At 44.8% G+C, this 72089-nt stretch overlaps 1 protein-coding gene across 1 annotated transcript; it reads left to right on the top strand.

Annotated features, from left to right (window-relative positions):
• Positions 1 to 17209: 17209 nt before the first annotated feature.
• On the top strand, positions 17210 to 66963 carry ANXA13 (annexin A13). Its single transcript, XM_088844578.1, has 14 exons — positions 17210 to 17376; positions 17874 to 18001; positions 20065 to 20194; positions 34324 to 34447; positions 34675 to 34792; positions 42817 to 42911; positions 46592 to 46762; positions 51329 to 51362; positions 51465 to 51544; positions 53153 to 53221; positions 53633 to 53734; positions 58274 to 58349; positions 62511 to 62623; positions 66551 to 66963. The coding sequence occupies exons 1-14, from the start codon at positions 17210 to 17212 to the stop codon at positions 66668 to 66670; spliced, it is 1527 nt and encodes a 508-aa protein (XP_088700704.1). The 3' UTR covers positions 66671 to 66963.
• The last annotated feature ends 5126 nt before the right edge of the window (positions 66964 to 72089 follow it).

Raw genomic sequence — 72089 nt, 5'->3', positions numbered from 1 at the left:
CCAACAGCATAAAAGGGTTTCCTTTTCTCCACACCCTTTCCAGCGTTTATTGTTTGTAGACTTTTGGATATCAGTCATTCTGACCAGCATGAGATGGTACCTCATTGTGATTTTGATTTGCGTTTCTCTGATAATGAGTGATGTTGAGCATCTTTTCATGTGTTTGTTAGCCATCTGTATGTCTTCTTTGGAGAAATGTCTGTTTAGTTCTTTGGCCCACTTTTTGATTGGGTCGTTTATTTTTCTGGAATTGAGCTGCATGAGCTGCCTGTATATTTTTGAGATTAATTCTTCGTTAGTTGCTTCATTTGCTATTATTTTCTCCTATTCTGAAGGCTGTCTTTTCACCTTGCTTGTAGTTTCCTTCATTGTGCAAAAAATTTTAAGTTTAATTAGGTCCCATTGTTTATTTTTGCTTTTATTTCCATTACTCTGGGAGGTGGGTCATAGAGGATCCTGCTGTGATTTATGTCAGAGAGTGTTTTGCCTATGTTTTCCTCTAGGAGTTTTTTAGTTTCTGGTCTTACGTTTAGATCTTTAATCCATTTTGAGTTTATTTTTGTATATGGTGTTAGAAAGTGTTCTAGTTTCATTCTTTTACAAGTGGTTGACCAGTTTTCCCAGCACCACTTGTTGAAGAGATTGTCTTTTCTCCATTTTATATTCTTGCCTCCTTTGTCAAATATAGGGTGTCCATAGGTGTGTGGGTTTATCTCCGGGCTTTCTATTTTGTTCCATTGATCTATATTTCTGTCTTTGTGCCAGTACCATGCTGTCCTGATGACTGTAGCTTTGTAGTATAATCTGAAGTCAGGCAGGTTGATTACTCCAGTTCCATTCTTTGTCAAGAGTGCTTTGGCTATTCGAGGGTTTTTTTGTATTTCCATACATATTGTGAAATTATTTGTTCTAGTTCTCTGAAAAATACTGTTGGTAGCTTGATAGGGATTGCACTGAATCGATGGATTGCTTTGGGTAGTACACTCAATTGTACCAAAGCCTTTCAGCCTTAAGGCCTCTTTTGGCCTGAAATCACCTCCCCTTGTCCTCCACATGCTGTGTCTGTTTTTCAGGGCTCAGCACCCAGTCTTCTCCTCACATTGCCTCTCCTTCCTGTCCCTGATGGGTGGCTTCCCCAACTGCTCACTTTCATCTCACCCTGTTTCTTCCCCACAGTCTTGTACTTTTCAGTATGTAAATGACACTGTTTGTGTCACTGTCCAGACTTTATGTTTCCCCAATAGAATATGAATTCCACCAGGGTCCAGAGTTGGTCTCATCACCACCGACCTCCAGTTTTGAGCAGAACACTGGACACACAATAGATACTCAGTATCCACTGCATCCCCATTGCATGCGTGCTCAGTCATATTTTATGTCTGGAAGTAAATGTAGAGAGGAAGTCCAACTCTTGCATTTACTTAGTTAAAACCCAAGGAGTGGAGACGATAATTCTGATAGTTGTATCAGAGACCACCTAAAACTCAGGTTTTTGTTCTCCCAGAGTTATGTTGTTTTTTTTTAATATTTATTTTATTTATGGTTTAAGTCTTAGTTCTGGCATGTAGGATCTTTTTGTTTTGGTGTGCAGACTCTGCCTTGTAGCATGAAGGGCAGGCTTTTCTCTAGTTCTGGCTCAAAGGCTCCAGATCATGTGGACTCAGTAGTTGCCCCACAACATGAAGGGTCTTAGTTCCCCGACAAGGGATCGAACCTACATCTTCTGCATTATAAGGTGGATTCTCAACCACTACACCACCAGGGGAATCCCTGTGTTATTCTGTTCTGTTTGTTTTGCCACATAATGCTACATTATATCAGCGTGTTTTCTCTCAGGTTCAGTTCAGTTCAGTTCAGTTCAGTCGCTCAGTCGTGTACAACTCTTTGCAACCCCATGAATCACAGTACGCCAGGCCTCCCTGTCCATCACCAACTCCCGGAGTTCACTCAAACCCACTTCCATTGAGTCGGTGATGCCATCCAGCCATCTCATTCTCTGTCGTCCCCGTCTCCTCCCACTCCCAATCCCTCCCAGCATCAGAGTAGATGTTTTATTTCTTCAATCAGAACACAAGCAGCTGGCAGGGCAGTGGTGGGAGCTGTGTCCTAAATTTTTCATGTGCCCTGCACCTTAGCATCATGTCTTACATGATGCAAATATGCAATACGTCCTTGTTAACCAATCAGCTAGTTAAGAAGGTAATTTTTTCTGTGAGACTTTAAGTTTTATGCTTGAAAGATGAAATGTGTTACTTGTAGGGTTTTTACTACTGAAAAAATATTGAACTATGAAAATACAGTTGTTTTCAGAAACCATACTCATTTCCTTAGATTTCAGTCCTTTTGTCTTAATATAGCAATGTTTATTACCATCTATATTTATTATCTAGAGACAAAATATAAACAAACATGACAAAATATTAACATTTTTGCTTTTGTTTATGTGGAAGAAGTCATCAGTCCAAAAATCAACTATAGTTTTTGGGTCCTAATGAAATTACACTAAATAAAGAAAATACTATTAACTCTCCCTGCAGAAATAGATGTTAGGCAAGTGTTCAACTTGACTATTACATTTAGAAAATTGGCATCAGTGTGTTTCTCTTATTTTGAATACTGTATGGCTACAAAATTATCTGAAATACTTGTGGTCTTATTATCACATGAGCTTTTCCCAAGGTATTTCTAAATGGACGTTTTAGTGAACACAAATTTTCCATCCAAATGTATTTGCTGTGAGGATTGTAGCAACTGATGAGGTTCTTTGTTTTGTTTTCTGAGATGTTGCGTTAATTTCCTGGGGCTGCCATGACAAAGTACTACAAACTGAGCAGCTTGAAACAAGAGAAATATATTCTCTAGAATTCTGGACTCTAGATGTTCAAAATCAACATGTTGGCAGGGCTGCTCTTCTTCTGAAATCTGTAGGTGAGAATCCCTCCCTGTCTCTTCCTGGTGTCCAGTGGTGGCCACCAGTCCCTCGTGATCCTTGGCTTGCAGCTCAGTCACCCCAGGCTCTGTCTGGGCCTTGTCCTGTGTGATGGAGTCTTCAAGTGGCATTTCCCTCTTCGTACAAGGACACCACTTACAATGGGATCCGGACCATCCTAATGACTTCCTCTTAACTTGGCAAAACCCTATTTTCTTTCCTTTTTAAAAAACAGGTGTTTATTTATTATTTACTTATGACTGCTCTAGGTCTTCTTCAGTTGGGTGCCAGGGCTGTGGGGTGCTGGGAGGGGGGCACTACTCTGTTGTTGAGGAGCAGGCTTCTCAGTGCAGTGGCTTCTCTTGTTGCCGAGCACAGTTTCTAGGTCGCAGGCTTCACTAGGTGCGGATGCAAGGAGATCCAACCAGTCCATTCTAAAGGAGATCAATCCTGGATGTTCATTGGAAGGACTGATGCTAAAGCTGAAACTCCAAAACTTTGGCCACCTCATGCGACGAGTTGACTCACTGGAAAAAGACTCTGATGCTAGGAAGGATTGGGGGTGGGAGGAGAAGGGGATGACAGAGAATGAGATGGCTGGATGGCATCACTGACTCGATGGACATGAGTTTGGGTGAACTCCGGGAATTGGTGGTGGACAGGGAGGCCTGGTGTGCTGTGATTCATGGAGTCGCAAAGAGTCGGACACGACTGAGCAACTGAACTGAACTGAACTGAGAGCTCGAACTCAGGAGTTGTGTTTCACCGGGCTTAGACACATGTGGGATCTTCCCGGGCCAGTGATCAAATCTGTGTCCACTACATTGGAAGGCGGAGTCTTTACCACTGAGCCACCAGGGAAGCCCCCTATTTTCAAATAAAGTTACATTCAGAGATACTGAGGGTTAGGACCTCAGTGTGTCTTTTTGAGGGGGAGGGTATACAGTTTAACCCATAACATAAGATATACAAGATAAGATGTCTTATCTTTTCTTAAACCCATAAGATACATAAGTATCTTATACTTAAGACAAGTATCTTATCTTAAACCCATAAGATACATAAATAACATTTCTAACAAGTGTTAGAAACTTAAGGAAAGCCTCTGGTAAAGTTCAGTTCAGTTCAGTCGCTCAGTCATGTCCAGCTCTTTGAGACCCCATGAACCGGAGCACGACAGACCTCCCTGTCCATCACCAACTCCCAGAGTTTACACAGACTCATGTCCATTGAGTCGGTGATGACATCCAACCATCTCATCCTCTGTCGTCCCCTTCTCCTCCTGCCCTCAATCTTTCCCAGCATCAAGGTTTTTTCAAATAAGTCAGTTCATCACATCAGGTGGTCAAAGTATTGGAGTTTCAGCTTCAACATCAGTCCTTCCAATGAACACCCAGAACTGATTTCCTCTAGGATGGACTGGTTGGATCTCCTTGCAGTCCAAGAGATTCTCAAGAGTCTTGTCCAACACCACAGTTCAAAAGCATCGATTCTTCGGCGCTCAGCTTTCTTTACAATCCAACTCATATCCATACATGACTACTGGAAAAACCATAGCCTTGATTAGACAGATCTTTGTTGGCAAAATAATGTCTCTCCTTTTCAATAAGCTATTTAGGTTGGTCATAACTTTCCTTCCAAGGATTAAGCATCTTTTAATTTCATGGCTACAATCACCATCTGCAGTGATTTTGGAGCCCCACAAAATAAAATCTAACACTGTTTCCACTGTTTCCCCATCTATTTCCCATGAAGTGATGGGACCAGATGCCATGATCTTAGTTTTCTGAATGTTGAGCTTTAGGCCAACTTCTTCACTCTCTGCTTTCACTTTCATCAAGAAGCTCTTTAGTTCTTCATTTTCTGCCATAAGGGTGGTATCATCTGCATATTTACTGCTGCTGCTGCGTCACTTCAGTTGTGTCCGACTCTGTGTGACCCCATAGACGGAAGCCCACCAGGCTCCCCCGTCCCTGGGATTCTCCAGGCAAGAACACTGGAATGGGTTGCCATTTCCTTCTCCAATGTGTGAAAGTGAAAAGTGAAAGTGAAGTCTCTCAGTCGTGTCTGACCCTTAGCGACCCCACGGACTGCAGCCTACCAGGCTCCTCCATCCATGGGATTTTCTAGGCAATACTACTGGAGTGGCTTGCCATTGCCTTCTCCACTGCATATCTGAGGTTATTGCTATTTCTCCCGGCAATCTGGATTCCAGCTTGTGCCTCTTCCAGCCCAGTGTTTCTCATGATGTACTCTGCATAGAAGTTAAATAAGCAGGGTGACAATATACTTGACGTACTCCTTTTCCTATTTGGAACCCGTCCATTGTTCTTTGTCCAGTTCTAACTGTTGCTTCCTGACCTGCATACAGGTTTCTCAAGAGGCAGGTCAAGTGGTCTGGTATCCCCATCTCTTTCAGAATTTTCCAGTTTGTTGTGATTCACACAGTCAAAGGCTTTGGCATAGTCAATGAAGCAGAAATAGATGTTTTTCTGAAACTCTCTTGCTTTTTCGATGATCCAGTGGATGTTGGCAATTTGATCTCTGGTTCTTCTGCCTTTTCTAAAACTGGCTTGAACATCTGGAAGTTCACGGTTCACATATTGCTGAAGCCTGGCTTGGAGAATTTTGAGCATGACTTTACTAGCGTGTGAGATGAGTGCAATTGTGCGGTAGAATGAGCATTCTTTGGCATTGCCTTTCATTGGGACTGGAATGAAGACTGACCTTTTCCAGTCCTGTGGCCACTGCTGAGTTTTCCAAATTTGCTGGCATATTGAGTGCAGCACTTTCACAGCATCATCTTTCAGGATTTGAAATAGCTCCACTGAAATTCCATCACCTCCACCAGCTTTGTTTGTGGTGATGCTTCCTAAGGCCCACTTGACTTCCCATTCCAGGATGTCTTGCTCTAGGTGAGTGATCACATCATTGTGATTATCTGGGTCACGAAGATCTTCTTCGTACAGTTCTGTGTATTCTTGCCACCTGTTCTTAATATCTTCTCCTTCTGTTAGGTCCATACCATTTCTGTCCTTTCTTGATCCCATCTTTGCATGAAAGGTTCCCTTGGTATCTCTAATGTTCTTGAAGAGATCTCTAGTTTTTCCCATTCTATTGTTTTCCTCTATTTCTTTATCTCTCCTTGCTATTCTTTGGAACTCTGCATTCAAATGGGTTTATCTTTCCTTTTCTCCTTTGCTCTTTGCTTTTCTTTTCACGGTTATTTGTAAGGCCTCCTCAGACAGCCATTTTGCTTTTTTGCATTTCTTTTTCTGGTGGAGATAGATTAGAACTTAGGTTGGCATCACCACTTTGATAACCACCAAATATGTGATGTAAATAAACAGGCTGAGTCTAGCCAAGAAAGATGCAGTGCCTGTAATAATTTAGAATTACTAAGTATTTATGATACCAAAAGAAAAAAATCCCCAAACCTCTCTGATCATGCCTGTGCCCTCTTTCCCCCAATCAAGTCTGCTCATTCTTCTTTCCCAGGCTGTTCTTTTTCTGCCCTCTGGACCTCCAGCCCTGACATTCTTCCAGAATTGGCCTGGGGTTATAGAATTCCCTTCCCTTTCCCCCTGGTGCTGTTGCCTGGGATTTTCCCAGCCACCTCTCCACATCCTCATCCATCTGGGGAAGGAGAAAATGGTGAGATGATACTAGAAATAGTTCTGATTCAGCTCAGACCAAACTTGACTGTGGATGCAGTTACTTATCCAGAGGTGGCTAGAGTGGTGGTGATCTTGAAAAATGAGGTGTGTCGGTTTCTTCTTTGGCCTCTAAGCTTACGATCTTTCACCTCCCTGCTGCCATAAACCATATCTCTTCCTGATGAATTTCCTGTGCCCTGTAACTGGGCACCCTTGAACAGAACTTATCTCCACACTGAGCAGCGCATGTCAAACTTCTCTGTTCCTCCTGAACTTTGAGCCTCAACAGCCTGGGGTGGGAGAGGAAGGGAGGGAGGGAGACTATCATTGATCAAGGGCTCTAGGAGGGGTTAGTGACACAGCACAAAGGTGGGGCAGGGAAGACTTGGCCCCAAGAAGTATGCAGATGGAGAAGGAGGCAGTGAGTGATAGAACACAAATTAGACACTAAAGACAAAATCATCATGAACAGTCAAAATGTTAGTTGTTAACTTAAGTCTTCTTGCCTTCTGCCCCATTCCACTGTGTTTCACAGAGGAGAGTCAGTGTTTGGCTTACCACTGTATCTCCAGCACCCAGCATCCCACCTGACACATAATAGACTCCAGTCTCTTTGGCCATCTTTCATTTCCTACCATTTGCAAAGTTCTTTCCTGTTTCTTGGAGAAGGAGTTGGCAACCCACTCCAGTATTCTTGCCTGGAAAATTCTTTGGATGGAGGAGCCTGGTAGGCTACAGTCCATGGGGTCACAGAGTCGGACACAACTGAAGGACTTCACTTTCCTGTTTCTAGAGCCATAGCATAAACTAAAACATCTGATCTGGAAGACTTTCTCATTTCAAATGATGACCTTCTTCTCATCCTTTGGTTCATAGACTAAATGCTAGATCTTTAAAGAGTTCTATTTCTATTTAGAGTAAGTTATGCACGCACTTTTTGCTTTTTTGCATTTCTTTTCCATGGGGATGGTCTTGATCCCAGTCTCCTGTACAATGTCACAAAACTCCTTCCATAGTTCATCAGGCACTCTATCTATCAGATCTAGTCCCTTAAATCTATTTCTCACTTCCACTGTATAATCATAAGGGATTTGATTTAGGTCATATCTGAATGGTCTAGTGATTTTCCTTACTTTCTTCAATTTAAGTCTGAATTTGGCAATAAGGAGTTCATGATCTGAGCCACAGTCAGCTCCCAGTCTTGTTTTTGCTGACTGTATAGAGCTTCTCCATCTCTGGCTGCAAAGAATATAATCAGTCTGATTTCGGTGTTGACCATCTGGTGATGTCCATGTGTAGAGTCTTCTCTTGTGTTGTTGGAAGAGGGTGTTTGCTATGACCAGTGCGTTCTCTTGGCAAAACTCTATTAGCCTTTGCCCTGCTTCATTCCGTGCTCCAAGGCCAAATTTGCCTGTTACTCCAGTTGTTTCTTGACTTCCTACTTTTGCATTCCAGTCCCCTATAATGAAAAGACTTCTTTTTTGGGTGTTAGTTCTAAAAGGTCTTGTAGGTCTTCATAGAACTTTTCAGGAGGCCTTACAGATAGCTGTGAAAAGAAGAGAAGCAAAGGAGAAAAGGAAAGATATAAGCATCTGAATGCAGAGTTCCAAAGAATAGCAAGGAGAGATAAGAAAATCTTCCTCAGCAATCAATGCAAAGAAATAGAGGAAAACAACAGAATGGGAAAGACTAGAGATCTCTTCAAGAACATTACAGATACCAAGGGAACATTTCATGCAAAGATGGGCTCAAGAAAGGACAGAAATGGTATGGAACTAACAGAAGCAGAAGATATTAAGAAGAGGTGGCAAGAATACACAGAAGAACTGTACAAAAAAGATCTTCATGACCAAGATAATCATGATGATGTGATCACTCACCTAGAGCCAGACATCCTGGAATGGGAAGACAGCATCTTAGACCAGAGGAGGAAAGATGGATTAATCAATAACCATCTATGATAGATTAAATAACCAAAACTAAAGCAGAATTCATTTCTTCTTTATTCTACATCAAAATCAATTCCAAATAAGTCAAAGATATAAATCTTAAAAAAAAAATTAAACCATTTAAAAAAACCTTGAAGACGAAGATATATAAGAAATCTTAATAATCTTAATGCAGAGACTTTTTTTTCTAACCAAGCCAAAGAAGAAAGGATGGATATATTTAACTATGTAAAATTAACACTTCCTTCACACACATATACACATGTATACACGTTCCAAACATAAACAGAGACAAAAGATAAATTGGGGAATTATAATTGTCATACTTGACAAAGGCATGGATTTTATTATATATGTTCTTACAAGGATATAATAAAAACTCTAATAACTCAAAATAAAAATAAATGACATAAACAAGCAGAATACTGTAAAACTCATACAAATGGCTTTTAAAGACCAGGATATATTATTTTAAGAATATCAAAGGAAAAGAATGTAAATTAATCATAAGATTGCCATTTTTTATCTTTGTAATTGGCAGAAATGAAGAAGTTTGATAATCTTTAGTGCTGATCAATATGTGGAGAAAGAAGCACTGGTATATAACTGTAGAAGGGTATACACATTGTCTTGAAAGTCAGGTTTTTGAAAGTCATTCAGCATTTTTATGTCTGTGTGTAGGACAACTTGGCAGCATCTCTCAGAGTTTTAAACCACATGGATGTGACAGTTGCACTATAAAGAAAGCTGAGTGCCGAAGAATTGATGCTTTTGAACTGCGGTGTTGGAGAAGACTCTTGAGAGTCCCTTGGACTGTGAGGAGACTAACCCAGTCCATCCTAAAGGAAATCAGTCCTGAATATTCATTGGAAGGACTGATGCTGAAGCTGAAGCTGAAACTCCAATACTTTGGCCACCTGATGCGAAGAACTGACTCATTGGAAAAGACCCTGATGCTGGGAAAGATTGAAGGCAGGAGGAGAAGGGGACAACAGAGCATGAGATGGTTGAATGGCATCACCAACTCGATGGACATGAGTTTGAGCAAACTCCAGGAGTTGGTGATGGACAGGGAAGCCTGGCGTGCTGCGGTCCATGGAGTCGCAAAGAGTTGGACATGACTAATCAACTGAATTGAACTGAACAGAACTCTTTAGCCAACAATTGCATTCTACGATTTTATTCTATAGATAAACATGCACACATATGCAAATATGCATAAATGAAGACAGTCATGCAAAAGACCAAAATAATCTAAACGACCTTGAATAGTGGACTGATTAAATAAGGTTTGGTTCATACCCATAGTAGACTAACATATGGCCACCAAAAAAGAAATGTGCCAACGTCTTGTATCTATTTACTAAATGAAGCCCACAAGGCATGGAACAAAGACAATGCACAAACCCATTTTTGAGAAAAAGAAGCCAATGATAGATAAACATGGCTGTGTATGCATACCATTTCTGTAAGGACTCAAATCTCAGCGGGGAGGGGCTGAGTGGTCAGTAGGCTTACTTTTCATGGTGCCTTTTCATATTTTTAGGGGGAAAATGTACCATCTGCACATATTATTTTTAAATTTAGAAACTAGTTAGATTACAAAAAATGATGGTAGCATAACTCAGTGCAGCCTTCAAAAAGATCCTCTGTAACAATAATGGTGATGTTAGTAAAATAAAAAGATTTTTCAGTCTTGTTTGGTTAATGCTTGTAACACTCCAAGTATAAAGTTTTAAATGAACACCTAAAATAAAAAAGAGTAACTCTTTCAATAAGTGAGACAGGTTTAGCCCTTTAGTTGTGAATAAGATCAACTTTAAAAGCCTACATTTAATTTATTAAAAAAAAAAATTTCACTTTTTAAAAGATGGCTAACCAAGGCAGCATGGTCAGGTTAAGATCAGTTGTTGCTGGAGTCACTCCCTACCCATCCCCAGCAATGTATTCAAATGCAATGACAATGGTTACTTATTAAACTCAAGAGATATTATGCCCTGGGAAAACCATTATAAACTTGGCCTTTAGGAGAACTGATCTCTTCATGAAATAAAAACAACAGTCTCTGAAGAAACGAAAATGGGCAATCATCATGTAAGTTATTTATTTCTCTCGGGACTCAACCAAGTTCTAATTTTGGTTAACATGTGGAGAAATTTAAATTATTAAATCATGATTGATATTTTAATACTTTATCATTGTGATCGCTCCTAATTGTTGGTTTTCACAACAGCAAACTATGCTTTGAAAATGCATTTGAAATGTATTTTTTTTCCATTAGAAATATTTTAGGAGGGATGAAAGAGAAGTATTTGGAACAAGGTGGAAAACAATGCCTTGCAGAGAGCAAGTGGTTAAAATGGTATTTAAGGAATGTGTGATTAAAGCTGTTAGTTTGCAGCAAAGCTACACAAAGCTTCATAGGTGTCACCCTCAATGTTTTGGGAATACAGGTTCATGTTGTAAACATCAGTAGACAAAGCTACTAGGATTCTCATATATAGCTTGGATTGAAAGCTGAAAATATCCCAGTACCAAACAACCAGGTATTTGTAAATATTCCAGAATAGATTTAATATTTTACTTCTCTTCTGCATGTCTAGGCTCATGTGAATAGCATGTCCATAAACTGTAAATGGCTAAAAATTGATGAAAATACTACCATTTGGAACTAACTAGGCACAAGGCAGTTCAGAGTTAAATCTTGATTTTTTTTTTTTACAGTGAAAAAGGTATACCCAAAGCTATGGCAATAAGAATTTTGATAAGGTTTTGCTGCACCTACTTTAACTTCCCACAGGAAGAAGGATTTATTGTGTGTACACTAGAATGAAGAGAATAAAAATCCAAAATTTTCTGTAAGGTAGAACATTATTTATAAGATATTTCTCCTTTGCCCTACATCAGACTTGCACTCAGATGGTTGCAAACCTACAAGCGTTGTCTTCAGAGAGGCATTCTTTTTAAAATCATCTGTAAATACCATTATCATACTAGCCAAGGTTGTAAGGCTTCCATTTATTTGGTCTTTCAGAGAAACTGAAAACTACTTTTAAAATACTCCTGATCCTGGGAACTCTCTGGTGGGCCAGTGGTTAGGACTCTTAAGCTTCCAATGAAGGTGGCATGGATTTGATCCCTGGTTGGGGAACTAAGATCCCCATAAACTGTGTGGTATGGCCAAAGGATAAAAAAAAAAATTTTTTTAATTTTTTAAAAATATTTTTTTAAATAAATAAAATAAGATACTTGTGATCTGTGCAGAAGACCTCAGGAAAAATTATTGGCCCCTGCCTTAGCTGCTTCAGAGGATATTTTCACCCTTTGAAAGTCAACCCCATGGGGCCGTGGCTTGTGTGAGTGGCCTAGCATTTGATGTATTTCTTTTTTGAATCTTCAGAGCCAATCTTACTCCCTGCCAGAAGGCAGTCAACAGTTGCCCAAAGGGCAGGCCTTACCCTCGGCAGACCTGCAGCCTCTCAGCCACCCATCAGGGAGTGGAGAGCCAGAGTCCCACCAGCCTGTAAGCATTTATTTTCCCTCCAAATCATAGGTATGACCAGGCTTTCTCATGTGCCCCATATTGCTCACCAATGACTAATTGTCATGCTGAACCCTCCAATCTGAAAAGGTCCCCATGAGGCATTCCTTCCAAGCAGGAACATTTTTCCCTGGAAAATGTTTGTTACCATATTTGCAGCTAAGGTGAAAATTTAATCTAGGAACTGAGCTTCCCTTCCCAACAGTGTCCCTTAATGGTGCCCAGGAACAGGGAATGTGATCCTACACTATGCTCCTATGACACCGTAGAAAACAGTAGAATTTAACCTGCATAAAGGATGATATGTTCTAAGATTGTGTTTCTAGATAAGTAAATACAAAATCATTTTCAAGGATAAATGACTGCATTAGAAAATGACTTAAATATGTACAGACTTCAAACTAAGATGCGTATAGTTTTAAAGCAACTGTACTTCCTGGTGGTGGCTTCGTGGTAAAGAATCTACCTTCCAATGCAGGAGACACAAGAGACTCAGGTTCAATCCCTGGGTCAGGAGGATCACCTGGAGAAGAAAGTGGCAACCCACTCGAGTACGCTTACCTGGAAAATTTCACGGACGGGGGAGCCTGGTGGGCCACAGTCCACGGGGTTGCAAAGAGTCGACACAACTGAGCAACTGAGCGCATGCACACACACACACTCAACTATAACACATTCTCAAACTAAATGTCAGCAAAATACAAGTCCATGATGTGCAAAAGTATGTTGTTGATTTAGTGTAATAAATAATGTTATTGTGCTGAGGTTAAATGCTAGGCTCAGTGCACAAGTGGCACGGATAGCTATTGTGCGGTTTTTCTGAGTTACAGCATCTCTGAAATATGATGTAGTGTGTGACTTCTTAGTTCTCCCATCACGTTTCTCTATCCTAACTACTGAGAAACTTCTGTTTATAAGACTCCCTGTAAGACAATTGGACATTCTAAAAATGCAGGCTTTTTACATTAAACCTCCTTCTGTTCTTTGCTCATCATGAACTTGTAACAATTAAAGTATGTTATTTGGCATGCTTTATAAATAGAAACACGAACACAGGCATTGAGGTCATGTGCTAGCGCCTGCTCAACCTGATGATCCAGCATGCTTCATACTAGTTTTTCAGTTCAGTTCGGCTCAGTCGCTCAGTTGTGTCCGACTCTTTGCAACCCCATAGACTGCAGCATGCCAGGCTTACCTGTCCATCACCCAGAGCCTACTCAAGCTCATGTCAGCGTCAGTGATGCCATCCAACCATCTCTTCCTCTGTCGTCCACTTCTCCTCCCACCTTCAATCTTTCCCACCCAGCATCAGGGTCTTTTCCAATGAGTCAGTTCTTCACTTCAGGTGGCCAAAGTATTGGAGCTTCAGCTTCAGCATCAGTCCTTACAATGAATATTCAGGACTGATTTCCTTTAGGATGAACTGGTTGGATCTCCTTGCAGTCCAAGGGAATCTCAAAAGTCTTCTTCAAAACCACAGTTCAAAAAGCCTAGTAGGAAAGCTGAATCTCTCAAAATATGTCCATAAAGCAGGGTCCACAGATAACTGTTTGACAAATACTGGTCTAAAGCCATTTGAAAGTTGGAAATCATATTTTCCAAGGTACTCTAATATGGAATCCTAGTCAATTCTGAAAACTGAAAATTACTTTTTTCCTTTGTGTTTCTCTCCAATCCTTTTGCCATCATTACTGATTATTCTGAATTCTAGACATAGTGTTTCTACCTAACCTATTTGGAGCAGTAAGAACTGACACTGGTGTATTCTTTTCATTTGCTGAAACATACAATGTTCAGAGTCTGCTTAGCCTAGAGGCCATGTCTCTGCTCAATGAGTTTTGTGCAGAGACAGAAAAATATATCCTCATGAAAAAAGCTTAGATTCAGCCAGATAACTTCCACTGTGTGAGTTATTTTCAAAACTTATTTCAAAAGTTATTTTCAATAACTTCCACTGTGTGAGTTATTTTCAAAAGAATAACCATTTGGAGGAAAATAGAATATTGTGACAAAGAGTGAGATGACTTAGTCACAAAAGTGTGGCTATCGGGGTCAGAGTCATAGACAGGGAGCAAGATCTAGGGGCACCATGGATAAATGTGGAAATCATCACCAACTCAAGAGGACTATTGATTTCTGGAAAAAATTTTCAAGACTAATGAACAGGTGCTAAAAAAGTACTACTGACTTTCTACTCATAGCATGGACCCTGGAATAGTAGCAACGTCCACATGGCCTGGATGCTTTTAGAAATACAGAATCTGGGACTTCCCTGGTAGTCCAGTGGTTAAGAATCAAAGTTGCAGCGTGGGGGACACAAGCTCTATCCATGATCGAGGAACTAAGATCTCATATGTCGAGGAACAACTAAGCCCACACACCACAAATAGAGACCTCGCCTGCAGCAACTACTGAAGCCCCCGCACTCTGGGGCCCATGTGCCACAGCTAAGACCTGACACAGACAAAGAAAAAAAATATGAATCTCAGGCCCACCCAGACCTACTTAATCAGAATCTATACTTCAACAAGACCTCCAAGTGTTTCCCATGCACATTGAAGTTGAGACGTGCCAGACTGGAGAAAAAGTTCTTCAACTTGCTGGATGTTGGAGTCACCTGGGGGTTCTAAAAACTAGAGAGGCCTGAGTCCCACCCCCAGAGAATCTGAATTAATTGGTCTGGTAGTTGGCCTGGGTGTTGGGATTTCTAAACGCTCCCTAGGCAATGCTGAAGAGCACAGAGTTTGAGAAATGGTGACCCACACACCACGATCCTGGCGAGACCAGCTCAGCACACTGCTCATGAACGAAGTGTCATTGTGAGTGCCTGGAAATGAAAACCAACTCATAAATGTCAGAACATCTGCTCAGTGATCCCCAGGGTGTTTGTCAAGATGCCACGTTTATGAGTCGCTTGTGCTAATATTTAGCCAACACAAATATTGTCTGAAATGGAGACTACGTGGTGGACCATGAACACCCAAGAATACATGACAAGTAGGGCCTGGGTCAAGATTCCTGAGAAAAGAAGCGAGGCTCTAAAGGCAGCTGAAATGTGATGGGGAATTTGAGACCAAAGTATGTATGGCTTCAACCAAGAGTGCTTTACACTGTGGTCCCCAAACTCAAAGAATCGCAGTGACCCCCAAATAGAAACCAGCCTAGACCATGCAGGAATATCTCTCCTATCAGGAAAACTTTTATCCTGCAAAGTTAGTCCTTTAGATCCTCACCATCCAGAAGAGGAAACAAAGATGGCCTCTGACGTCAAAACATGACCTGCAATAAAGCAAGCTTTATTTAATGACAACTCTCCCACGTGAAGTCTAGCTACGTTTTAGGCAAAATTACACAATCTTGGCTTTGGAGTTTTCTTGGCTATAATAGATTAAAAGCAGTCATTTAAAAGAGGTGCGGGATAAAAACTGGCAAGGACAAATACACTGACAGCAGGAAGAGCATGCAACTGAAGCCTTGACCCAGGACAAACTTGACCCAGGAACTCGAAGGTGTAGGAGCCTGGGGCACTCTGCGTGGAGAGTGGATTTGAGAACATCCCAACACAGCCAAGCGTCTCTGCTGTACAGCACAGCAACACGACCCCATGCCCAGCAATGATGGTCATCACTGGAGGCTTAAAAGCACCTTTTGAAATGATGATGATAATGACAACAGACATTTTTTCAGTTCTTGCTAGACAGTGAATAGCTTTGAGCACAGTGGTCCATGAAATTTGAGCCCTTTACAAAACACTCCATATATACAAGTGTCAGTCCTCACACCAATTCTAATAGTAAGGTACTATCATTATTAGTCCTCTTTTAAAACTGTGGAAAGTAAAGCAAAGAGAGGTTAGGTTATTTGTCCAAGGTTGTATTAATGTATCTAATAAGAGGTAAACATGAATTAGGGTTTGGGTAGAAATTCTTCATACTATGTCTCGGGCTCCTATTACTTTAACTAGAAGCTAACCAACTGGGATGTCTACAACTATGGAACTGGATTATCACTTCATTATGTCTTTCCCCCATCCCTGAGCTTTCTCTTTCTCTCCTCATCCCCACACTGGAATAGATGTTTTTCTGTAGTGCTTCCATAATACGCTGTGTATAGTGCCATCACTTCTCTCCCAGGTGATTCTGGAACTATTTATACATCACTGGACAGAACTGGACTGACAGCTCCCACTGCCCGGGGGGTTGGACTGTGTCTTGTTCATCTTAGCCTCTCCAGTACTGACACAATACCTGGCACACAGCAAATGTGAATGAATTTATCATCTTTTTTCCACTGCATTTATTTATTTATTTTTGTGCTGGGTCTTTGTTGCTGCTGGGGTTTCCTCTACTTGCAGAGAGTAGGGCCTGCTCTCGAGTGGCAGTGCATGGGCTTCTCACTGCAGCGGCTTCTCTCGTTGTGGAGCACAGGCTCGAGGGCACAGGCTTCAGGAGCTGTGGCTCCTGGGCTCTGGAGCACAGGCTCAGTAGCTGTAGTGCATAGGCTTAGCTGTTCTGTGACATGTGGGATCTTCCTGGATCGGGGATCGAACCCGAGTCTCCTCTTCTTATGAGGATACCAATCACTGGATTTAGGACCCTCCCTCAGTCTGAGCTAATCTAGAACTCCTTAACTAATTATATCTGCAAAGATTCAATTTCCAAATACGGTCACATTCTGAGGTTCTGAGTAGACATGAATTCAGGGGCACTAGTCAACCCACTACTCCAAGGAAACTGGGTTTCATTGCCTTAAGCTAGTAGTGGTTTTCAAACTTTGCATAGCATGTTCCTTTGGAAGGCTTATTTAAACAGAGAGCTGGGCCCCATCTGCAGAGAGTCTGATTCAGTAGATGCTCTATAGTGGGACCTGAGAATCTGCATTTCTGGCAAGTTCCCTGGTGATGCTGACGCTGCTGTCTAGGCACCACACCTGGAGAACTACTATCTTAGGCAACAGAGAAGCCCCAGTCGATCTCAGACAAGGGGATGACAAGGTGGGCATTATGGATGGACCATGCTGGAAGCTGGTGGAGAAAGGTTTGGAGAGAAACATGACCAAAGGCAAGTAAAGCCCTGGAAAGGCAGTGGCCCTGGAGAAAGATGATGAACCCCTGCCTAGAACTGAAACAGTGACAATGGGATTGGAGAGGAAAGAACAGACGGGAGGGTCAAACCGACATAACTTGCTGACTGACAGGATAAGGGAGGGGGGGACAAGAAAGCCTCCACGGGCCCCCAGGTACCTGGCTGTGAATGCGGTGGGTGACGGTGGCACCCCTGGGAGTGAGGACAAGTCTGCCAGGTGAAAGGATGAATTTGGTTGGGGATCCGTTGGGTTTGAAATCTCTGGGTATTATACCTAACATAGCTGGATCTGAAACTCAAGAGAGAAGTCTGGGGTTGAGGTGCTTTGTGAGTATAAATTCTGGGGGTTTTTTTGTTTTGTTTTTAAGTGAGTATATATTTGTTCACAAACCACTGGACTGACAGTGGCTTAAATAAAAGACCTTAATTTATTAACTCTGACAGGAAGTCTGAATGCAGGGAACTCCAGGGCTGGTTCAGCAGTCCAGTCCCATCACTAGGGACTCAGGGTACCTCTTCCTTTCCATTCTGCCACCCTCGAGGTACTGGCAACATCGCCACTCATGGATGCAAGAGAATGGCCTTGTGTGTGTTTAGATTCACGATCTCACAGGATAGGGTCACAAGTAAGAAGGAAAGGGGTAGAGAAAAAGTGGGTTCCTCTTCCTGTAAACAGTCCCCTGTCAGTGAGGATAATCTTCTGGGAAACCCCAGGCAGACATGCCTTTGTATCACATTGGCCGGAATTGGTCAAAAGCCCACTCCAAGACCAGTGACTGACAAAGATGAAGAGCACGGTGGTGGGTCACGATCCATCCCGAGTGCTGGGGAGATCGTTGTCAGTAAGTGTTCTTCCCTCTCCCCTCTCTCTCACACACTCTCCTTCCTGTGTCTTGGCCCCATTCTCTCCTGTCGAAAATGAACCTTGCCTTGTGAATAGGGGAAGGCAAAAGGAGTTGATGAGAGGGAGACCTGGCCACAGACAGTTCAGGCACCACAGAGAATTCCACAGCCTCACATAGCTCCAGATTAACTACCCTCAGGAAAAGAGTTTTCTCTAAGCATCCATACATGCAATGCCAAGGACAATTTTGATTGACTTGGGTATGTACCTATTTCCTGGACTTTCACCTTAGCCAAGGTTGGCCTCACCTATTCTTAGGGATGGGTGGCATTGCTTTGTCAGTATTACTTTCTTGTAACTACTGGTTTTTTGTTTTTAAGTGTAGAGTCATAGTTTAATTATTTAATCTTTTATCGGAGTATACGTGCTTCACAATGTTGTTTCTGCTGTACAACAAAGGGAATCAGTTATATATATACACATGTCCTTTCCCTCTAGAGCCTCCCTCCCACCCCCAACTATAGTTTTTTATTAATATTACTATGACTACAAATATGACTACTATTGAAATAGAATGAGAATGAAGATGGGAAGGTAGTAGATTAAATCACCCTTCTGGTGATGTGGGTTTGGATTGTGGTGGGAATGAAAAGGAAGACAAAAATGATGAAAAGAATTTTAGAGAAATAATTAAGAATTTTGGATCCAATGCATATTTCAACTCTCTTACCAGGGGAAAGAATAGCATTCATTGTTTTGATTCTAGAGGAGCCAAAAATCTGCTTAAAGCAAATTTCACTCTTTCACCTTGTTTCCTTTTCAGCAAATCTGAACTTGTTCACAAAATGTCGGTTATGCCCTAATACACAGCACTACTCAATGCTGCAATGGGTCAGCTGCTGCTGCTGCTGCTGCGTCACTTCAGTCGTGTCCGACTCTGTGTGACCCCATAGACGGAAGCCCACCAGGCTCCCCTATCCCTGGGATTCTCTAAGCCCCTAATATTTTCAATTTTCAATTCCATCTGCCCACTTATTGACTCTGGAGGATCCCAGAGTACACTCGCTTCCTTTTTTCCTGTAAGCAATGAATCCCAAGTTTATATGCTCGTTGAACTGGAATGGGGAAACAAACAGCCTTTGGCAATAGAAGAAGGACATGGACAATTCTTTTCTAATGGGAAAAGTGCTTCATTTTTCATCACTCTTGAAGGCATGGCTCCTTTCATAGTTGAGAAACAGCCATCATCGCCCCATCACCACCTTATCCTCCAAGTCCACTTTTGTTAAGGCAATACAGCAGTCATTGACTGTCTGAAGGTTTAACACTCTTTCAGTTCAGTTCAGTTCAGTTCATTTCAGTCGCTCAGTCGTGTCCGACTCTCTGCGACCCCATGAATCACAGCACGCCAGGCCTCCCTGTCCATCACCAACTCCCGGAGTTCACTCAAACTCATGTCCACAGAGTCGGTGATGCCACCCAGCCATCTCATCCTCTGTCGTCCCCTTCTCCTCTTGCCCCCAACCTTTCCCAGCATGAGAGTCTTTTCCAGTGAGTCAACTCGTCGCATGAGGTGGCCAAAGTATTGCAGTTTCAGCTTTAGCATCAGTCCTTCCAATGAACACCCAGGATTGATCTCCTTTAGAATGGCCTCTAAATCCCCAAACAATCTGTGGACAACCTCAAAGCAGACATTTCCCCTAGAACACAAAATCTGGTTTTGAGACACCGATCGTGTTCTGCCTCTAGTAGAAACTTGGGGTTGTCCAACCCAACACAGTACTGAAAGGCCTCCCAAAGGACCTGCCAACTGGGGCTGTCAGCTGACGCTGTGATTCAGACAAAGAAGCAGGTGGGGATATCAGGCTTTTACCTTGGGACCAACTTTAACTTGAACTCTTCCTCCTAGTTACCTTATCCCAGTACTCATCTTTCAGATGTGTCATCTGGGTTCCTTTGAAAGAAAATCAAAGAGAGAAAGACACCATGGTCCACTTCTAGTCCCCTCTTTTAAGTCACCACAGCAATGCCCTCTTTGTGACTGGGGACCTTGTTACCTAGGTGTCACCACCAGAAGCTTGGCCTTCTCAGCACCTTCAGGTAACATGTTGACAGAACTGCCACAGCCATGCGATCAGGGCAGTAGACCCTTCACAGATCACATCTTAGCACTACTGACACTTGGAACCAGGTAATTCTTCGCTGCAGGGGGTTGTTGTGTGCCCTGTAGGATGTTTAGTAGAGTCCCTTGGCCTGTGTGACTAGATACCACCAACAATCCCCTATTTGTGACAACCAAAAACTCTCTAGACATTGCCCAATGTCCTTAGCGGGGCAAAATCACTCCTTGTCGGTTGAGAACCACTTCACGAGACACAGACCTTAAATGGGAAAGTGAGGCTGCTGGGCAGGAGAAGTCCCGATAATGTCCTTATCTGGCTGAGCTTCCACCAGCAGTCATGCCTTCCTGCCCCTCTGGTCCAGGCTCCTCTCCCACTGATTGCCCCTCTTATCGCAGGGCAAAAGCCAACTCATCTTGAACCTTGACCCTTGTCCTCCTGTTGAGGACCTCGGCAGTCAAGAGGCAGAGGTTCCCCCCACCCCAAAGGTCGTTAGCTCATTAATTAAGTTCTGATAGCCAGAATGAGAAGAGTTTCCTTGCAGAAATACCCAGGAACAAGACTGTCAAGCTACTGGTTTTCCTGCCTAGATGAACACTGCTCATCTGGAAAGACACTGTCTGAAATAATCAGGAGTCAGTTTGCTCACCTCTGCTCTGGGTGAAGCCCCCTCAAAGACTTGCCCCAGTCAATCTCCCCCTGAACGGAGGAATCAGCTTTGCTACTGATCAGTGTGACCCTGGCCAGTCCTAGTTAAAATGGAGGCATAGCTACATGGTAAAATTACTAAATATTCTTATAAGATGGAAACTGTGCTTAAATATACCCAATGGAGTACACTGCAATGTATTTTTTCTCTTTATTAATAATAGTTTAACTTTTTACTCTGATAAGCGTTGAAGTTGATTTGGATTTAAAACTCCTGAAAAGCAAGACTTTCCAGACCAGAGACAGGGCATGGTAGGCTTCTCGCATTGTTTGCATTTCTGAGTGTATTGCTAGTACCTTCGGAAACAATGGCACCCACCACCTTGATGAGTCTTAAGTTCACATCTCCTTAAGGTCAAGTTGCAACCTCATAGTCACCTTTGATGGTAAATACCACATTGAGGTGTATAACCCAAAGAGCATAGCCTAAGAAATTGTGTCTTTCTGGAAAATGACCTAACAATGCCAATCTTCATTAAACGTTGTTCTTAAAATGCCAATCTATAAAATTTAAATTTACAGAAACCCCAAATTTAAGAGAAAGATCACCTTTTAAATCTAAAAAGTTTCACTTACTTACTTTTCAAAACACGCAGCCTATGTAAGTATATCATTTTGAGATATGATCCAAGGGGATGATTTTTCTATTTTCAGCCTTATTTGCCCAGTCTTGCAAATATTTGTACTCATTCAGAGTGATGGCTTCCCTAGTGGCTCAGATGGTAAAGACGGTAAAGAATCTGCCTGCAATGCAGAAGACCTGGGTTCAATCCCTGGGTTGGGAATATCCCCCAGAGAGGGGAATGGCTACGCATTCCAGAATTCTTGCCTGGAGAATTCCATGGACAGAGAAGCCTGGCAGGCTTCAAAGGTTTCCTAACACGCTTTCCTAGCTATCTGGTCTATAGATAATAGACTAATAGACTTCAAAAGCTGATTCAGGTGGAAAGAAGATCTAAGAACAGAGGAATCAGCTTTGCTATTAGTCAATGTGGCCATGGCAAGTCCTAGTTAAAATGGAGGAATAGTTGCATGGCAAAAATTACCAAATATTCTTGTAAGATTGAGACTGTGCTAAAATATACCCAACAGAGTACACTACTATATATGCTGTTTTTTTCTATTTAATAGCTTAACTTTTTGTTCTGACAAGCATTTAAGTGGATTTTGATTATCAGAAAAACAAGACTTTTAATCAAACTTATTGTTTCAAGGAAATCATGGCTTCTTGGTTTCAACTTAATGAAACAATATGCCACTAATCACCCAAGATTCATGTTTAAAGAGGTGAATGATCCCTCTGTTGTGTTTCAAATTGCCTCTCAGTATCTACTAAATGTATCTGGAAATGTCACCAGGACGGTATCTAGCTCTAAATTCATCGACTTTAAATAGTACAATACTTTGCATTCATGCTAACTGGTTTCAAAATACAAATGAGTGGCCAGTTAGGGGTAAAAGAACATTGTCCTTGGAGAGAGGAATCCAGTTTTTTTCCATAATGGAGTAAGACTCTGGGCAGATGACTTCACCACCGCTTCAGTGTATCTGTAAAATGAGGTGATTGAATACATTGAACAATGTTTCCCAGACTTCACACTTAAGTGTGACCTTTTGGAATGTTTCCAAATATTTGTGCCGTATGTTTTATTAATAGTTCTAACTATTTTCTTTAAATCCACTCATCTTTTTGACACAAATTTATCTTAAAAAGAAACCTTGTATTAATACCATAAATGGGGAACTAGTATCAGTTGACATAAATACAAAAAGTAAGAGTGTATTAAACTCAAACTAAACACTATTGCCAGCCAAAGGCTCAGATTCTGTCATTTGTTTTCTGATAAAAAACACTTGTTTGCATAAAATAGAGAAGGTGTTTACAAAGTAACTGTCTGAGGCTTTCTGGGCCACATAATCTTTGTTGTTGGTAGTGGTTTAGTTGCTAAGTTGTGCCCGGCTCTTGCCACCCCATGAGCTATAGACCACCAGGCGCCTCTGTCCATGGGATTTCCCAGGCAAGAATACTGGAGTGAGTTGCTGTTTCCTTCTCCAGGGGATCTTCCCCATCCAGGGATTGAACCCGTGTCTACTGCATTACAGGCCAGTTCTTTACTGCTGAACCACCAGGGAAGCACCTACTCAATTATGCTATTGTAGTGTGGGAGCAATCACTGACCAAATGGGTACGAGTGGGTTGGTTATGTCCCATGTTGGTTATGTTAAATAAATAAAAACTTTGTTTACAAAAATAGGTAATGGACTGGATTTGGCCCCAGTCTATAGTTTGCCAGCTCCTGGACTGGGAAATTGTGAAAAACATACTATTACTGGACAAAGACTGACTACTCACAAGAATCTAGAGAGAATTTTAAAAGGAACTCCTCTCCCAGTTGGAAATCCAGTGGGTTTTAATATCTTCAGTGTTCCATGTTATCCACTTTGAAAAACCCTTGGTTGAATTTCTACCTAAGAATCTCTGATAAAACTCTTCCCTTTATCTTTTGCACCCTGGCTAAAGTCTAGGATTTCTTCCTTGTACAAACACTCAGTGTATATATTTTTTAAGCTTTCTCATTCATTGAAATGTCAGTTGGAAATTTCTTAATTTTTATGAGACCAGTGGTTTTCATCCTTGGTTGCACATTAGAATTATCTGGAGAGTTTTTAAAATACCTATACCTCATATATCCGCATGCATGCTCAGTCACTTAGTCCTGTCTGACTCTGTAACCCCATGGACTGCAACCTTCCAGGCTCATCTGTCCATGGGATTATCCAGGCAATGTTACTGGAGTGGATTGCCATTTCCTTCTGTAGGGGATCTTTCTCAACCCAGAGATCAAAACCACATTTCCTATACATTGGCAGGCAGATTCTTTACCACTGAGCCACCTGGGAAGCCCATACTTAGTATATACATATATCTTAATGATTCAGATTTAATAGGACTCAGTCATTTGTGTGTGCACATGCTGGCTATTGCAAACTTGCACAGTCAGTTTCAGCTAGGGTGACTACCCATCCTGGTTCACCTGGACTATCCTAGTGTTAGCACTGAAAACCCAGGATTTCCCAGAAACCCTCCATCTTGGGTAGTGAAATGGTTGTTTGCCTCAATGCCAGCTCAACACTGGCAGAAAATGCTCATTTCTTTCCAGGAAGGTCAGGACAGTTTCAGAGAGAAGATGAGGCTTCAGTAAATTTCCTTAAGTAGACCCATTCTCCTCCGTTGCCCATAGAAACAACAGTGGGCACCAGGTGTTTAAAGAACAAAGGGACACGAGGCTCCATGCTGTCAGTTTCTAAGCTCCTCTGGCCCTCCGCAGACTCAGGCGGGACAGGGAGGAATCCATCCATCACAGAATCCGCCCTCTGCTTCCCGTACCTCACACGGACAGGCCCCTGGCTAGTAAGACAAACCAGCAGTCATTTTTGCATAGATTCTGTCAGGCAGAGAGAGGTGACCTTTTACCTGTGAGAATGTTTGACAGTTCATCAGGCTGGTAAGCAGTCACCCCAAGGGGGCAAACATCAGAAACTGGTCCTGTGGCTGGCCTCATGCCTTCTCAGTCTTCACAATGCCTCTACTAAAATTCAGTTCCCTGGCACACTGTGGTCCTCGAACGATGATCCCTATGGCAAGATGTCTTAGTCGCAGGAAAAGGGGTAACTGGAAGACTTGGAATGAGATGGGGAGAGGAGAAAGAGTCCCGAGAGCCTGTTGGAGCAGGTCAGAAAAGTCAGTCCCTCCCTGGCCAACTCTGATCACTGTAATGAAAGCGCTCTTCCCAGTCCTCACATGTTCTCTTTCTTTCCCCAGTTTTATTTTTTTAAAAAACGTAATCTTTGCTGTTTATTTATGTCTATGCTGTGGTGACATGTGGGATCTTAGTTCCCCAGTCAGGCACTGAACCTGTGTTCCCTGCAGTGGAAGCATAAGAGTCTTAATCACGGGACCTCCAGGGAAGTCCCTCCAGCTTTATTGAAATAAACTGATGTATCAGTTCAGTTCAGTTCAGTTCAGTCGCTCAGTCGTGTCCAACTCTTTACAACCCCATGAATCACAGCACGCCACGCCTCCCTGTCCATCACCAACTCCCGGAGTTCACTCAAACTCATGTCCATCAAGTCGGTGATGCCATCCAGCCACCTCATTCTCTGTTGTCCCCTTCTCCTCCCGCCCCCAATCCCTCCCAGCATCAGAGTCTTTTCCAGAGAGTCAACTCGTCGCATGAGGTGGCCAAAGTATTGCAGTTTCAGCTTTAGCATCAGTCCTTCCAATGAACACCCAGGATTGATCTCCTTTAGAATGGACTGGTTGGATCTCCTTGCAGTCCAAGGGACTCTCAAGAGTCTTATCTAACACCACAGTTCAAAAGCATCAATTCTTCGGCGATCAGCTTTCTTCACAGTCCAACTCTCACATACATACATGACCACAGGAAAAACCATAGCCTTGACTAGACGGACCTTTGTTGGCAAAGTAATGTCTCTGCTTTTTAATATACTATCTATGTAAGTTTAAAGTGTACCATGTGTTGACTTGATACACTTACATATTGCAAAATGATTACCAGCACAACATTAGCTTACACCTGCAGCATGGCATGTAGTTACCATTTCTTTTTCGTGGTGAGGACATTTAAGATACTTTCTTGGCAGCTTTCAAGTATATAATACAGTATTATTTAACTATAACCACTATGGTATACATTAGATCCCCAGAACTTATTCATCTTACAACTGCGAGTTTTAGTACGCTTTAGCTAACCTCTTTCCTTTTGCCCTGGTCCATGGAAACTGCCATTCTAGTGTTTGCTTCTATCAGCTTTTTCAGATTCCACATATAAGTGATATCATATAGTATTTGTCTTTCTCTGACTTATTTCACTTAGTATAATGCCCTCAAGATCCATATCCATCCATGTCGTTGCAAATAACAGGATTTCCTTCTTTCTCATGGCTGATTAATATCCCATTATATATATATATATATTTGACATAAAATCTGTCTAGCTAGCTAGCTAGCTAGCTGCCACATCTTCTTTATCTATTCATCCATTGACGCACACATGAAAAGTGAAATTGTTAGTCGTTCAGTAATGTCTGACTCTTGGCAGCTCCATGAATTGAAGCCTGCCAAGTTTCTCTGTCAATGGAATTCTCCAGGCAAGAATACTGGAGTTGGTTGCCATTTCTTTCTTCATGGGATCTTCCCAACCCAGGGATTGAACCCAGGTCTCCTGCACTGCAGGCAGATTCTTTACCATCTGAGCCACCAGGGAAGTCCCATAGGTTGTTTCTAGATCCTGGCTATGATGAATGATATTCACATTGTCACTGTGAACACCATTTGTCTTATTTTATCTTCCTGAGACTCTGCTGGGTACGGTAGGTATTGGTCCCACTTTACAGAAAAGAAGCTGAAAATACAATTCCATTTGACTCAGGAGGAATATTGGGAGCAGAGTTTGACAATAACGTCTGCCCTGCACACACACTTTGCCCTGGGAGAGGCTTCCCCCTTTGCCTTGCAAATAGTGATAACTGGCCTTTATTTTTCATTTCATTTCCTATTGACTCATCATCTGGAACATTTATTGACCCCATGGCCATGCACATGGTCCTCAGCTTCCCTGGTCAGCAGACCAGTCACAGGCTTCCACTGATGTTTCTATTTTAAAAAACTAGAATTTTAAGAGTAGAAATGAGCTTTTCTACCATTAAATTTTTTTTAATGAACAATTTTGACAGGGACAAAAAATTGGTTGATGAGAAGTCAACAGTAGAGTTTCTGGATCCAGACTGTGTAGGTTTGAATTCCATCACTTACTAGCTGTGTGACCTCAGGCAATTTAATTAACCTCTCTGCTATGGTTTCCTCATCTGCAAAATAGGAGGTAACAATACTTCCTTCATAGGGTTGTTGTGAAGACTGAGTGAGTATATGTAAATTGTTTGGACCTGTGCCTGGCATGTAGTAAGTGTGTTATATTCAGCTGTCATTCTCAATTTGAAGTGTTTTTCCCATAAATTTCTCTTAAACCCTCAGCTCCTGCTACTACTTAGCTACAAGTACAAAATGGTTTCTGGACAAAATTATGTAATGAGCTATTTTAAAGCTGGCATACAAGGCACCATGTCAGGGGCTTGTTCAACACAGCAGGAACCAGGTCAAGATAGAAGGAAGTGCTAAAAATAACACTGAGCCCTTACCATGTGCCAAGTATCCTGCTAAACACTTTTGACCCATATCCTTCTAACAACCCACAAGAGAGAGATACTATTATTATCATCTTGCAGATGGGAAAACAGAGACTTCGAAAGGATAAGGAGAGAACCAGCATCACACCAGGTTCAAAGGCAGATATCTTGAAGCAGGGTGGAGGGTGGGGCAGTTACCTATGTGATCAGAAAGAAGTTTCTGACCCAAAGTGAACCTCAGTTGCCCCAACTCTATACAAGACAAGTTTAGCCCAAATGGCCAACATTCACTCAAGGTACCATAAACAGGCATGGCAATGGTCTTGCTAAAGCTGAGGAGAGTGCAGGCGTGTCTGAGGCTCTCCCCAGCCCAGCCTTCGTTTTGCTCCTGTTTAATAAGCCCGGGCCATTGCTTAGCTGTAGCTCTAATACCACCCCTTGTTACTAGTCTTCTCCATCTCCTCCTGATTCCACGTCAGCTCACACAGCAGGCCTCTTCAGATCAGTGTACAGTGAGCCCTCTGCCCTCTGCTCCCCAGCTCAACCTCGGAGACTTCCTGTCTCAGAGTCTGGATACCAAGCAACCACTTTTAAATATTTACCCAGCAGACTGCAGACAGTGAAGGCTTCTGGAGGCCAGTGCTGGAAAGAGCAAACAATCCAAATGCCACTCCCATTACCTTTTGATAATATTTCAGAGTTTACAAATGACCCTGACATCCTTCTGTCACCCAGCACCCCACCTCCTACGTGCCACCATCCGTGTGCTGACTGTCACTTGGCATGTTGTGACTGGCATGAACACGACCACAGCTAAAGCGCACGCTACAGTGAGCTGGTGCCGCACCGCCGTGAAGATGTGACAACAAAGGCTCGGACAGATGGGTCAGCTTGCTAGCAGGCCTACAACCGGCAAGGGGCAAAGAGTAACTGAGCACAGAGGGACTGACTCCCAAGTTCACATTATGTCTTATGTCACATCCAGATCATGCCTGTTCTGCAGAGCGCTGTCACGGGTCCCAGTAAGCACGCACGCACACAGACCCAGGAAGCACCATGCTCTAGTTTCTCCCTGGACTGTCCCTTTTTTTCCATTTCCACCCTTCCCCTTCCACCCTTTTTGCACTTGCCTAACTCCTATTCATCTTTGAAGAGCCAGCACAAATGTCAACTTCTCCATAGAAATTCCTCTTTCTCCTCTCAGCTTTCTGCAGCCAGAGTGCTTACCATATCGTAACGCAATGGTCATTGATCTATTTCTGTGTTTATTTCCCTGAGGGAGGGGGCTACAGTTAACAGACCCATTGAGTCCCCCTCACCTGGGGTAGTGCTTGCCACATAACAGATCTTCAATGCTTGTTTGTTGAAGGAAGAGGAGGGAAGAAAAATAGGAGGAGGAAGGAGAAAGGGGAAGAAGGAAAAGGAAAAAGAGAAGGGAGGCGAGAGAGCCGGTGAAAGGGGAGGAACTGCTAGAGGATAGTCTAATTTGCCTACAGTGCATTGCTTTTCAATGAATTCACGTGTCTCTCACGAGACAGTGTATTCTAATTTTCCAGTCTGGATGTTAATCAAATAGAAGAGCAGGTCACCTAAGCAGGTTACACCTACTGATAAGTAGGAGTGTATTTAAATATGAGTGTACTCGGGCTGGGTGACCTATCTGGAAAATCTTAGTTATGATATAATGCATAAAGCAACCAATTTGCAAAACCATATCCCTTGTTTTAACACGCTCCATCGCCAGAGTTTGCTAGGAGCTGGAGGAAGAGTTCGTAAAATATTCCCTCTTGATCATAGGAGTTAAGCCTTGCTTGAACTGCACAGGGTCAGAAGCCTTTGGAAGTCTGTTCCTCCCCTCCATCCTTCTGGCTGGGGGTATCGAAACTCAATAGAGATATCAAAACTCGATAAAGATGTCAGAACTCAATAGAGAGCTACCTTTCCTCCTGGGCAATCAATGTGCTAAACCTGAGTCATTTTGGAGTGATGTTTTCAACATTTTTTCTGCCCAGGTGGCACTGCTTCCTAGGCTCCTAGAATCAATTTACTTTCTTTGCATCCTTCCTCCAGAAAAATGGATCCTTGGTGTCCCTGTATGAGATGCAAGGACATGAAAACACAGAAAAGTGACAAGTAGACAAGAAAGAAAACAACAAAAATCTCCCAGAGGAATCACGTACCAGGCAGTGTTCTATGTAGTGTTAGAAGCATTTGCTTCATTTTGAGCCTGGACTGAGCAGTGCGATGGTTGGCTCTGCACCAGCCTTGTGTCTCAATTGGACCCTCACACCCAGTGGGTGCAAACTGTCATGCTGGCCAGAATGTGGTTGTGGTGTCAGCCCGGATCACCTGGACTCCACACAGCCTGAATTTTAAACCACTTTACCGCCCCCAGTGAAGTGCATGCTTAGAACTCTGGAGCCACACTGCAGGTGATGAGTGAAAAACTGATCCTTTGAGAGCCACTTACAAGGTGAAAACCCCTCAAGCAGGAAAGGTTTAGAATATTCTAGAAGGTCATGGCTGATCTGCCTTCGACAAATATTTTTTACATTTATTGAACACATGCCCTCTGCTAGGCTTCCTTTCAGATGCTTTGCATGAATGACTTATTTGAAGCCTCACAGGAGACCTATGAGGTAGGCAATATTATCTGCTTTTCGCCGTGAGGAAGCCACAGCACAGAGAGTTTCCCAAACTTGCCCAAGGTCACCGAGGAAATAAGCAGTCCCCGTGGGATTCAAATCCAGTCTGACTAGAAAGCTGTGTACTTAAAGTTGACTATTATATCCCTGTACATGTGTGCTAAGTCATTTCAGTTTTGTCCAGCTCTTTGCAACCCCATGGACTGCAGCCTGCCAGGCTCCTCTGTCCATGGGGTTCTCCAGTCAAGAGTACTGGAGTGGAATGTCATACCCCCCTCCAGGGGATCTTTCCAACCCAGGGGTTAACCCGTGTCTCCTGTGTCTCCTATATTGCAGGAGGATTTTTTTTTACCACTGAGCAACCAGGGAAGCCCATTAACATATCCTCAGTGGCTACTTATTATAAACGTGATGTCTTCTGGGGCATTGCAAGATAGATAATAGACGGATGGATGAATAGATAGATAACAGAATCTCATAATTTCAAGAAAATATGTGTATACCTTCCAAATTTGCCAAGTCAAAATACACAGAATTGAAAGCCTAACTATCACTGTAAGACAAAAAAAAAAAAAAAAAGTTTGCCCAAAGTAACAGAGATAGGACTAACGTGTCTGTGGCTTGTCTAATTATCTGGCACTGGAAATGTTATCTCAAGTAAGTCTCTGATTCCAGAAGGCAGACATTACCCCCATTTTACAGATGAGGAAATAGTGGCTTAGAGTTTAACTGGCTCAAGTTCACATGACCGCAGAGGGGCAGGACCACATTCAAACTTGAATCTATGTGGCCTCAAACCCAGACTCTGTAATCATTTTCATTAAGATCCAGCATCATGTCTTTTTTATGTGTCTCCTGAGTGTCAGTGAAAATGCTATTTAGAAAAAACAAAACAAAAAAGGAATGTTGCCCCAGCTCTGTGATGCCTTGTAGTAAAAAGCAGGTAGAATAACCATGTGTTTGCCTCAGTCCTCACAAACTCAACCTTTCGTTCCCATCCTGGGGTCTCCTGCATTGCCATTTTGTGTCTGGTTCACATTCCAGCAGTCCTGCTTTGTATGGAAGTTCTGCTCAGTGGTTTCAAAACAAAATCTTCTGATGAGCAAATTGGCCTGAGGCCCGAGAGTCAGCTGCCTGGCCCATTAACAATGAACCATGGAGGACGAATGTCTGCTCCATGTGCATTCCGGAGAAGCTGTTACCGGGCTCATCGGAACAAGCCAAGGACAGCCTTTGCATCAACACTGGCCATGGCTGATGAATGCAGCCATTGTAGATGCAGTCCTGGCTGTGCCGAGGGGAAGATTCCTTCCAAACAGACTGTTTTCTTTTTCTTTTTTTCTTTTTAAAATCACAAAACACAATTCCTTCCCTCTGACATCAACTATCCTGCTGTTAGAATCTGCCTTCCAATGCAGGATACATGGGTTCGATCCCTGGGTTGGGAAGATCTCCTGGAGAAGGAAACGGCAACCCACACCAGTATTCTTGCCTGGAGAACCCCATGGACAGAGGAGCCTGGCGGGCTACAGTTGGACATGCCTGAGTGACTAAACAACTAGGAACAAGGTGGGATTCGCTTCTGATAAGGAAAGACGACTAAGAGTCATTCCTAGAAGTGGGCAGTTACTTTATCCTGCCCTGCTGAGAGTCATACATCTGATAGAGACTTACACGCTGCATTAGCTGTAATGGAAAAAATGAAGCCTCAACATCATCTTTATTCCTGACACGTGGCTCAACCCTCTCCCAATGCACACCCTCCACCAGCCTCCTTTCCCCTCCACCATGGTCCCCCCACCTTGCCCAGACATCAATATTATTTTGGCCTAAAGGACACTTATTTTTACTTTTTTGGTCTTGGATGAACAAACTGCCCCTGTTCAGAGGTTCCTTGTCACATCCCTCCCCTCTTACAACTCCATGATATTTGTATCATGGAACCAACTTACTAAAACAGAGCTGAATGGCATTCCGTAGCTGACTACCAGACAGTCCTGGTTAAAGCCCTGGCTCCAATTCTGCAGTTACCTGGCCTGGGGATCTTGAACAAGTCTCCTCATGGCTTCTGCAAGCCCTGGCAGCATCTTTGTGCCAATGAGGAAAATGTCTTCCCCTGGGGGCGAAGCAGCCTGCCAGCACAGAGCTGGGCAAGCGTAAACCCACCTGGACCCCTCCCCACCCTCACCGCCCCTCGGCCAGGACCTTCAGGAATAACCAGAACCATTCACAGAGTCCCCGTCTCTGTTTCAACTTGTCAGTTGGGAAGTGGGATAGATAATCAGAGTTCCACTGAATTCTTTCATGGATGAAACTAAAGTGACCTACAGAACTGTTTATGAATCAGCCTGTTACTAGGAGATTTCTGCTGTTCTGGTTCAACTCTACCTCACTTCCTGAGCCGCCCATAATACTCCTGATGAAAAGCAGAGACACGTGTACTTCTTTGAGATTGCTCCTTCCCACACTCCCACACCCAGAGAACCAGTCCTTTAAGAATGTGATCAAAGAGCAGGGTGAGCCTGGTCAGCGTGCAGCCTGGGCACTTACAAAGGCCCTGCTCTTGGGGTTTAATGCTTTGACAGCATTTAAAATTCTCAATCGCGTTTGAACAAAGAGCCCTACATTTTCATTTTGCACTGAGCTCCACAAATCATATTTCTGGTCCTGCCAACAAGCCTTCCTAAGTCCCAGATAGTTTTCTTACAGCTGACAAAAGATTGGGAAAGGAAAATGGGACGCACCATCCCTCCACTGAATGTGAAGGTACCAGTCATAATTAGAAGTGAGGCAGGATGGTGCAGGGCTTCCTAGGTGGCTCAGCAGTAAAGAATGATGCAGAAGACACAGGAGATGCCATGGGTTTGATCCCTGGATTGGGGAGATCCCCTGGAGGAGGGTGTGGCAACCCATTCTGGTATTCTTGCCTGGAAAATTCCATGGACAGAGGAGACTGAAAGGCTACAGTCTATGGGGTTGCACAGAGTTGGATACGACTGAAGTGACAGCATGCACACACGGAGGTTGGTGCAGGAGACACAAGAGCATGGGCTTTAGGAGACAAACTGAGCTGGTACACACATGCATCCTGCAAGACCACAGATAGATGCTCTGATCTGCGTGGACCCCGGCTTCCTCCTCTGCAAACCAGACGACTAACGCCTACTCTCCCCCATGAAGAAAGGTCTGTCAGTGAGGGAGTCATCTAGCATGTGGCAGGTGCTCAACAAATATGAGTCCCTCTCCAGCTTGTTTCAGGAATAGATACTTTAAGAAGGGCCAGGTGGGACTTCCCTAAAGGTCCAGGGGTTAAGAGACAGTGCTTCTACTGCAGGGGGCGTGGGTTCGATCCCTGGTTGGGAAACTAAGATCCCTCATGTCACACGGGGTCAAAATATAGGGAGCTGGGGGGAGATGGGCTATACACTACATTCCAAAAGGCAATGGGGGGAGTCCTGATATCCCTTCGGCTCTAAAATTATATGATTCTCCATGAACCAAAACCTAAAAGTCAGCCCTCCTCCAGTCCCTAGTTTTATTCTCTCTCTCTCTCTCTCCGTATCTCCACTCTTATTGCCTCTGCTTTGCTTCGTACTGAACCCATGCTTCCTTCATGGAGTGGACAACATGGCCACCAACACACCCTACACTTATGCTCAGTCAGCTTAGCAAACCCGGCAGGGAGAGACATGTCTCTCCCAGTATCCATATATCGAAGCAGGAAAAATTCTAATTGATCCTGCTTGGATTATATCCCCACTCCGGAACCAGTCACTACTGCCTGAGTGACAGGGTACGTGTCCACCCAAGGGCAGGACAACGGGGCTCGAGCCTTGTGACTGACATCCCCGGTGAGACAGCATGGCATAGGGGAGGGGAAGTTCTCAGAGGGCGCAGAGCTGCCAGGCAGATGAACGCAACTCCTTCTCTGTGCTTTATGCGGTTTGCTGCTCATTCCCAATAGGCACCCACGGAAATGAAAGGAGGGGCGTGTAGACAGTAACACTTAAGCCCACTTTCCCGGGAGGATGGCAAATAAGTGACACTTGTCATTAAAGAAGGTCTCTGAGGAGAGACAAAGAGCTGAGAAAAGCCAGGGTGTGTTCAAAGCTACTGCAATTAACCTCATCTTTAAATTTTTAATAGCGGTGCACTGATTTTTTATGCTTACCTTCTGTTTAAGCAAGCAACACTGGTTTTCCACTTCACTGCTAACAGAAAGTTTCTTTCTGAAAAATAACTTTAAGCAAAACAAACTAGGTCAATTGAGAGAAAAATAATAAGCAATAATGATGTAGACCTAGATAGCTGTGGACATTTAGTGGATATACTATACCAGTGACTAAAATATGGGAAACATTAGATTAGTATGCATACAGAACTTTCTCTTCCCAAGGATCAGTAAAAACCAATACCTCTGTTTTATTCCATAGGGTTGTATCTGACAAATTAAATAGTATGTCTCTCATTGTGTGAATGGTAAAGCTTTACCCCAGCTTACAGAATGGATCTGTAATAAGATCCTAGAATCCTCAGTTTCTGGCAGGCAGCAACTATTCCCTAGACAGGCTGTGTCTCGAGGCAAAGGGGAAAAACCAGCATTCCAAGACACTGGCCCACTGTATTACTCTCTGTTTCAGAGACAGACACACAGAGGATGAGTCGGTGAGAAAATCACTCCTCCCAGAGCTGACCGGGCTGATTGTCCCTGGGAACAAACGGGCCCATTCTCTGTGGGCATCCGAGTCCAGCTGGCTCCAGGAGGTACCAGCCGTCCCTCTGCAGCCAGAGCTTCCCCAGCTGATTTCCACATGTACCCGTGTGTACAGCGGCAGCTGTTCCCTCATCTGGGTGTCTGCTTGGTCTTCCTTTTCGCTGCCAGTTTCAGCCAGAGATCATTTTTAATGCCCAAAGAGTCAGACACAACTTAATAACTGAACAACAGCAACAACAAATTGTCCACTCACCTTTGCAATTATTTTTTCTTCTAGGCCAAAGGGAAAAGTCATCAGGGCTTGGATGCCGGTCGAGATACCAAAGCAAAAAGTCATCAGCGTTTTGATGCCGATCGAGATGCCAAAAAGCTGAACAAAGCCTGCAAAGGAATGGGTATGAAAGATATTTTGTTTTCTCATTCACTCCTGAAGCTGATTAAACTTGATCTCACGTCTGACTTTCCCACGATCTCAGGAAGATGACCTCCCACTTATCTTGTATTAATATCTTCCAAGTTAAGCTGATCATTTTTAAGTTTCCCTTTATAAAAGCTCTCCAAGTTATCAGATCCTATTACATTTCAGGATTCAACATAATAGCTGGAGATTGAAAATTATGACATTTAATTTGAACTTGAGTTGGGGGAAACTTCATGAAAAGTATAGTTTCTACAATCCTAATGTCATCGAAACCCTCTGATGTCTTTCATGGGAGGTGGTGGGGAGTCAGGGCTGATGAGAACTGAATTAGGGACCTGGAGCTTCACCTGGAAGCAGAACAAGTGGCCAAGGTCAAGAATCAAGGGGCCGCACTGGAGCAGCTGTTTACATCCAGGCCTAAGTGCGGCCAAGAATGGGAGACTAAGCAGGAGATGGGGCTTCCCTGTTGGCCCAGTGGTAAAGAATCAGCCTGCCAATGGAGGAGACGCAGATTCAATTCCTGGATCAGGAAGATTCCCCTGGAGAAGGGAATGGGAACCCCCTCTAGTATTCCTGCCTGGGAAATCCCATGGACAGAGGAGCCTGGCTGGCTACAGTCCATGGGGTGGCAAAAGAGTTGGACACGACTTAGCAACTGAATAGCAACAACAAGCAAGAGATCAGGAGAAAGGTAGACCCAGGAACAAAGTGGGATGAGGGAAAGAGCACCTTGTGCTGGGGCCACAAACAGAGGCTCTAGGACCCAAGGAAGTCACTGAGGTTGATCCCAGGCTTGTTGATCAAGGGCTCCAGGAGAACAAGGAAGCAACGGCAATAGCTTGGGAGAAAAAAGAGGGGTGAGGTTGATGCATTTCCTCAATTTTCTTTCTTATACCTATTGGGAAACTTTTAATATTCTAGGCATTGAGCCAAGCACTTCATATATAAGGTCTCATTAAGTTAGTCTCACAAAAGTCCATTTTTCAGATGAGGGGAAAGGCCAAGACAAGTTAAGTAACATACCCAAAGACACAACTCCAGTAAGCAGTGAGCCCGGGGATTGAACCAGTTTCTGTCATTGCCTCCAAGTGCCAACAGTTTAGAGACATCACAGAGAAGCCACCTCGGCCACACAGCAGCCAGGGGTGGGGTCAGGCCTGAGAAGACACGGCTGGTAGAAGCCATCTGAATCCAAAAACCGCTTTATTAAATGTTTCTTTTTCTTATTGTGAAATAATTCCTATATCATAAAATCCACCCTTTTGCAGTGTACAATTTAATGGGGTTTCATATAGTCACAGGGTTTTGTAATCAACACCTCTAATTTCAGAACATTTTCATCAACCAAAAGAAACACCACGTGTATTCATAGCCACTCCCACTCCACCTTCAGGTCCAGGCAATCGCTGATCCATTTTCTCTCTCTGTGGATTTGCTGATTCTGGACATTTCATGTACCTGGAATTACAGAAAGTCCCCTACACATAAACGAGTCCCATTCCAAGAGTGCATTCGTAAGTCCAGTTTGTTCCTAAGTCCAACAAAGTTAGCCTAGGCACCCAACTAACACAATTGGCTACACACCGTGTACTGTCAGACATTTATAATACTTTTCACACACATAATACATAAAAACGAACACAAAAAATAGAGGAAAACATTTTAATCGTACAGTACTTTGAAAAGTACAATAGTACAGCACAAGAGCCGGCATACAGGGACTGGGGCATCGAGCGAACAGGATAGAAGAGGTACTGACTGGAGGAGGGGGACGAGGTGGGAGACAGCAGAGCTGAAGGGCCATCAGCAGTAGGAGACGGAGTGCAGGCTGCAGTTTCACTCAGACCTGCCCTCGAGAGAATGCACGTGCGCATCTTGGAAGCTTCGACACTTGAAGGTTCATCTGTAGGGGACTCACTGTATACAATATGTGACCTTTTATGTCTGGCTTCGTTCTCTTGGCATAATGTTTTATGAAGACAAGTGCTAGATTATGCTGCCGCTGCTAAGTCACTTCAGTCATGTCTGACTCTGTGCGACCCCACAGACGGAAGCCCACCAGGCTCCCCCTTCCCTGGGATTCTCCAAGCAAGAACACTGGAATGGGTTGCCATTTCCTTCTCCAATGCGTGAAAGGGAAAAGTGAAAGTGAAGTCACTCAGTTGTGTTCAACTCTTAGTGACCCCATGGATTGCAGCCTACCAGGCTCCTCCATCCATGGGTTTTTCCAGGCGAGAGTACTGGAGTGGGGTGCCGAGCTAGATTATACTTAGAGGTAAATTAGTGGAGATTTACTTTCCTAGGAATGGGTATTGTGGTAGAAGGTGGCGATTTAAATTTTTTGTGTGACTCCAGGGGAAAGACCTGGGATCCACAGTGGAAGTTCTAGGAAGATATCTTTTGCTTCCATAGCAGCAACTATCCAACTATAAAATAGTCTACCTTGTCCAAGAAACGCTTAAATCCCAAAGGAGCTGGGGTTGGAGACAATGTGGCAGGAAGTAGTAGAAGGGATTTCTACATAGTAAGTATTGGTGAATAAATCAGAGGTGGGAGGGCTGGAAATGAAGGATGACAACCAGGTTGTTCAGTTTGGGGGGCATCGGAGGCGAGCTCAGCAGAGAGGAGCTGGTCCTTGCTCACATCCTGGCTGGCTGATCTTATATTCGGACAACAGCTGTCAGGAGGCATGCTTGCCTGCAAGTGTCAGGATGTTTATAGCTCTGAGGGTCTGAGCCAGCCTCACAGGTGTTTCCCTGCTGCCTCCTGAGTGAGGGTCTGACATCTGGATGTGGGCTGGAGACAGGGACTGACGTGGGTGTGGAATGAGTCAGCTGTGGTTTATGATAAATCCCTGAGTTCTCAGCTACCACACGAATTTAGTTCTCCAAGCACAGATGCAGCACCTACTGAACGTCAAAGTCATGCTGTGTTCTCCTCCTCCCTCCTCTTGGGTGTGGCCACGAGGTGGAACCACTCTTGTGCTGGTGGCTGTTGGAGAGTCCCTTCAACGTGCCAAGTGCTAAACTGGGTACCACACACACATCATCTTTTGTAACCTCCTGACAGCCCTGTAAGGTTGTACTGTAATGACTTAACAGATGAGAATGCCAAGGCTCAGAGATTAAATACTTGTCCAAAGTCAAAAAGTTATGAAATGAGGATGGGTTGCTTGGACCTAGAGCCATCTTGAAGAGCTATCATTTGGATAAAGGTCTAGAATTCCAACCTCTATTAGTAAGAGTAAGTCCAAGCAAAAGTCTATCATTTGCAAAACTCATCTGTAAGACCATGTACTCATCTTATTGCTATACCAGCCCTATCAGGGCTGGATTTAAATTTCTAGGGCCATGCTGTCCAATAGCCATCATGGTGAGACATATGGGTCATTTTTAATTTTTGAGAAGCCAAATTTTAAAATCCAGGTGAAATTAATTTTAACAATATATTTTAGTTAACTCAATACTGTATTAAAAATATCATTTCAACTGATAGCCAATTTCAAAGTTATTCATGAGATACCTGACATCCCATTTTTCACATTAAGTCATTGAAGGACTATATATATTCTATATTTACAGAACATTTCAACTTGGACCAGCCACACTTTGCATCCTCAGTAACCACATGCATCCACTATGTTGCATAGAGAGACGTTAGGGGCCCTAGACATCAAAAAGGTTACGTGGGCTCCCACTCATTCACCCACCTATGAAAGTCAAAATAATAAGAATGCAATATTACTTAACCATAAAAAAAGAATGAAATTGGACCATTTGTTGAGACTTGGATTGACTAGAGTGTGTCAGACAGAATAAAGCAAGCCAGAAAGAGAAAAACAAATATTGTATATTAACACATATATGTGGATTCTAGAAAAACGCTATAGGTGAACTTATTTGCAAAGCAGAGATAGCGATACAGATATAGAGGACAAACATACGGACCCCAAGCAGGGAAGGGGAGGTGGCATGGACTGGGGGACTGACACTGACATGTATACGCCACAGTATAACGCAGAGAGCCACTGAGAACCGACTGCATAGACGGAGAAGTCTACTCAGGGCTCTGTGGTGACCTAAATGGGAAGGAACTCCAAGGGAGAGGGGTATGCGTATAAGTATGGCTGATTCACTTTGATACAGAACAGGAAACAAACACAAAATTGTAAAACAACTGTACTCCAATAAAAAATAAAAGAATGCTTTACCATAAAATAACAATTGATTTTTCCAAATAAAACTAAACTGGCAAATTTCCTCTTCACATCTTTGGTGCTTATGCTTCCCTGGCTCCTTGGACCTTGGACCCTTCATCTGGGTCTTGGTTAACCCAAAACCCCTGACACTGACCCTCCGTTAGGCCCTCCTCTCAGGGCTCTGTGAACCCCCATCCCAGCAGGCCCCTCCTGTAGATAACGCCTTCATCTGATGGTGCACGGACCCCAACATTCATTATCCCTCAGAAGTGCCAAAGGAGGTTTGCCGTTTCTCCTTCCAAAATATGGAAACGGGTCTTAGAGGGAGAAGCTGCCATGGAGCTGTTGGAGGGTGGCTCTGGTTGGCTCTGGGGCCTGCTGAGAAGTGGTCACTCATCAGGGAGGGTAACAGGGAGGTCGTTTCAAACCCAGCAGAAACTCAGCTCCCAACCATCCTGCTGAAACTCAGCTCCGTGTCTTCCCAGAAAATTGCTGGTCCGAGGTTGACGCTCACCGGGTTCTGACCTTGACGTGTAATTACTGTGTCCTATGCACAATCAAGGCTGAGGTTCCTTCTTTCCTCATTTCCTTTTTAAAAAAAGTCTTTCCCAGAATCGCTGGGGACTGGCCCTGGTGCCTCAAATCATTGTAAATGTTTACAGGAAATTGTTCCCCTGCACGGACTGCTTATATGACACACGTACTATGAAATATAAGATGAGGTCACCGTTCAGTAACTCGCTTCTTGGTCCAGTAGTGGAACAGTTCCCCACATAAACCCAATGCCCGGACTCAAAGAGCTTGAGGGAAATCAAGTCACTTCCAGTTGCTCCTCCCCACCTCCAGGCTGCTGCTGGGCCAGCCCCAGACTGCTCTGCTCTCCTTTTAAAAAGTATTGCAGGAAGGAAAGTCTTAAAACGTTACTTCTAAAATTTTTACTCAGTTGTCCTGAATTATGTAGGTATAGGTTGACTGAAGCATCGGAGCAGAGGATTTCCTGTTGGTCTCTGCTATGTAGAGGCTTCCCAGGGTGCTGAGGGGTAAAGAATCTGCCTACCAATGCAGGAGATACAGGAGACTTGGGTTTGATCCCCAGGTCGGAAAGATTCTCTGGAGAAGGAAATGGCAACCCACTCCAGTATTCTTGCCTGGAGAATTCCATGGACAGAGGAGCCTGGCAGGTTTCAGACCATAGGGTTGAAAAGAGTCCAACACGAGCACACACATATCACATCACCTGCTACGTACAGAGTGCCTAAGTGGAACACACCGCTTTACACCCATGCAGAGACCAGCTCCGCCAAAACACAGTGCAAAGTCCCCATGCATTTAAACATTCCTTCACTCAGCAAGTCAGGTCTGATGAACACCAAGAGCCTTCTGTGTGGAGATTGCAATGAGCAGTGCCCCCCGCTCCCATGGAACTTGCAGTGAGGGATGGCAGAGACAGGACAGAGGAGGAGGAAGGGCAATAGGAGGGACCCAGGAAAGAGTGTCCATCTCTTCCCAGGAGAGTCCAGCGAGTTGAGTCCTAAAGGAGGAACGGTGAAGGGGCGCAAAGCTAACAGAAGGGCTTGCAGGTAGAGGGAAGTGTCCAGGCTGTTGTTCTGGATCTAAAGGGGCCTAGATGGAATGGTTTGAAGCAGCCCACATGGGGGAAAAAAAAAGAAAGGAAGAAGTTGGATTCAGAGATTTTTTTATGAGAAAAAAAACCCCCTTCTGAGGTGAGATTTCCGGCACTCAGAGGTTAAAAAGACATCATGTCACAGAGGAAGTAACTGCATACAGATTCTGGAGGCGAGGCTGCAGCAGGAAATGAGAAGGGACAGCAGAAATAGCTTTGGGAGTGAGTCGGAATGAGGCAGGCAGCGAACGCTATTTTTGCAAGTGAGCTCATCCTAAAATTTTCTGTTTCTCCAGCTGGAATCAAACAGCTAGATCTTCCTGGAATTCTAAAGGTGGAACTAGTCTTTGAGACTACACGAACAGTCCACAGACATGGAGTTGTGACTTTCCAAGGAGCAGCGCACAGCCCTCCATCCCCTGGGTCAGCGCAGTCTTTCTAAGTCCCGGCACTGACTTTCCAAATAAAACAATGCGGGCTGGGGCCAAACACTTCAAGTCCTTGCCAGCACACGCTATTTGCAGGCAGCAGGCAAGAGAGGAGGGCTAGGAACAGGCAGGAAAACTCCAGAATCTGATGATTTGTCATGTGGTTTAGGGTGGAGCCAGGACTTGAACCCAGTCTGAAGAAATTGAATTCAAGGTTTGTTCATCATGTAGTCTTTTTAATTCCCATATCTGCAACCCCTGGGACATCTTTCCTATTCTGTGCATGCATGAGTGCTAAGTCACTTCAGTCATGTCCAACTCTTGCGATCCTATGGACTGTAGCCCACCAGACTTCTCTGTCCATGGAATTCTTCAGGCAAGAACACTAGAGTGGGTTGCCCTCCACCAGGGGATCTTCCCCACCCAGGGATTGAACCTGCATCTCTTATGTCTCCTGCATTGGCAGGAGGGTTCTTGACTACTAACGCCACCTGGGAAGCCCCTCCCCATCCTGTGTCCAGGTTCTAAAAATGATACACTGCCTTTCTTTCTTAGTCAATATCATTTCGGTATTGATCACAAATCCGCCTGCAATGCGGGAGACCTGGGTTCGATCCCTGGGTTGGGAAGGTCCCCTGGAAAAGGGAAAGGCTACCCACTCCAGTATGCTGGCCTGGAGAATTCCATGGACTGTATAGTCCATGGGGTGGCAAAGAATTGGACATAACTGAGCGACTTTCACTTTCACCTATGATGAACAAAGATTACTTTGAGCATCAGGGGAAAAATGTGGTTCAAAGGAGTTTAAGGGGTAACTACCTCTCAAGCTCCCGATTAGGACTTTTCTCTGAATTTAACCAGTTTATGAATGGGCTTGATATTGCAGAAATTTGGGCCTTTTGTCTTAACCTCTTCCACTCCATTTTAAGTAACTGGAGGCCAAGGAACATACCATATTTTTTTTTACAGCTTTTTTTTTTTTTTTAGGTATAAGTCACACACCATACAATTCACCCATTTAAAGTGTTCAGTTGTTTTTAATGTGGTAATGCATGAAACCATCACCATGGTCAATTTAGAACATTTTCATCACCTTAAAAAGAAACCTCCTACACTTGAGCTATCACCCCTCTGCCCACCCCACCTTCAGCCACTGTTCTTCTTTCTGTCTTAATGTAGATTTCCCTATGGTGGACTTCCATATAAATGGATCATAATACTTCATCTTCTATGATTGGTTTCTTTCACTTACCATGGTGTGCTTAAAGTCCATTCGTATCGTCAAATATATCAGTACTCCATTTCTTTTTCTGGCCAAGTAATATTCCACCAAATGAATATGGCATGGTTCATTTATCCATTATCCACTGATGGACATTCAAGTGGTTTGCACCTTTTGACCATTATGAATGATGCTGATGTGAACATTTAAATACAAGTTTTGTGCAGACATAAGTTTTCATTTCTCTTACATTTATGTTGAGGAGTGAAATTAGGGATACATTGCATTTGTTCCTCTTTCCACTACAATGCCTAACACTGTTGTTTATGCAGTGTGAGACCTCAATGGATACTTGTTAAGTGAATAAAGAGAACACAATTATCAGCACAAGATATTAAAGTCAAACGGTCCATCCCAGTTATACCAAAGTCTGTGACCTCTACCCTGGCTTCTCCAGCTGGACTGAAATAAACTTCCATCTTGCTTCTTGCTCACTGTGGTTTTGTTTCTTTCTCCTGTGCTTTAGGAACCGATGAAGCCGCCATCATTGAAATCTTATCAAGCAGGACATCGAATGAGAGGCAACAAATAAAACAAAAGTACAAGACAACATATGGCAAGGTGATGCCAAGGGTCTCAGCCATGCACACACGGCCTTGGTCTTAACTGTCTCTTCTGCTTCCTTTATGTTCCCAAGACAGTGACGGATACCTTTAAAGCTTTGTCTAGTTAGCCCAGGAGAAACGAAACAAGACAACTATTTAGAGCTTTAATTGACTTCAGAAAAACTGAAATGGCCTTGTTAACAGCCTGTAAAAATCAGTGTTAACTCATTGCTTTTTCAATTGATTTCTTTTTAAATTAATCCCTCAGTTATTTTCCCCCCCATTCTTTTGGACTATTTCCACACAATAACTTATAGATAGGCCACTAATCTGAAAATCAGTTTTCATGGGAGGGTCTTTATATAAGAATTCTTCATTTATTCAGGTGTTCTTCAATAATGATTTATTCTTCATAAATGACTGTTACAAAAACTAAAATACCCAAAAGCGAAAACACCCTCTGTTTCATTAAGCATCAATACCTTTTCCTTTCTTTACATTTCTTTTATTCTTATCATTGATAGTGTTATGTACAGAAATCTTTAAGAATACATTAGCCTTTCTACAGTATTTTCTTCATTAATATATCATGAACACAATTTAACATTTTATTAATGTTATTAGAATGATCAGTTTACAAAATAAATGTTAATTATGCTGCATTCTAATTCCAAATTTAGACAATCTTTACATTGTCAATAATTCTATGTATAATTAGATATAGAGATAGAAATGGACTTTCTTACACATTTGTCACTGGGCGGGCAACCATCTCTCCAGACTTGGTCTCCTCACAGATACAGTGATAAGTTTGCCTCCCTTCTCAGGTTGCTGGGAGAATCAGGCAGGGGAATGCTGGCACCTTCCAGCAAAGGGAAGCCCTGATAGAGATGGCTGTTTCCATCTTACAGAGAGGAAAGTGGAGCTCGTCTATTTAAATGACTGACGTAAAACCACACACTCAGTAGGAAAAAGAAGCAGGCCTCGAGTCTAAGTCTTCCATCTCCAGGGCCAACCATCACTTCTGGAGAACCCATTGCCATAAGAGGAGGAGCAGTTTATGTCTACATTAAGTGATCCAGACAGCTGTGCCTTTGTAGTTCTTCCTGCTTCTCTCCTCACAATGAGGCTTGTCAATGTCATTCATTGATGACACTGATGAAGACAAGTGAAACTTCAGTGTAGCTGCTTAAATTGAATTGATGACATTGAGCTGTCGTCCCGGTCAGTGTGCCTGACTGTAGCAGCCCCTCACGCACTGCGTCTACTTCTATCCTGCCAGTACGGAAAGTCAGACACAGCCTTCTTAAGCTTTGGTGTAAAATGAGAGTGTGTGTGCGCGCTAAGTCGTATCTGACTCTTTGCAACCCAACAGACTAGCCCATGAGGCTACTCTGGCCATGGGACTTTTCATCAAGAACACTGGAGTGGGTTGCCATTTCCTCCTCCAGAGGATCTTCCTGACCCAAGGACTGAACCTGTGTCTAATGTATCTCCTGCATTGGCAGGAGTATTTTTGATCACTGCACCACTTAGGAAGCAGTAAAATAAAAACAAACGGCTTCAATCATTTTTTTTTTTTACTTTCCAGTTCTCAGCTGTGTATCAGACAGCCGAGACCGCCAAAGAGGTGATTGAGAATCACGTCACAAAGCAAGAAGACACCTCTTGTCGCCGTCATTGTTCAGCTGCTCAGTCGTGTCCAACTGTTTTGCAGCCCCATGGACTGTAGTCTGCGAGGCTCTTCTGTCCATGCGGTTTCTCCAGGCAAGAATACTGGAGACGGTTGCCATTTCCTCCTCCAGGGCATCTTCCTGACCCAGGGATTGAATCAGCATCTCCTGCATCAGTAGGCAGATTCTTTATCACTGAGCCACCAAGGAAGCCCTAGAAGACATTAGAGACAAACAAGTCTAAATCCTCAAGTCGACTGAGCTCCAAAGAGAATAAGCATCCCAAGGTGACACAGCTGGTTAGCAGGAAACCAGGGTTAGAGCCAAGGTATCCTGAGCTGGCTTCTATGTCCAAATAGAATGTAAACACACAGGGGTTTGTTTTCATGCTTGTGGCTTCTAAGAGCAGGCAGCTGGAATCTCTCTTCTCTGCAGTTCTATATAATGCCCATCTGACTTGGAAAAAGATTTCCAGTCTTTGGGTGGATCTACACTAAAGCACTGACCAGAGGCCGGTCTTCACAAGGTCAGGGTTAGATGCAGCAATGGCCATGGGATGAAGCTAGTAATATTAATATCACAACCCACTGTTGAGGCAGCAGATCCCAGGGCCTTGGATAAAAATCTTCTGGGTTTTTCTCCCAGATCTGGAACTCAAAGGTTCATTTGAGGAATAGTTGATTTGCCTTCTCTCTGAAAGTTTCATCAACATAGAATAACAATAACAGCAGCAATAATAATCACTTACTGAACATCGAAAATGTGCCAGGCACTGTGTTCAGTGTCTACAAGGACTGTCTCATTTAATTCTCCCAACAATCCTAGGAAGTAAGTCTTACTATTCTCCGCATTATTCAAAGAAGGAAACCGAGAAATGATGAAATTAAGTGCATTTCCAAGGTCACAGAACTCCGTGACTGTGTTGTTAGCCATCATGCGTGGAGCTGAGCAGCCAGGCCCACTCCGTGCTGTAGCTTGGTCTATTGGCTTCCAGTCCGACCCACATGGAGCTGTCTCTATGCATGAAAGTCCTGCTCTGAGGTCCTTCATTTCCATTGGGATATCGAAAGCTCTAGCTGGACCGAATGTTCATTTTTGACCCTTTCCTCATTAAACCATCTAGGCAGAGGGAGGCAGGTAGGAGCAGGCAGTCTACTCATGATTAGAGGGGGCTTGCCAAAAACAGGATGCCAGGGAGAATAGCATGAACTTCCCTTCCCCTACTTGAGTTCTTTCTCACATGTGTCCCTTTTAGGATTTAACAAAACACCAAAGTGGCTGTACATGGAGCTTGCCCAGGACAGTCTCCCTTTATTCCTGTGTCCCTCTGTGAGAACAGGGGACAATTGTTAGTAGTGCTCCCTTTCACTCTCAGGGCATCCCTGGGGGCTCAGCTGGTGAACCCATCTGTCATCAGGAGACACAAGAGATACAGGTTCAATCCCTGGGTCTGGAAGATTCCCTGGAGAAGGAAATAGCAACCTACTCTAGTATTCTTGCATGGAAAATTCCATGGATAGAGGGACCTGGTGGGCACAGTCCATGGGGTCGCAAAGAGTTGAACACAACTGAGCATGCATGCGCTTTCACACTCAAAAGCACCCCTATCTGGCCAATGAATGAGCCATTCTCCTGGAGAGGACAAACCTGTGTTAGTCCTCTCTAGCCAAGTGTTTGTAGATGATTCCTTTATCTTACTGAGGTTCAGTCCACGGGGATAAAGCAATAAATACCCCTCCTCTTCAGGCTGTCTTGAGGATCAGTGAGAAAGCTCTCTGAACCCTACACTGTTCTGCAAATGCTTGTCATTGTGATTCATCTTCAGTGTCCCCAGCAGATGGATGGGCAGTAGGGTGACCGCTGTCCTCCAGAGAAGGTCACTCACCCCTGTAGAGCTCCTCTCTAGAGCGTGCCCTGGGCGTCCACGGCAAGTGTCCAGTCTCCCCTGGGACCGTGCCGTGCGGAAAGCAGACACCTGTCCCTCAGGCCATTCTCAGTCAGGACTCCTACCATCTTCCCACAGGACCTGGAGGAGGTGCTCAAGAGTGAACTGAGTGGAAACTTTGAGAAGACAGCCTTGGCCCTTCTGGATCGCCCCGATGAGTATGCTGCCCGACAGCTGCAGAAGGCAATGAAGGGCCTGGGCACGAATGAGGCGGTACTCATCGAGGTCCTGTGCACAAGAACCAATAAGGTGAGTACCAGCCGAGCCCCTGAGGGAGTGTCCACATGCCCCTCAGAGAGGGTTACAGCAGCCAGAAGGGAAAGTCCTCCTAGCCCCCCACCCTTGTGGCGAGCAAGTGTCTGGGCAAGCAATGTGCCCGTTTGGTTCACACTGGAGAGACGCCTCTTCCAATCCTCTGATGGTCAGTTTTGGTGTTACTGCCCCTGGCTTGATAGAGCCTTCCAGAAGAGCTGTGTCAATCCAGCTTTATTTTTCTAGAGAGACACATAGTTTCATACGTGGGACACGAGTCCTACTTTACCTGCCCAGCCTGACTTTGCAGGTCTCCTAGCACCAATACTGCAATTAGCAATCCAAGTGTGGATTCAGGGAGCAAAGGAACAAGGCAGGGGGGTTGGAATGCCAAGGGGATCCCAGGAAGCAGCTTGGGCTGCCACCACCTCCCCAGAGGTTTCCATGTCCTTCTGTTAGCAGCCCTCTCCCCTCGTCCCTTGGGTACATGCCATCACGTCAGGAGCTAAAAAGGACATTTGTGAAGGCCCATTCATCTTTGGTTCCAGAACCCATAGGGGCCTTGTGTTTGTGTTAGTTGCTCAGTCATGTCTGACTCTTTGCAACCCCATGGACTGTAGCCTGCCAGTCTCCTCTGTCCATGGAATTCTCCAGGAAAGAATACTGGAGTGGTTTGCCCTTCCCTTCTCCAAGGGATCTTCCTGACCCAGGGATCAAATCCGGCTGTCCTGCATTGCAGGCAGATTCTCTACCATCTGAGCCACCAGGGAAGCCCAGGGACCATGGACTTCATCAAGAGTAAAGAGGGTCCCAGGTCATTCTTTGGAAATGTCCTCTTCTTCTGCAACATCCATCATGTAGAGTGGGGAGGTCCAGCAAGGAAAGTGACAAGAAAACCTAACATTTTTGACTCCTCCAGGGAGGAAACAGAAACAGCACCTGGAGCAGACAGCGAGGAAAACCACCCCAGCGCTCTGATGCTGCTGGGCTATTAATACTTAGGCCCCAAATGCCAATGACCCAGGCTCATTCCTTCTGCTCAGCCTGTGCTGTCCAGCCCATTACCTGAGGCACCACCAGAGTCCAGGCTACAGGAGTAAACCCCTTTCCTGAACATCCCTGGACTCCTCTTCTTCCCACAGATAATAAAACCCCTCTATTTGGGGTTAGGGTGGTGGTTTAGAGGAGAGTTAGAACAGGTGGATGGCATTGGTTCTGTCCAGTAACCACACAACTCTCCTTACTCAGTATCCCCATCCTTTCCAGAAGCACCAAAGTGCCAGTGACCAGGCACTGACCAGTATCTGGGCAGCCTCCCTTGGCCAGAAGGTTAATTTGGTCATTCTTTTTGTAATCACATGTGTCCCCATGTGGTTCACCCTCAACCTAGTTTCTTTTGGGGCCTGGTCTCGAACAATGAGCAAGACTCTTTTTTTCCCAATCAAATAGATCTGCCAGTAAAAAGGAGAAAAGCAGGGAGAGAGCAGGCGGCAGGTTCAGGCAGATCCTGGTAGTGGATTGGAAGGAGGAGAAAGGGGAGGGGCTGCAGAGTCACAGGTGTTCAGCCCCCTCCTCCTCCCGCCCTTCCCGCCCACCACAGCAACGCCGCCTGGCTCCTCACCTTCCATCAGCCCCACGCCCTTCCCCCCATCGCTGCCTCATGACTTTCATTTTAAACAGTTTGTGGGAGACTCTGTGGGGAGACACTGGCTCTTATATGCTGCTGGTTCAAGTGAAAACTGAGGAAGCTCCCAAGTGGCCCCCTCGGGACAAGCCATTGAAATATACAGCCATACACGGCGTTACGCACTTCACTTTATTGCATTTTTACAAACTGAGTCTGTGCAGCAATGCTTCTTGGAGCAAGTCTATCAGCATAATTTTTCCAGCAGCGTTTGCTCACTTCTTGTCTCTGTGTCCTATTTTGGCAATTCTCACAATATTTCAAACCCTCCCCTGGCAGAAAGATGATGACTCGCTGAAGGTTCAGATGATGGCTAGCATTTTTTAGGAATCAAGTATTTTTAAATTAAGGTATGTGCATTGTTTTTTTAGACACTATTGAACACTTAATAGACCACAGTAGAGTGTCAGCATAACTTTTTTCTTTTTATTTTTTTAACTTTTTATTTTATATTGGATTATCACTGATTATATTATATGCCAAAGCCTTTGTGTGGATCACAATAAACTGGAAAATTCTGAAAGAGGTGGGAATACCAGACCACCTGACCTGCCTCTTGAGAAACCTGTATGCAGGTCAGGAAGCAACAATCAGAACTGTACATGAAACAACAAAATGGTTCCAAATAGGAAAAGGAGTACATCAAGGTTGTATATTGTCACCCTGCTTATTTAACTTCTATGCAGAGTACATCATGAGGAACACTGGGCTGGAAGAAGCACAAGCTGGAATCAAGATTGTTGGGAGAAATATCAGTAATCTCAGATATGCAGACGACACTACCCTTATGGCAGAAAGTGAAGAGGAACTGGCTTGAAGCTCAACATTCAGAAAACGAAGATCATGGCATCTGGTCCCATCACTTCATGGGAAATAGATGGGGTAACAGTGGAAACAGTGTCAGACTTTATTTTTTGGGGCTCCAAAATCACTGTGGATGCTGATTGCAGTTATGAAATTAAAAGACGCTTACTCCTTGGAAGGAAAGTTATGACGAATCTAGATAGCATATTAAAAAGCAGAGACATTACTTTGCCAACAAAGGTCCATCTAGTCAAGGCTATGGTTTTTGCCGTGGTCATGTATGGATGTGAGAGTTGGACTGTGAAGAAAGCTGATCGCCAAAGAATTGATGCTTTTGAACTGTGGTGCTGGAGAAGACTCTTGAGAGTCCCTTGGACTGCAAGGAGATCCAACCAGTCCATTCTAGAGGAGATCAATCCTGGGTGTTCATTGGAAGGACTGATGCTAAAGCTGAAACTCCAGTACTTTGGCCACCTCATGTGACGAGTTGACTCGCTGGAAAAGACTCTGATGCTGGGAAGGATTGGGGGCAGGAGGAGAAGGGGACGACAGAGAATGAGATGGCTGGATGGCATCACCGACTTGATGGACATAGTTTGAGTGAACTCCGGGAATTGGTGATAGACAGGGAGGCCTGGCGTGCTGTGATTCATGGGGTCGCAAAGAGTCGGACACGACTGAGCAACTGAACTGAACTGATAGCTGATTAACAGTGTTGTGATAGTTTCAGGTGGACAGCAAAAGGACTCAACTGTACATATACATCAATGTAACCTTTGTATGGAGAAGGAAATGGCAACCCACTCCAGTGTTCTTGCCTGGAGAATCCCAGGGAAGGGGGAGCCTGGTGGGCTTCCGGCTATGGGGTCACACAGAGTCGGACACGATTGAAGTGACTTAGCAGTAGCAGCAACCTTTGTATGTACATGTAATTCAATTTATTATGACACTCGCTTTATCAGGGTGGCATGTGCCTGTAAGGTAGTCCTTCCCAGCACACACCCTAGAGAGAGACTTGCACTGCAGCACATAGTAAATTGTTGACTGACTGCAGCCTTGTTTGAAGTAGAGAAAAATTGGAAACAGCCTAAATGTCCATCAGTTAGAGGCTGGCTAAATAAGCTGGGGCTTACTGTAGGATGGAACATTTTGTCTCCGTTTAAAAAAAAAAAATAGCTAGGTGACGAATTGTGCGTAAGTGTAGCTGGACCTTAAAGACCTATTTACTGAGTGAAAAAAATAAGTTGAACAAATATATACAGTATTCCAGTTTTCAAACATATACACAAAACAATTCTATGTATTTTCAGTAGCACAAACATATATGTACAAATGCAAAGGGAAAATATGCACAGAATTTCTAAAACTGGCTCCCTCGGGGGGAGGATGGGGAGTGAGATGGAGCAAGAAGGCAGTGAATGAGTATGTTAGCTTAGGGATTTCCCTGGTGGTCCAGTGGTTAAGATTGCCTTCCAGTGTAGGGTGTGTAGGTTTGATCCCTGGGTGGGGAGCTAAGATCTTCACAGCCAAGAAACCAAAACAGAAAACAGAAAAAGTACTGTAACAAATTCAGTAATGACTTTAAAAATGATCCACATCAAGGAATCTTCAAAAAATAAATTAGCTTAGCTGCAATGCTGCAATGCTTTTACTTCTAACTAAGGATGTTTATGTGTGTGTGTTAGTCGCTCAGTCGTGTCCGACTCTTTGTGACCCCATGGACTGTGACCCAACAGCTCCTCTGTCCGTGGGATTTCCCAGGCAAGAATACTGCAGTAGGTAGCCATTCCCTTCTCCAGGGGATCTTCCCGATTCGGAGATGGAACTCTCCCACGCGGCAGGCAGATCCTTTACCCCCTGAAGCACCAGGGAAACCCCTTATCCCCACACAGCCAGGGATTTGCTGACTTGCTCTAGGCTTGGACCTTGACCTGTAGGGACTGCCCCTTTCGAGGAAGTCATGAAGGCATCCTATGTCCAGAAACAGGCTCTGCCTCTTACCTTGGCTGGTCTCTGGCCATCTTATCAATAAACCCCACCTTGAAGTATTGATTTTTCTTTATTATCTTTCCTAGGAAATCATTGCCATTAAAGAGGCCTACCAAAGGTGTAAGTGACCTTTTGTTCTGACTTTAGATAAAGAATGCTTCTTGCAAACTACCTCTGGGAAACTAAATCTGCTTCCTCTCCTCCTTTCTTCTTCCGCTAAAGTGTTTGACAAGAGCCTTGAATCAGATGTCAAAGGTGATACAAGTGGAAGCCTAAAAAGAATTCTGGTCTCCCTGCTACAGGTAAGAGTAAAGAGGTCTCACCTGCTTTATGATCTTGAGAAATAGCCCTTGGCAACATGCTACCATGATGTAAAAGGCAATGTAAATAATAAACATTTCCTTCTCTTATTAAATTGCTACTGAGGAACCACCAACCTGTCTTCTGTCCATCTAGCTCTTCTGAAATTATTCAGTGGAGATTTACCCCCTTGTGACAATCTGCCTTGTCATTTGCAGTCTATAATCCCTTTCTGTTAGTGAGTCATCTCATTAAGCATTGCCATCTCACTTTGCCAGTGAGGAACCTCTAGGTGTATACACAGCAAGATACAGGCCGGGAGCAAGAGCCAACTCATCTGACCCCAAATAGGGTCTTTTTCATGATACAACTAACTTCCAGGATTCACCCTGAGTCTAGGCCCGTAGGAACCGCTTGGCCAGGAAAGCAGGGTTTTCAGAACTGGCCCTGTGAGGAAGCAGCCCCTGGGCCTCCAGCCAGATGGCATCTGCCCTCTCATTGACACACCCGTCTTTCTGAGCTTTGTGTGTTTCCTCTGATTACTTCCCATGTGGAGAGACTGACAGCAGAGAATACATAGAGTAAGCTTGAGCTATAGCAGGAAGACTCTATGAATGTTCTCCTGCTGCATAACAAATTGCTGCAGACTTAGCAACAACACAGATCTATGATCTAGCAGCTTCCATGGGCCAGGGCTCCTGTTACAGGTTAGTTGAGTCCTTGGCTCAGGGTCTCAATAGGCTGGAATCAAGGGCTGCCATCTCCTGTGAGGCCTGGGGTCTTCTCCTAAGCTCACTGGCTGTTGGCAGATTTCAGCTCTCTGTGGCTGTATGACCAATGTTCCTGGTTTCTTGCTAGCTGTCAACTAAAAAGACCCTCAGTTCCTAGAGGCTACCCACAGTCCCCTGTCATGTGGCCCCAGAGAGAGTTCAGAGCATGGCTATATGGTTTCTTCCAGACCGGTGTGAGCTCACCTCTCTGACTTCTTCCATCTCTGCCCTCTCAGAGCTCACCTGATTGGGTCAGACCTACCCAGGGTAGCTGATTAGGGACCTTAATTACATCTGCAAACATCCCTGTTGCCACACAAACATAATGAGATTGCAGGGGTGATGCCTCACCGTGGTTGCAGATCTTGCCCGCACTCAAAGGGAGGAGATTAGGCAAGAGTGTGGGCCATTGGGGTCCTCTTAGAGTTCCACCTGCCACTCAGGGCTTACGTGAGACCTCTGAGACCTACCATGACCAACATCCAGGGTTCTTCAGGATGGGGCCCTGAGACATGCAACTTGATATTTTTGAAGGAAGACGGATAGCTTCCCAACAGACTCATTCTAGGGAACATCATGAGGTTTCTTAGAGGTCGGAGGGGTTTGTGAGTGACCCTGGTTTCTACGAAAAAAAAAGGACAAATGTGTTGTCACAGAAGCTACTCTGTTTATCAATTGTGCCCAAAAGATGGCAGCAAAGAGCAGTGCTGCTACTTTGCCAGGCTGAGTCTAATTTTCAGGCCACGGCTCTGAAATCACCCCTTTTCGAGGACTTTCCCTTTTTTGTTTTCTGTGGTCAAGCAGGAACTCAAGTTAATAACAACGTGTTGATTTTTCTAGGCTAATCGTGATGAAGGAGATAATGTGGACAAAGATCTAGCTGGGCAGGATGCCAAAGAGCTATATGATGTAAGTATGCAGGCGTGCCAGTCTCTGCAAATGGGTTTCCTTTATTTAATACGATTTTCAACAATTATGTCTTTCTTTCATGTGAATTGGAATTACTTGGGGAATAAGTATGATCTTGAAAGTATTTTTCATCTATACTGTCTTCGTGAACCTAAAAGAATTGCTTATTCTATTCTTTAACTCTGGGGTTAACCACCTCAGATCCATTTTGGAGCAAAGGGATGTATAAATAATATAAATAGGTAGGTGAGGTATACTTGTGGGTTAGAAATTGAAAGCACTAGGTTAATCAATTTGGCTTCTCTTCGGCTCATGTTTTATTGTTTCCTGTGAGTGAGGCCTGGTCACAGCTGTGTGTATTTGGTCTTTTCACAAAAGTCATTTTCAAAATGTTTGCACTTGGTTCTCTAGGCAGGGGAAGGCCGCTGGGGCACGGACGAGCTTGCCTTCAATGAACTCCTGGCCAAGAGAAGCCACAAGCAGTTACAAGCCACCTTTCAAGCCTACCAAACTGTAAGTGATCCAGCACTAATGCAAGGAGTTCACACAGTAACAGAGTCTCAAGTTATTTCCAAAAGAAGCCGAGATCTGGGATATGGGACTGAGCGGTGGGAGCAGGGGCGGCGGCTGTCTTTCACAATAGTAGTTCTCAATCACGGATGATCTCACACAGCCTAAGGGATATTTGGGGCTTCCCAGGTGGCACAGAGTTAAAGAATCCTCCTGCCAATGCAGGAGATGCAAGAGACTCAGGTTTGATCCCTGGGTTGGGAAGATTCCCTGGAGGAGGGCACAGCAACACACTCCAATATTCTTGCCTGGAGAATCTCATGGACAGAGGAGCCTGGTGGACTACAGTCCATAGGGTCACAGAGAGTTGGACATGACTGAGCACACACACACCACATGCACACAAAGGATTATTTGATCATGTCTGGAAATATGTCACCACCAGGTGTGTTGGGGGAAGCAGTGCTATTGGCCTCCAGAGGGTCGAGACCAGGGATGCTGATAAACATCTCACAATGAACAGGATAGCTCCCCACAGTAGGCAACCATTCGGCCCCAGGGCAGTGCTGAGGCTGGGAAACCCCACCACCTCCAGGCAGTGGAGGCTAGGACAGCAGGTCAAGTTTAGGAGCAAGGCCCTAGAGTCAGAGGGCCCAGGTTCAAATCCTTTTTACTGTAACAGGTGACCAGACATCTCCATCCTCATTTGTAAAAAGAGACCCTGAATATCATCTTCCCAACTTCATGGGATTATTTTAAGAGTTAAATAAGGTGAATATAAAAGGCTCAGGACAGTATCTGGCTTGTAGTAAGCATACAAATGTTTGCCCTTATTTTTATTTCAATTGACAATTGGCTAAACAGTGCCCGAGACTGATACAATAATACTTCAGAGATAATGTTCCTGAAAAGATGTGTACAAATTGCTTTGATACAATTATTTTTTAATCTGATGATCATTTTAAGCCAATAAGGTGAGTTAGCTATTTCAAGGCACTTAGTAGTTAGTCCTTCCCTGAAAATCAGTCTTTAATTTCAGGAAGGCTTTTGTGGAATATCAGATATTCTTTTGTCTAGTAGTTTTTATTTGTGGAGTGCTTTTAACTACTCAAAGCACCTCTGTGCCCTGTGTCTCATTTCAATTTCACAACCATACTGTAACTCGAATGTAGGCTGAACAGCCATTGTTAGCCACAACTGCCGGACAAGGCAAGTCTGTTATGAGTAAGGAGCCATCTGTAACTTATCAGGACCACACAGCAAGTCAGTAGCAGAAAGTGGATGAGAGCTCCAAGATTCCCCAGCCTGAGCTCCTACCTCGGCTAGAGCTGGCCGCTCCTCACTCAGAACAGCGTTTCCGACGTGTTGCCAGCAGATAAAAAGACAAGAAAGCTTTGGAATTTTATCATTACTGTATATAAGCCTTTAGGGCCCTCTGCTTTCAAATCGTGCCCAGAGTCCTGATCAAAGGCAGCTCACCCTGAACTCCCCTGGCCTTTGGGCCTGGAGCTGAGTAGACTGAGCTGGAAGCCTTCTCCATGACCTAGAGCCTCTTCCCATTAGACAGGGGCCATGAATGGAGTTTCTGGGGTGGTTGTCACTGGGCATCACTATAGAAACACACGTACATGTGTTTGTGTGTGTGTGTGTACACGATTTACTGACGATCAAAGGATGCTCCCTAAGCCAATTGTTCTTAACAGTAACCCTGAATCGGCAGAATCAGTATCACTTGAGAACATGCTTAAAACAAGAATTCTTAATCCCCACCCTGGATCAACTGAATCAGATTCCCTGAGGTTGGGGTCCTACAATCTGTGTTTTAATAAATCTTCTAGATCCTGATGCATGTTAAAGTTTAAGAAGTCTGCTCTAGGCTACTAGCTGTATCACCCTGGGCAAATTACTAAGTGTTCTGTGCCTCAATTTCCCCAACTGTAAAGTAGGGATAATAATGTACCTGCTTCACAGAGTTAGTCAGGATTAAATGAAGAACAGATTTAAAGCATTTAGTGCCTGGCATGGTGCTCAGCTAACATTAGCAGTTAGTAGGAGTCTCCCTGTGTGAAACAACAGCATCAAAAAACAGCTGAAACTCAAATGGAAAATAAGATAATCTACTGATCTGAGGATTCTTTACATGAAACCAGCTTTAAAATGCTATTAATACCTATTCATCTATTCCAAAAACCTTGCTGGAACATCATTCATCTTGATCTTTATCACTTATTTTGAGGGTTTACCATGACCATGATCTTGGGAATCTGGCTCCATAAATTTTCTCACAGTCTCTGGCAAAAAGCACTAAGAGGCTAGAGTCAGATCATTGAAGTCTATTATGTGACATAGGTTGTGCTGGCATAGAGTTGAATTTTAATTTTTGGCACAAAAACTTTGCCCTTGATTTGTCCTCTAAACTTGAATCTTAACTGCTGATACTTTCAGAAACCCCTGCCCAAACAACAAAGCTTCCCAACTGTGCTGCATTGTGAAAAGTTATTACTCTTCACAAGTCTACCAAACACGAGAGGCTTATAGAGTTATGACGTTCCCAAACAGGGCTCAGTATAAATTGTAGGTACACATACCCTAAGCCCCAGGTCACTTCCTCCCCACCGCACCCCTCATCACTCCTCCCCTCCCCTCCCCTCACAAAGTTTTTCTAAGCCCATTCCAGAGCCTTTAGCCCTTTAACTTTTATAACTAAAACCAGAGTGCCTATGGTTCTGCTGTGGGCATGTGGTCAGTCAGGGGCACCGGTTTTAAAAGAAAGAAATGTCTCCCCTATTCTTCTAATAATCTCTCCACAGACAATGCTACCTGGTAAACTAGAAGCCTTTGAGGCTTGTCTGGAATCCACCCTGGCAATGTGTTTTTGTACTGAGATTTTGTCCAAAGAGCCCCCCCTAAGAATTAAGCGTTCCAGGGGGAAGCATGCCATTTGCAAAGGGGAGTCCTAGCACCTTGGGCCAGTGGATTGTTTTCCATTTGTGTTCAGTGGAGCCTCTGGAGGTGCCTTGGGAGCTATCAGGAGGGGATAGGGTCAAGAGACAGGCAGAGAAGAAAGGACAATGCCATCTCCCTGTAGCTCATAACTAGTGCCCCCCTGGAGATGGGCAGCGATGAGACTCTGAGAGGAGGGGAGCCTGGCGTCTAGGGCTGGGGTCAGGAACCCCTCTCCCGCCTCCCTGGAAAAGCTCTGCTTTCCTGCTTTTATCTGTCGTGTAGACTGAATTGCTATAGAAAATTTAACAATACGGTTCTAGCTCAGTATTAACAGTAAAAACAGAAAGTGGTTTAGTGTGAGGCCTCTTTAAGTAAACACAGACCTATGTGAATACAAGCTCCTTTTGTAACACGGCCTCCGTCTTCAGAACAAGAACCCTGTTCACAGGCAAGGGAGAGCAGTTTCTTCTGAAATACGAGCTCCCACGCCCAACCCTCGACTGAGGACGGCTAAGAAAGGGACAGGGCTGAAAGCCCCCAGCCCAACTCCCATCTCATCTAGGTCCATTCCACACCGGACCTCTAGACGGGCCAACTGTGATGAGGAGATCAAACAACGGGTTTCATTAAATTCAGACCCTCCTCCCCCTGCATGCATCATGCTCCCACCACAGAGAATATGTTGTTTACCAGGATTTTCAGAATAAACTCCCCTGGTGTGTCCTCAAAGGCCCCACTCACAGTTGTGTCATATCCTCAAAAGATAATTTCTAAGAAAGAAGTTTCAGTATTTCTAATGCTTAACTGCATTTCCCAAACCTGAAGTTTCTCCTTTCTCTTTATATGCCTGCCCTGAGCTTGGCCCAGGCGGTACTTGTGCTAAGTGTGGTCACAATTTACTCTAAACTTCAGCTTCTATAAATATTTGGAAGGAAACCTAACGTGTAATGCCACGCAGAATGATAGGCGAGCTGGGGGTGAATGTAAGATCATTCGGAGTCTCCCCAGAGGGAAGGAAATTGGCATTTGACGTGGTCAGGCCCCCTGCACATCCCCCAGCCTGCTCCTAGCCCATGTAACCCCATCGTATCAGAAACATTAGAGCAAGTCCTTGCAGTGAACTTCGCGGCCACTACAGACTATGTCGCCCAGACTGTAGCCGCCCGAGCCCCCAGTCTCAGTTTACAACGGAGGAGATGATTGTAACCACAGCCTCCTGAAAAACTGGAAATGGAAAGAATTTTTATAAACACAGAGGAAACTCAAGGACTGTAGAAACACAAAGAATGTTGTTTCGGTATTCATTTGTTGTTCTCCCGCTCCCTGATTCTTACAGAAGAGGAAACTGAGGCCAAGGGGGTGGTCCTGCCTGGGGTCACGTCCATTAGGGGTCAAATCTCCCTTGGCCCTGAGAGTCCCCACTCGAATGGGTGGGGGTACCACCCCCAGCCCTGCAAGGGATGAGGCCAGGTGGGAGTTTCAAAGTTTCCTTGGTCCTTGCATGACTAAATCTGGATGAGTCTTTTTGTGGAGGAATAAGCCTCCACCACGGCCAAGAGCAAAAGCTGGACTAACAGCTAGACTTTCTTTCCCCAGCTCATCGGCAAAGACATCGAAGAGGCCATCGAGGCAGAAACATCGGGCGATCTGCAGAAGGCCTACTTAACGCTTGGTAAGTAAAGCCAGGAAAGCCCCTGACTTCAGCCAGGCACCCTGGAACCAGACTCAGAGATAGAGGTTTGTATGCAGGAAGACTTCAGGTAATAGTCTGGGAACCACAACACATCTAAGCAGCCTTGGGAAGGGAGAGAATGGGTGTGATGCAGCTGCAACAGGAGCTTTTCCGGTCCCCAGGAAGCCCTGAAGTCGGGATGGCCTTCGCACTCCTCATCAAGCAGCTGGCTGGCTGCACCCATGGGCCATGTGCAACCTTGGGGAAGCCAACTCCCTCCTTTGACTCCTAATGAGTATGACCCAGTCACTCCCTCCCTCCTGAGAAGTGACTCATCTGTGAGCAGCCAGCATATCACTTTGCCTGAGTGCCATGGTCCTGAAGACAGAAGCTTTGGGACGTATCACAGCATCCACTGCAGTCCCACTAAGATTGTGGGTCCCCAGCAGCAACCATCAACAGCCTGGGGCCATTGTCTAGTCTCAGGGCAGCATGGGTTCACAGACACACCCTCGAAAGCACTCAGGTTCTGATCCATGAGCAAGTTTTCGCAGGTGCCTGATGGCTCGAGGGTGACCTTTTCCATTTGTTTCCCTTCAGCACTGGAATGAGTGAGGTCTGTTTAGAAAGCAAGGAGGAGGAGACCAGATCAAGGCCATGCCAAGCAAACGCCAGGCCCTTTCCAGGCGTTGCCCATAAGGCAGGAAATAGCAGAGAGGTGGGTACTGGGTTGTGACTGGCAGGCTCCTTTCTCATTTTTGCAAGTCCTAGAAGGAAGGCATTGTCCATTGTCCACACTCCGGTGGTGCGGAGGCCAGGGCAGCATCCCAAATGGCACAAGAAATGGAGAGAATATCCCCAGAAGAAGAGGAAGAACCAAAAAAGCAGCCCCTGGAAGCTAAAAAATGTCCTCTTGCTGCCAAACTCTTTTGTTTTGCCTTTTTTTTTTTTTTTTTTGTGGGACTTTTGGGAGCAATGTCAGCAATTGATAATTTTTTTAATCCATCAACATTTTGCATTCAAACTAGCAGCTCTGCTGTTGTGATCCAATACAGAGGTTTGAGCATCCTTAATGTTGCTCCTGTCCCAAGATGGATACACACAGATGACTGTCCTTAGGGTTTTAAGGATGACTGTCTCAAATAAACAGAGAGATCTACTCATGGCCCATTTACAAGGCTCCAAATCCTTTCTGTACTTGCAGTTGTAACGAATTAGGAAAACACCAGAATTCAGTCAGAAGGTTAATATTAATCCTTATTGATACTAAGTATTAATGGTAATAAAACCATTCAAGTCTGTAACCCCTTAGCACCTGCTTGGGCCAGGGGTTGTGCCAGGCATGAGAATCAGTGGGAAACAGGTCCAGTTCCTCTTCTTAAGAAGCGTCAAGGTCAGGACAAACACACAAATCAACGGACTGAGCTATAGTAAACATAAAATGGGCTTCTCTGATGGCTCAGCAGGTAAAGAATCCACCTGCAAAGCAGGAGACACAGGAGATGTGAGTTTGATCCCAGGGTCAGGAAGATTCCCCTGGAGAAGGAAATGGCAACCCCTTCCAGTATTCTTGCCTGGAAAATCCCGATGGACAGAGGAGCCTGGCAGACTACAGTCCATGGGGTTGCAAAGAGTCAGACATGACTGAGCATGCACCCACAAGCACGAATACACAAAGATAAAAGCAATCAGAGCAAAGCGAGTACAGGGGAAGGAAAGGGCCTGGCCCTACAGTTGGGGGACCATGAAAGGCAGGAGTTAGGTGGACTCCCTTGGTAGTAAATAAAAGTGAGATCAGAAAAGACCTTGAAAATGAACCACGAAGAGAGTGGAACATGATTCCATAACTAAATTCTCTAGACACTTCCCCACCCTGCTCCTACCTAACTTGTAAAGATGCCAGTATGAAGCTAAAATTGAGGAGGAGGTGTTTATGAGACCAAATGGTTCTCACTGCTCACAGTCTCTGGAACAGCGGTTCTCAAAGTGGGGTCTGACGACCCCCTGCATCAGGACCACCTGGGGGAAGGGGATGTGAAAATGCAGTTTCTGAGTCCCAGTCCAGGCCACCCACTCAGAACTTGCAGGAATTCAGCCCAAAGCCACACCTTGACAAGCTCCCCAAGTGGTTGTCTTACTCTCCCTGGAGTTTGAGAATCCCTGCTCTGCATGCCCAGAGGACCAGGGGACACAGCAGAGCATCTGGCTGCCCTGCACCCACAGCCACAAACAGCTTTATTTCCATATCCTCCTGAGCTGTGTGAGCATGCATGTTAAGTCACTTCAGTCTTGTTTGACTCTGTGTGACCCTATGGACTATAGCCCACCAGGCTCCTCTGTCCATGGGATTCTCCAGGCAAGAATACTGGAGCGGGTTGCCATGTACTTCTCTGGGGAATCTTCCTGATCTAGGGATCAACCTGCAGGGATGACTCCTGCTTTGCAGGTGGGTTCTTTACCACTGAGCCATCTGGGAAATCCTTCCAAGCTAGCCCCATCCAAACTTTTGGGGCCTTCCTGCAGCTGTGACCAGCAGAGCTTGTTCACCAGGCTTAGCCTGTGTACAGCAGTAAAGTTGAGAATTTTCTCTCCAAAATATCAGGAAGAAGGAATTCAAGGGAGAAGTCACCCCTAGTGTAGGCTCAGAACACAGTGACATCAGGCAGATGATTATTTCAACATCGATTAGTACAAATGCATGGCAGAGGGTCCTCAGGAAAATCTTGTGAGGTCACCGGCTCAGAATGCCTGGGACGGGGTGCCACAGTGAGTCTCAGATACGCTGCTCCTCAAAGTGCCAGGTTCACCCCCAAAACCACCACCAGTTCAGCAGTTTGTGGATTCAGACACCTGGGTCTGGGCTTCTCCACTGACACTCTGGTGACTACCACATAATCTATAAAATAAGGAGACAGACCCCAAAACTAGACTCTGCTTCCCTAGTTCTGTTCCTCCCTCTGGCTTGTAAGTATGAATCATATTGGCAATTACCTAGAAAACAAGAGTTCTCATTACAGGACATGGTAAGGATGTGCATTCCACACTTATGCTGAATTTATTACTTATTACATACCCCTAACATCAAAAATGTTCATTTTCTAGGCAAAACATCAACAACATAAACAGAAAGGAGTTCATTTCCCCCAGTGTTAGACCCCTATGAACCTGGGAGGAGGGGGAACAAACCAAGATTTATCCCCAGGAGCAGAGGTGCACCCCATCCCCTGATGGGTGAAGAGAGACCATACTTTGTTAATTTGTGGACTAGCTCATACTTCATTCATTTCTGACTGGGGCAGGGCTGGAAAAGAGCAATTAGCAGCATCCCAGGAAGATGCTGTGTAGACAGGGCCAAACATTTCATCAAGCCTGCATCCCAGACCACACACGGTGAAGGGTGTGGGGACTTCGGAGAAGATTCGGAGATGAAGCTCACACCATCACTAAAACCCAGTGATGAAAAACGAAGGGAAGGAAGTTTGCTTAGCACGGCAGGCAGGAGGGTCACAGTGCAACTGAGCCAGACTTCAAGATTACCAAGTTTTATTATAGAGAGGTTGCCGGCCAGTCTGTGTTCCCCCTTGGGGGCTTCCCTGGTGGCTCAATTGGTAAAAAATCCACCTGCAATGCAGGAGACCCGAGCTTGATCCCTGGGTCAGGAAGATCCCCTGGAGAAGGGAATGGCAACCCTCTCTGGTATTCTTGCCTGGAAAATTCCACAGACATAGGAACTTGGCAGGCTACAGTCCATGGTGTCACAAGAGTCGGACATGACTTAGAGACTAAACCACCACTGTGTTTCCCCTCCAGACCTGACTCTGGCATCAGAGATTTCTCTTAAAGATGAGTAGGCATTTCTGCTGTTGAGAATCGTGAACGTTGCAGGGAGAGCCTGAGGGTACCCACAACGCTCCTCCTCCTCCCCAGGGTCCTCAGGGAATAGGAGAGTTCTTATGTGTCTGAAGGGGACTTGTTTGAAGTCAGGTGCCCTGACCTCAGGGGAATCTTCCAGACCCTTTATCAACAGTGTGAAGTCTGCTCCTTTCAAAGGTCATGATTCCATCTGCTCCAAGGGAAGCCAGCTCTGTTCCTCCCCAGCGTCTCTCTCTTATTGAACAAAACGCGACCTCTTCATGCTCTCCTTCCCTTTGTCCTGTCCAGTGAGGAGCGCCCGGGACCTCCAGGGCTACTTTGCTGACCGTCTGTACAAGTCCATGAAGGGCGCGGGCACTGACGAGGAGACCCTCATTGACATCATCGTGACCCGGGCTGAGGTAAGACGCATTTGGCTCCACCGTCTTGTTTTACCACCATGATGTCATCAACAGGTCACTTTTATTAAGGGTCTATCTACAGAGACAGCCCTTGCTTTCCCAGACTTTGTGGAAGGACATTGTGCTGTGTTCCAGTTGGTTTCTTTTATAAAAATACAATAACAATAGCGGCTTCTATGCCTTTTCTTTCTTCGTCTTTGTTTTCCTGCACTGTGGGGCATGTGAGATCTTAGTTTCTGGACCAGGGATCAAACCCATGCCCCCTGCAGTGGAAGTGCAGAGTCTTGATCACTGGACCACCAGGGAAGTCGGCAGCTTCTATTTCTGCCAGAGAGCTCGGGGTGGTGCCTGGAAGGGACTTGGAGGGGCTGGTCTGGGTAGGCCAGCTCCTTTTTAAGGGCTTCCCTGGTGGCTCAGATGGTAAAGAATCTGCCTGCCATGTAGGAGACCCTGGTTCAACCCCTGGGACAGGAGGATCCCCTGGAGAAGGCAATGCCTACCCACTCCAGTATTCTTGCCTGGAGAATTCCATGGACAGAGGAGTCTGTCGGGCTACAGTCCAGGGGTTGCGAAGGGTTGGACACGACTGAGTGACTAACACTTTCACTTGGCAACAGGTCGCCCAGCAGCAGTGCCTTAGCAAGTCCTTCCCAGACTCCTGAGTTAGGCCTTTATTTCCTTAGACACACCCCCAAAGCACAGTTCTGCACAAAAACCACATCAGTACAAGACAAGTTTCCCCAACCTTTTTAAAAATAGCGATCCCCATACGTTTTAGACATCATTTTTTCCTAATCCTTACTCCCCTCCAAGAAACGTTAACATGGCATACACTGTGTATCTGTTTATGTTCCTTACATATATACGTAGTTACATTTACATTAAAAGATTTGGATTGTTTTTTAAGCCTCTAAGAACCAATTTTGCCCCTTTGGGGAGCATTATCGCCCCCCTCTGAGAATGCCTGAGCACAACAAAGGCCCAGGGAGAGAAATAGCCAAAAAAGCTTGGAAACAACCGTCAAGACTCAGATTCAGAATACAGGGCCACAGAGAGGAGGAATTACAGAAGAGGGGAAGTGGCATTTCATCCACAGCAGAGAGACCTTGGAGGGTGAAGTGGAACTTGAAAACCACTGACATCTTCCCTCAAAAACGTGTTAAATGAGGGGGAAGAGATACCAACCCAAATTCTGGCCCCCGTATTTCTGACAAATAATACTTAACATCTGACACTGTTTTGAAACATAGCAACATGACCGTTCTTTCGTTTTTATTTCTGCTCCTGGAATGTCTCCTCCCTCTCTCCTCCTCCACAATTGGTTCATATTCCCTTTTCTCTCCCAAAGCCCCCGTCCTTTCCTCCCCTCCCTCCCTGCCCCAGTCTCTCTGCCACCCTCTTCACTTTGTTTTGGTCGCTCTGAGTCTCTCTCTTTCCCTAATCTGTCCAGGTCTCCGCCTTCTCTGTCTCCCTGTCTCTTAGTGTCTCAGGCCCAGCCAGAGTCTCCGGAGATCCTAGGACACTCCTAGGAGCAGGTTGGTGACAAAGGCCAGCAAGGATGCTAAAGACCCTAGGGGGTTGGAGCTCTCCGAGTGATCCTCAGGGTGCCGTGTTCACTCTAGCATGCATGGGCTGTGGCGTGTTTATTCCAAAATGCTCTGTCCTAGCTCAGTGCTGACCACAGGCCCTGGGTCATCTCCACATGGGGACCATTCCCTCTGAATGCTCTTCGGGCAAAGACAGTTATATTGGCCAGATCCCCTAGTCCCCCAAAGCTGCCTGATACTAGAACAGAGCCCAGGAGAGCCCCATCCTGTCCCCCTCCCCCAGCCAAGCAGCTTACCAGCCGAGGGAGCAGGGGACACAGGCCACCTGCCTGATCTCTTCCACAGCATCCACTTCCAACAATCCTTCACTCTCCTGCCCTCTCCTGCTCTCACCTTTCTGTCTTCTGTTGGGCCCTCTAATTGGGGTAGGATAAAAAAAGAACCGGACACCTGAGCGATGGTTTGTGGGTCTCTCTAGAAAGCCCTTCCCAGGTGGTACTTGTGGTAAAGAATCTGCCTGCCAGTGAAGGAGGTGCAAGACAGGCAGGTTTGATTCCTGGGTCAGGAGAAACCCCTGGAGAAGGAAAATGGCAGCCCACTCCAGTATTCTTGCCTGCAGAATTCCATGAACAGAGGAGCCTGGCAGGCTACAGTCTATGGAGTCACAAAGAGTCGGACACAACTGAGCGACTGAACAAATACTAGAAAGCAAGATATAGTCTAATTTAAAAATAATAATGATAACAAACAAAAACAAAAAAAAAATCCCTGTTTAAAGAGAGCTCTGTGCTTCTTTTCTGAGACTCTCTGTGCTCTCTCTGGAATTCTATCTTCCACGGCACAGCTATTATCTCCTTTACTGGGTTGTAAGAGTCTTTAGAGCAAAGCAATCTTCTTATCCATGTTTCTTAAGTCCTTTCTCCACCTCCAGCACCTAGGTGGTACCTTTTCAAATTTTTCAATGATCCTTGAACAACACAGATTTGAACAGTGTGGGTGCTCTCATATGCAGATTTTTTTTTCAATAAATAATAGTACCTGTGTTCTCATTTTACAGATCTTTAAATTAACTAAGTGTGAGGAAAAGTTTTCATTTCCTTGTTGTTTTGTCACTAAGTGTTGTCTAACCCTTTTGCGACCCCATGGCCTGTAGCCCGCCAGGCTCCTCTGTCCAGAGGATTTCCCAGGCAAGAACACTGGAGTAGCTTGCCATTTCCTTCTTCAGGGGTGTCTTCCCAACTCAGGGATCGAACCCAGGTCTGCTGCATTGGCAGGCGGATTCTTTACCACTGAGCCACCAGGGAAGCCCTTGTGTTCCATTCAGTTCAGTTCAGTTCAGTCGCTCAGTCGTGTCTGACTCTCTGCGACCCCATGAATCACAGCACGCCAGGCCTCCCTGTCCATCACCAACTCCCGGAGTTCACTCAAACTCATGTCCATCGAGTCGGTGATGCCATCCAGCCATCTCATTCTCTGTCGTCCCCTTCTCCTCCCGCCCCCAACCTTTCCCAGCATCAGAGTCTTTTCCAGCGAGTCAACTCGTCGCATGAGGTGGCCAAAGTATTGCAGTTTCAGCTTTAGCATCAGTCCTTCCAATGAACACCCAGGATCAATCTCCCTTAGAATGGAATGTGTTCCATTAGAGATCACAATATGTAGCATCAAAAGAATTAAGGTTTGAGGCCTGATTCTATTCAAACTGTTTCAGTTTCCTGCCCTTGCATGAGTCATTGATCAATTCTTTCATTTTTGAGGTAGCGATAGCAACACCCAGATTCTAGACTGCCTGGGAGTCCGTGTTCCTAATTCCTGTATTGTCAAGGGTCCGTTGTAGATTCAAAATTAAGTCCTGCAAATTGATGATGATTTGAATTTTGTTGTTTGGCACTAATATCCTTGCTGATCAGGGCATAAGAGCCACACACAAAAAAGCCTTCATTTCAAACTGTGTTGACAATTTTCTTAACTGTATACTAAGAGTCAGCAAAGTGTGGCCTGCAAGTCAAATCAGGCTCACCATTCATTTTTATACAACCCTGTTATCAGAAAGTGATTATTTCAAAGTAACTGTAAAAAAAACCTCAAAGGAAAAATAATATTTTTGTAACACATGAAGTCATGTGAAATTCAAGTTTTAGTGTCCATAAGCCAAGTTGTACTGGAACATACGCAGAGACACACAGACACCTCTGCCACCTTTGGGGAGCTGAACTCAGCTTTCTTTTTCTTAGCTGCAAAATAGGAAGAATAATAACTCCAACTCCAAAGGTTGCTCTGAGGCATAAATGAGCAAGTGAGAATAATGTGCTCAGAACAGTGGCTGTCTGTGTTTATGGTGAAAACACTATAAACGTCCTGTTGGCTATCATCTATCTTACAGGTGGACCTTCAGGGGATAAAAGCCAGATTCCAAGAGAAGTACCAGAAGTCTCTCTCGGACATGGTTTGCTCAGATACTTCTGGGGACTTCCAGAAGCTTCTGGTCGCCCTCTTGCACTGAACCAACCCAGCGCAGCAGGAGCAGAGGAAGGAACCTTTGTTGAAAACCTCTCCCAAACCAGATTTGCAAATATAACTCCAGCATGAAACACCCTCAAGGGTCCTGGTTTATTTCCTTGGCAGCTTAAGCCAAGTGGCCAGGCCAAGCTGCTTAAGTTAAGGGCAGCAACCATGAGACGTTTGATCACCCTGAATGCTGGCTTAGTGAGTACCTGGGCAGCCTCTTAACTTTTCTTGAGGGTAATAACTGAATGCTTTCTAAGCACAAATAAAGTCTGCAGTTGATGAAAAAACTATGCGTTTGTAATAAAACCTTTAGAAGAATATGTCGTACAGGGGTATGGATGTTTTGGGTAAAGAGAGACTAGGTGAAGTATAAGAAAGACAAACGTAAGCAATTCATTCATTTTCCCTCTGTGTACTCAGTTTCAAATCCTCATTGTTAATTAAAGATGTGGATTATGCCTTCATCAGCTGCTTTTTCAAAGACTGGGTTGATTTCATCTTGGCTTTTGTCCTGGAAATATATGACTTGTGAAATTCAAACATATTTGGAAAATGCAAGCAGTTATGTTTATGGATAATCACCAAGGACAGACATCGAGGCCAACAGCAAGGAAACAATGGACTTGTCGATATGAAACCTAATGGAGGGTATAATTCACTGATCTGCTACCTGGTTTAAATGGTTTTTCTTGCTCCTCTAGACAATTGACCCACTTGAGTCTTCTCTCTGATCTTCAAATACAATTAGGCTGGGCACAGTGCCATTAGGATCAAGGTTAATGGTCTGACTCTTAAATGGATTAATTCTTACCAATAGCATCTCTGTTCCAAGATGGTTGCCTCATAGCCACGTGCGGCTCCACATAAAGGGGTCTGTCATGAGAACACGGGCACTTTGGTCTAATTATCATAGTCATCCTTCATTGGATGGTTATTTGTGCCTGGCACTGCTGAGCAGCTTACTTTCATATTTAATCTTCCCAACATCCCTTTAAGGTTAATATTGTTACCCATTTATTAGCTGAAGCAGCTGAGACACTAAACAACCTGGCTAAATTCATTCACAAGTGACAGAACTGAGATTTGCATTCAGAGCTGGTTGAGTCCAGAATCCACACTAGTAACTGCTTTTCTTGGGAAAATAGCACAAAGTACATGAAAATGGGTCTATATTCATTTACCTGCTGAAGCTCCTACTGCTTGCCAATCACTGTTGCTGGGTTCTGGGGACACAAAGATAAAGAGAACACTAACCACACCTTGGGCATTTCATTCCAAGATCACTGGTGTTGACAGATGCCTCAGTATTCACCAGACTCTGTAAGTACATTAATGGTGGTGATGGTTTAGTCACTAAGTCGTGTCTGACTCTGCGACCCCATGGACTATAGCCTACCAGACTCCTCTATCCATGGGATTCCCTAGGCAAGAATATGGAATGTGTTGCCATTTCCTTCTCTAGGGGATTTTCCTAACCCAGGGATCAAACCCACATCTCCTGCTTTGCATGAGGATTCCTTATCACTGAGCCACCAGGGAAGCCCTAAGTACATTAATATGGGCATGTAAAACTCTCCACCCATGAGTAAGAAAAGGAGAACACAGAGCTCCACCTGGGGAAACTGGGGGATGTGCTTCAAAGAGATGCAGCCGTGCTGGGGTTTGAATGTACAGAAATTCTCCAGAAAAGCAAAGAATGACATGTGTAGAGGCTTGGAAACTTGTTGTCGTATGATGCGTTCAGGAGGCGGTGAATCTGTTCCTCTGGGGCTTGTGTGTGGGCAAAAGAAGGAGAGGGTTGGGGAGGCAGGCAGTGAAGCTGCTGAGGTGTGTGTTTGGACCACATTAGCTGTGGCTTTGCTTCCCAAGTCTAGGCTTGGCCCTCTGCGCAATGGTGGTCCCTGGGAATGCTTGAGTGACTGAGAACATGATCAGATTTGGGCCTGGGAAATCACTTTTGCGGTGTAACCACCACAGAGTATACAGCCCAAACATCCTGAGCCATATCTTTCCAGTGGTTGTAAAAGGGTGATCAACAATGAAGAACTTCCATTAGCATCCCATCCTCAACACACCCGTGTATCTGCCTACCAGTCACTGTTGTCACTCTGAGCTCTAACAGGTAAAATGGTTCGGTGACAAAACATACTCATGTTCACTTGTTGACAAAGCTGGGCTTTGCTTTTTGAAAAAATGGAAACAAACACAACCAGTTCTTGGGATCTGAGCGAATGCTGCTGCTGCTGCTAAGTTGCTTCAGTCGTGTCCGACTCTGTGTGACCCATAGACGGCAGCCCACCAGGCTCCCCCGTCCCTGGGATTCTCCAGGCAAGAACACTGGAGTGGGTTGCCATTTCCTTCTCCAATGTGTGAAAGTGAAAAGTGAAAGTGAAGTCACTCAGTTGTGTCTGAGCGAATAGTAAGGACAGAAAAACCAACGGGGTACAAAGAGATCTATGAGAAACTACTGAAAACAGCCATCCTTGGAGAGTGCTGAAGGAGACGACTGACTTAAAGAAGAGAGGAAAGGGCTTTCACAGGGGAAGAAGCAGGCTGAGGGAGATGGAGAAGCAAAGTCATTTGTTCAAAGTCACACAAAGCATCTTTTCAGGTGTTTATTGGAGATCTGCATGTCTTCTTTGGAGAAATGTCTGTTTAGGTCTTCTGCCCATTTTTTGATTGGGTCGCTTGTTTTTCTAATACTGAGCTGTATGAGCCACTTATAAAATTAAATATATATACAAATAGAAGTATATATTATATAAATATATTACACACACAAATGTCTAATATATAAATTTTATTTATAAAATTTATATAATACACTTATTTATAAATTTATATGTATTTACATTATATAAATTTATGTTTATATATTTATAAATTTATATGTCAATTTATAAATATACTTATAATTATATATACTGTATGGCATTAAAAAAAAATAAAAGACATTGCGATAAAGTCACACATAAGAAGAATGAATCAGGGCCAGAATTCAAACCCAAGTCCTTCTGACCCTGATGTCTGAGCTCTTTGCCACACGAGCTCACGTCCACACAGGATTTCCCCCAAAGTTTGCTGCACAAGGCACCTCCCTGATGTTGCTCACCGCTCACACTCACAAGCAGAAGCCAGTTTTTTTGCCTGAGCTGGGGGCTGCCTCAGAGAGAACTCCCATCCGGTCTGTCCCCTGAGTGCCCCACCCTCCAATCCTCTGGTCGGGAATTCCCTCCTTTTCCCTTCCTACACCCCTGCCCTGTCCAGGCTCCCCTCCCTGCTCCCCGAGGCCCGCTCTCTGAGGCAGGGCAGCCAGTGGGAATGGGGAAGAAGGAGAGGACAAAGGTGGGGGACAGGCAGCCCTGACTCGTCACCTGCCCCTGCCCCCACCCCACTGCCTTCCTGCGGGGCCGCTCACTGGGGACATGCTAGTTCTTGCCACCCAGGGGGCTTGAGGAGGTGGGGAGTGGGTGCCAATCCCTCCTCTGGGGCTGCAGGAAGAGCAGGCAGGGCCCATGGGTGCATGGGGTAAATCACCACCCATTTCCCCAGGAAATTCCCTTCCGAGCCCTGACAGATTCACCCCCAGAGACTCACCTGGCCACGGCTGGTTGGTGACGCAGACTTTGGGACACTTGCCTATGGGAAGCTGGGCAGAAGCTGAGGTTCCCCCTGAGGAGCAAAGGGAATCCCACAACCCACCGCGTATGCTCCAGCCCCTTGGCCGCTCCTCCCAGGGGTTCTGGAGCCCTTTGTGCAGGCCCACTCTCAATTTTTGTGGGTCCCAGCCCACCTTCTTGATTTTCCCTTTCTGTGGGAACAATGCAGCCCACACACCCAAGTGCTGTCCACAGCCCTGCCGTGAACCTTGGGGAGAGGTTGGTGCCTGCCTAGAACATCTCAGGGCCCCAACAAAGACAAGGTCTAGAGAAGGGCCTTCCAGCTGCAGGTCAGTGTGTCTCCTCAGCCCACAAGAGAACTACAGCTAGGGGAGGACAGGATATTTTCCCTGAGAGAGGGACCCAGAACAGGGTGTCCTTTCCATGAGCCATTCTGAGCGGCAATGGCCACTTGCCTTCTTACCTTCCTCCGGCCTCCCATCTCTTCTTTCAGACCAGAGCCAGCTCAGGCTGCTGGGACCCTGCATGAGCCTTAATCACATCAAATGAGCAAACTACCCGCCTCCATCAACACCCACAGACTGCCATCCGCTGCCCTGGCGACTCCACCTAACCAGACCTCTGGGGTCTGACTCAGCCTCGAGGCAGACCACCCTTTGTCAATTTTCTCTTCTTTATTTTGGCTCTTCCGTCACCCGGACTCAGGATCGTCAAAGGCAAGGGGCTGGAGGGCAACTGACTCATTCCTATTCTAATCACGAAACACAAGCAGGAACAGAGAACCTCCAGCTAGCCAGGTGCAGTGTTGGGCAGTGAGGATGCGAAGGTCAATCAGTCACACCTGGTTCTGCCCTCAGAGAGCTTCCTGTCCAGTGGGAGACACACATTTACCAAGTAACAAAGTGAAAGTGTTAGTCGCTCAGTTGTGTCCAACTCTTTGTGACCCCATGGACTGTAACCCACTAGGCTTCTCTGCCCATGGAATTCTCCAAGCAAGAACACTGGAGTGGGTTACCATTCCCTTTTCCAGGGGATCTTCCGGACCCAAGGATCAAACCCAGGTCTCCCACATTGCAGACAGATTCTTTGCCATCTGAGCCACCAGAGAGACCAAGTAAACAAACCAAGAGAGAAAATAATCACAGATTATGATACCAACAATTAAAGGAATGAAGTGATGGTTGGGTTTGAGGGACAGAGAAAGGAACCACTTTAAATGTAGCAGCTGGGATCTACTTTTCAGAGGAGAAAACATTGAACATTAAGACCTAAGGAATAATAGAATCACCCATATTGAGGTTTCCAATATCATGTGGTGCTGGAGAAGACTCTTGAGAGTCCCTTGGACTGCAAGGAGATCAAACCAGTCAGTCCTAAAGCAAATCAACCTTGAATAATCACTGGCAGGACTGATGCTGAAGCTGAAGCTCCAATACTTTGGCTACCTGATGCGAAGAGCCGACTCACTGGAAAAGGAGAGCCTGATGCTGGGAAAGATGGAGGGCAGGAGGAGAAGGGGGTGACAGAGGATGAGATGGTTGGATGGCATCACCGACTCAGTGGACATGAGTTTGAGCAAGCTCTGGGAGATTGTGAAGGAAGCCAGGTATGCTGCAGTTCATGGGGTCATAAACAGCTGGACATGACTGAGCAACTGAACAACAACCATAGCAGGTGGAGGAGACTCAGCATCCAGGATAGATGAGGGCAACTTGGGACAACATGGGAAAGAGCAGGGGTGATCTGGAAAGCCTTGGCTGGCCAGTGTGATTGATGCTCTGTGAGTGAAGGCAG

Source organism: Moschus berezovskii, chromosome 16 (assembly GCF_049115385.1).
Source record: "Moschus berezovskii isolate FMDL1 chromosome 16, NW_MosBer_1.0, whole genome shotgun sequence".
Lineage (NCBI taxonomy): Eukaryota > Metazoa > Chordata > Mammalia > Artiodactyla > Moschidae > Moschus > Moschus berezovskii.
Note: the sequence above shows the minus strand (reverse complement) of the source record. Positions and strands in the feature narration are given on the sequence as shown.

Excerpts from the sequence above, each read along its gene's own strand:
- ANXA13 (XM_088844578.1), top strand. The coding sequence starts at position 17,210 with ATGGGATTGGAGAGGAAAGAACAGACGGGAGGGTCAAACCGACATAAC. Across the intron at positions 18,002-20,064 it reads TGCTGGGGAGATCGTTGTCA|GTGTCACCACCAGAAGCTTG; the intron begins GTAAGTGTTCTT and ends CTTGTTACCTAG. Across the intron at positions 51,545-53,152 it reads TTCTGGTCTCCCTGCTACAG|GCTAATCGTGATGAAGGAGA; the intron begins GTAAGAGTAAAG and ends TGATTTTTCTAG.